This window comes from Pygocentrus nattereri, chromosome 9 (genome assembly GCF_015220715.1).
Source record: "Pygocentrus nattereri isolate fPygNat1 chromosome 9, fPygNat1.pri, whole genome shotgun sequence".
NCBI classification, from domain to species: domain Eukaryota; kingdom Metazoa; phylum Chordata; class Actinopteri; order Characiformes; family Serrasalmidae; genus Pygocentrus; species Pygocentrus nattereri.
The window spans coordinates 34,963,160-35,023,636 of record NC_051219.1 but is presented as its reverse complement, the minus strand read 5'-3'; the positions used below and the strand labels follow the sequence as shown (position 1 = coordinate 35,023,636).

At 38.7% G+C, this 60,477-nt stretch overlaps 3 protein-coding genes across 12 annotated transcripts; 1 reads left to right on the top strand and 2 right to left on the bottom strand.

Annotated features, from left to right (window-relative positions):
• Window positions 1-2,106: 2,106 nt before the first annotated feature.
• On the bottom strand, window positions 2,107-5,755 carry hspb7 (heat shock protein family, member 7 (cardiovascular)). Of its 3 annotated transcripts, none has more exons than XM_017708956.2 (4): window positions 5,662-5,755; window positions 5,315-5,568; window positions 4,312-4,445; window positions 2,107-4,000 (listed from the first exon to the last, which is right to left on the bottom strand). In XM_017708956.2, the coding sequence occupies exons 2-4, from the start codon at window positions 5,499-5,501 to the stop codon at window positions 3,821-3,823; spliced, it is 501 nt and encodes a 166-aa protein (XP_017564445.1). In that variant the 5' UTR covers window positions 5,502-5,568; window positions 5,662-5,755; the 3' UTR covers window positions 2,107-3,820. The 3 variants fall into 3 exon arrangements, with proteins under 3 accessions (XP_017564445.1, XP_017564461.1, XP_017564453.1); XM_017708972.2 differs by having other exon boundaries at window positions 5,315-5,507; window positions 5,662-5,741; XM_017708964.2 differs by having other exon boundaries at window positions 5,315-5,507; window positions 5,609-5,737.
• A 6,183-nt stretch (window positions 5,756-11,938) lies between these two features.
• clcnk (chloride channel K) lies at window positions 11,939-30,947 on the top strand. 2 transcript variants are annotated; one of them, XM_017708945.2, is made up of 20 exons: window positions 11,954-12,061; window positions 12,180-12,330; window positions 12,492-12,623; window positions 15,513-15,641; window positions 16,962-17,101; window positions 17,217-17,294; window positions 18,199-18,274; window positions 18,438-18,563; window positions 19,218-19,302; window positions 19,577-19,678; window positions 21,027-21,111; window positions 21,474-21,638; window positions 23,493-23,562; window positions 23,691-23,798; window positions 24,338-24,554; window positions 24,708-24,841; window positions 25,119-25,189; window positions 25,297-25,377; window positions 28,396-28,482; window positions 30,039-30,947. In XM_017708945.2, exons 2-20 carry the CDS (start codon window positions 12,183-12,185, stop codon window positions 30,075-30,077), a joined length of 2,073 nt encoding a protein of 690 aa, XP_017564434.2. In that variant the 5' UTR covers window positions 11,954-12,061; window positions 12,180-12,182; the 3' UTR covers window positions 30,078-30,947. The 2 variants fall into 2 exon arrangements, with proteins under 2 accessions (XP_037397488.1, XP_017564434.2); XM_037541591.1 differs by lacking the exon at window positions 15,513-15,641 and having other exon boundaries at window positions 11,939-12,061.
• A 635-nt stretch (window positions 30,948-31,582) lies between these two features.
• Window positions 31,583-44,994, bottom strand: fam131c (family with sequence similarity 131 member C). Of its 7 annotated transcripts, XM_017706489.1 has the most exons (9): window positions 44,915-44,994; window positions 44,714-44,809; window positions 44,441-44,585; window positions 42,444-42,510; window positions 38,340-38,410; window positions 37,933-38,023; window positions 36,939-37,172; window positions 35,810-35,908; window positions 31,583-32,742 (listed from the first exon to the last, which is right to left on the bottom strand). In XM_017706489.1, exons 4-9 carry the CDS (start codon window positions 42,481-42,483, stop codon window positions 32,474-32,476), a joined length of 804 nt encoding a protein of 267 aa, XP_017561978.1. In that variant the 5' UTR covers window positions 42,484-42,510; window positions 44,441-44,585; window positions 44,714-44,809; window positions 44,915-44,994; the 3' UTR covers window positions 31,583-32,473. The 7 variants fall into 7 exon arrangements, with proteins under 7 accessions (XP_017561978.1, XP_017561985.1, XP_017561967.1 ...); XM_017706496.2 differs by lacking the exon at window positions 44,915-44,994 and having other exon boundaries at window positions 44,714-44,855; XM_017706478.2 differs by lacking the exons at window positions 44,714-44,809; window positions 44,915-44,994 and having other exon boundaries at window positions 44,441-44,704.
• Between the last annotated feature and the right edge of the window lie 15,483 nt (window positions 44,995-60,477).

The window sequence follows — 60,477 nt, the reverse complement described above, 5'->3', positions numbered from 1 at the left end:
AATTCTCACCAAACTTTACTGTATACCTAAAATACCTAACTGTATATAGTCTCTTCTAATGCTCATATGTTTATTATTTTTTCTAAATTAAATTTTATACTCTTATTTTTAATTGTTAATTACTCCGTTGGGGCAGTCGTGGGCTGGAGGTTAGGGAACCAGCCTTGTGACCGGAAGGTTGCCGGTTCGATTCCCAGAGCCGACAGTCCATGACTGAGCAGTGGCCATTGGGGAGCAGTTGGGGATTAGGTGTCTTGCTCAAGGATGGGTTAAATGCGGAGGTGGAATTTCCCTGGTTGCGGGATCAAAAAAGTATCTCTTAATCTTAATACAGAAGCAGTTTTGTTGATTTACGTGAAATATGTACACATCATCTACAGAAAACACTTCTGCACATGTTAATACTATATAAAATATATATAATAATAAAAGTCTTTTTATTTGTTGAAATTGAATTGGGAAAGTGATCTTTTAAGAACAATCCTAAAATGTACAACCAGAAAAGCATAAAATGTTTAAATATATAGATTAACTGTGCATTTTGCAGAAATGGCCAGATTTATGGTTGTTCCTTGTAGAGGATGTATTAACGTATTTTGACTTAGAAAATCAACAACACATGTAATTTTGCCAGGAATGTTTAACCTTTTGCATATAACTGTACATGCATCATTCGTAAAGGCACAGCAACAGAAATGACCTGCTTAATTGTAGGGGACAATAGTGTGTGTGTGTGCTCACTAGAGTGTTTGTGGTGTTTCACTTCATGGATGGGTTAAATGCGGAGGGGAAATTTCCCCACTGTGGGACTAATAAGGGTCACTTAATCTTAATTTCTCCATCACAGTCTTAAATCATACACTTCTTATACATTGTGCATGTGTCCTTATACATGTCACCCTCTTCCAATAAAGTAATAATAATCATTTGCACAGAATCTGTTCAGTTTACTGAGCCGATTCTTTAGATCTGTCCTTTTTAGTGATTTCAAAGGTCCATATCAGGTCACAGTGTCACGAAACAGCCACATGGACAGAATTTCTATTACATGTACTTCAGTCACAAATAATCTGAATATTGAAAATACTTTTCCCCCAAAAACTGGCGCATAGCATAGGCACCAACAAGCCTCATGTGTTGCTATTGGTTTGCATGATCTATGCTTTATCCTCTTCCTACACTTTTTGCTGATTGGTTAATCCCATTTTCCAACCTGCGCTTTAATTAGCAAGCGGAATTTGTGTTCCTTTGGTCTGGCTGGCTGTATTTTGGTGTCTGTGAAGAAGACAAAAAAAAAAATTGCGCTTTAAGCGAATACTGTTTTATTGAACAACAGCAGGGGAGAACTGTGGCTCAGCCCACAGTCGAAGACACAAACAACACTTGTGCCAATCTTTAAGTTAACAACAACTTGATTATAATAAAAGTCTAATAAAAGCCTCCTTGCATAGCCGCTCTGCATGGCCACGACACAACATGGTAGAGTGTCCTGCACTAAATAACCCCACCTTCAAAGGTCAGTCGTCCCAGACCTTACAGAATTTGGGCAGAGTCACTGGGGCATGCGGGAGCATACAGCCACCCCCCCTCCCCCACCGGTTACATTTCATTTGTGCATTATAAAGTATTTATTACATTGCTATTTCAGACACTATGATGAGGCCTAGTTTTTTTTTTATTGATAAAGATACAGACACTAGGCAGTTTTGGGCCTCTATGGCAATTTTGTAATTTATAATTATTTGATTTTTGTTTCATTTATAGTATAAAACATGCAGGTCATAATGTATCTTTCTGTCTTCTAACTTCTTATTAACAAGTATTAAATGTAACTTCTTACTGTCTTGTGTATTTATTTTTGTTTTTTACTTTTTTGATTCTAAAGCTAAAACGCTGCACATGGGTAATGAAATGATCACCTGATGACTGATGAGTGACACAGAGAATGAAATGCCATAAAAGTATTAGGGAGGACTGGATAATGACAGGATATTCTATTAATAGGCCAGCAAGTTGTCAGTCGCCCGCCTCTTTGTTTCCAGTACTGGCAGCAGACGCAGTCCAGATCATTAACTCATGAACCCAAAGCACGGCACACAGACGGAGTACGGTGGCTCTTTTAATTCAAAACAGCAGTGCGTTCATACAGGATAACTGCAACGCAACAACATATATACATTTATTCACACACAGCCTTGTGCAGTCTTTACAGTTACATCCTAGAAAATCTGATATGTAATTGATGCATTTGACAGTGTTGTCAGAAATGTGCATGATGTGGGTAAATGTTTATATTCTTTCAACAATCAGCTAATTTTATTTAGAAAAAAGATGTGTTAATGTGTTTCTAGCTTTATGGTTGCAATCTGGTTAACACTGGATTTGAAATATTAGTGTGAAATGAAAAAATTGAATGATGGGGAGAGCACACTCTTAAAAACAAGTTTGCTTCCATAGGGTACCTCTCAGTGGGTGATTCTTTAAAGAACCATTTGCGTAAATGAGATGTTTTGGTCTGGAGAACCGTTATAATGTAATGGCTCTATACCAGGAGCACCCAAACCTTCTGTTTTCCAGGACCAGGGTGTAATGTTAGTGCTGGGCTGATGGCTAAAAAGTGAAACCGCTCTCTAGCTTCTTAGCCTTATGCACATCATCAGTGTATGTTGAAAATGTGGACAAGAGTATTTTTTTTTTAAATAATGTGTAAATAAAATAAAATGTTTCTTACATATGAAGCATATTGTGTTGTCCCTGAAAATGAGTTCTTTCAGTGTTCCCTTCTTAATCACCTCTTGTCCGTGTGCAAATGCTTACTATGATCATTGTCTATTTCTGTCATTAACTGATATCTATATGAACTGATGTGTGTGATGTTACATCTGAAATGCAGTTACTGACAACTGTGGCAATAACAAGATTTAGAATATAGATTTTGTTTTTAAATTTAGAACAGAATGTCATAAATTTTATTTTATGACATGTGTGGGGAACTGAGGGTGAGAGCCCAGCACAGTCTGGTGTTTTCCCAGTTTTAAGACTCTAAATAAACTTGGTAAAAACTGCATGTTATAAGAAGTATTTGGGGAAAAAACTAAGCTGCAATATGTAAGTCTTGGGGATTTGGAGACCTCTCTGGTGAAAATGAAGAATTGCACATTACATGCAGAAGAACATTTTGTAACATTAATTATGCTTTGGACTCCTTCCTCTTGTGAATAAATCTGATGATTATGAGTGACAGGAAAGTAAATTGAAAGAGAACACGGGCAAAACTTTGTGAATGAAGGAAGTGAATTATTGATTGTGCGGATCTTCATCAGTATAATGTTTGCATTTGAGACTTCCACATTCTTTTTGAGCCTGTGTGCAACATTAAGAGGTAAAAACATTTGACGTGGTCCAAAAAACTTCATCAAACGCCTCTGACTTTGAAATGATTATTTCAGGCTTTAGTTGGTGATTAGCTGCAGCGCATTGACATCATATTTTAGTATGTTTTTATAACTTAGTAGTACTAGTTTTTTAAATTTTAATGAAAACATTATACAGAGTGCAGCTTTAAATAAGAAGGTGAGGGGGTTGGGAAGTCGGCGTGACCTGGCAGGCCAAATCAAACATCTTTACATGCCAAATTTGGCCCACACGCCTCACGTCGAGCAGCCCTGTTCTATATCAGAACTTTTTTTTACCTAGGACTGTACGTCTAAGCCAAGAACCACTTAGGAACCTTTATTTTTAGGAGTGTAAAGCATTTTGACAAGGAAAAGATCAGAAATCACAAGAATAACGCTAAGCTGAAAGATATAAAGAAGCAGGGCTAGATTTTAATTTCAGTGCGGAAGGTTTGTGCATGTTCGAGTTTAGCTGGGTGTCTTCGTGCTTTGATGGTGAGCGTCCCGTCAGCCCCCAAAGAGGACGTTACAGAAGTGGGGTCCACGTCTTCTGGTAGCTGGCATTTATGGGTGAAGGTGTTCATCACTGTGCCATCTGTAGCAAGCTACTCAAGAAAAGGCAGAAATGAGGTAAATAAAGGCTTGATTTTAAAAAAGGATGTGGAACACTTTACTGAAGAGCAGTGCTAATAAGGGTACACAACACCTACATAAACCTGTCATGACAACCGGCATAAACATACACAGACATTTTTCCAAAAAGTGGTGAAATGAAATGATGCTGAAAGTGACGAAAGCAGTCTTTATGACAGCTAGCATAGCTGTTAAGAAAGGCTTTTATGTAGGTGTCATATAGCCTTATGAATGTTGCCAATCAGTAAAGTGTTACTGTTATTTATTGAGAAACATGTTTCACCTTTTCTGCTCGAACTTCTATCTGGTTGTTAGAGGTGGTCACAATGACATCCTCTGGAGAGAAGTCACATACATCTACTGTGAACTGGTAGGTGTCACCCAGTGTTTTGATGTTGCCAGGTGTGCCAGTTCGACCTGAAATGAAAAATCATTTCAGCATCAAGATATAATATAGATTATAGTCTCTACACAGGGTTACAGAGTTTGCATTCAAACAGACCCTGTGGTTGAATAAGCATCTAGCCCTTCCATGGCCCCTGGCTTTTATGCTGCAATTCAGTGAAGTTCATAGTCCCAATTAGCAGTAACTACACAGGGTCCACTCAAGCCCACCTTCAAAGGCCTTATTAATGTACGACCAGATTGCATATTAACATTCCAGTGCACATAAATATACTTCTCTGGTGGCGCATGTGTGGATTTCACAACGTGAATCCCAGTCCGGCCTTTTGTATCTTTGTCACTAAGCAACCGTCTGCCAAGTGCTCTCACAGGCGTCGTTCTCCAGCAGTGAAGTCACAGCCTTGGCTCTGACCCATGCATTCCCTGTGCCTGTCCTAGCCTGTCCTCCACTGCCCTCTTTCCTCAGTCCCCTTTCTAGGACACTCAGGCCTGGCAGTCGCCTCCCTGAAATGTCATACACCACTCCTACCTTACTTAATACTTACTATGATCTGTAAATATGCACACATACAAAGCAGATCTGCAAAAGGGCCACACTGTTGGACATGTGGTGTAAATCCGAGCGCTTTTGCCCTTGACGCATTGGGCGTGTTTATCTCAGTCAAGGGGTAAGCGTAGTCATGGAGATGCGAGAAAATAGCAATCAATAACAGTGAGGATGTGGCGTGCACTGTGAGGGACAGCAACTATTGATTTTTTTTTTTCAGTTAAACAGTTAAAAGTGGGCGTACGAGAAATGCTCCTGGGAGCCGAGTATCCTACTCAGTATAAACAAGCAGCCACATTGATCCCCAGTGAATGAGACATTAAAGGTAACTCACTTGGAAATCCCAAAGCATCATTCGGGCACATGAAAGTGCCAAAGTCCTCAGCGAAGAGTCCCCGGCTCTTCTCCATGTAGGGCTTGGATGAGGAGGAGGAGGAAGAAGAAGAAGAAGAGGAGGAAGAGGAGGACGTCTGGTGGAAACTGCGCTCCGATCGATAAGCAGAAGAGTTGGTCACGCTCATTAGTGGCTGGAAGTTTCAGTGGATAAGATCAATATCCGCTCACAGTACGAGGCTCAAAAGTGACTGCCTGAGAAGCACAAATGTTCATAAAAGGGAAAAAAGCAGACCTTCAGTCAGGTCTTATCCAAACAGTGGCTGAATTAGCGTATCCAGTTTCTACCTTGCTTTCCTTTCTGTTCAGCCTCCTTGTATTAGCGTCCCTCACTGCTGGACCACTTGTGGTTTGTGGGTATTCTTAGTCTGACTGGCTTTTATATTGTGGGTTTCAGTTTTTTTTCCCCTCTCTCCCTCTTGTCTGTGTGTCTGTCTATGTACACACAGGGCCGAGTGTTACTGCAGGATGACTATGTGCTATATTTATCTCATGAGGCAGGAAAGAGAGTGGGGGTCTGTGGTCGGAAAAGTTTTGTGCGATGAGGATTCGAGGTTGAGAAAGGGTCTCTGACAAAGAGGGATGAGAAGGGTCAACAGTTGGTATTCCAAACACCAGTGCCCTGAAATAGCCATCTATCCACCGCTGCTCTGCTCATCAGCGTCCTCTCCACTCCCCTCTTGTCAACAGACATATACAAAGATTTTCCTTGAGCAATTATTTTCTATAAGCCTGAGATTTATTAGAAGTGCTCACAGTGTAAATATGGTGATTGACACTGATCTTTCACTACAAATGCTGTGGCAGAGGCCAAAAGCCTTTTTTAAATCATGCTGGTGTTCTCACAATAATGGACTGGCCACCCCAGAGCCCAGACCTCAACATCACTGAATGGGTTGTTTTGATCATGATCAGCAGAAAATGCAAGCAAATTCTAAGACTGAACTTTGGAGATGTGAAAAGTATTTTCAATTTATTTTTTTGTTAAATGTACATTTTTTACTTTTTTCTTGAAAAATTGAATTAAAAAATGAATAACTTGTACTTAATCCCTAACATGGCCTTAGTTCTGCCAATGGGCCCAAAGTTTTATTACACACTCCTACAATCTAAGAATAGCTCAACCCATTTGCACTGAAGTCCCTGTAGTTACAGAATAATAAGCCTTAGTTCATAAAAAGCCTGTGATTTTAAGCAGTTAATGACTGTTTGGACTAGAAATAAAATGCAGTCAGCTTCTAAGCAGAACTTCGGAGGTGTAGAAAATGACACCAGCCAATTTCATTCAAAAACTCTCCAGAAAAGTATGGAATCTGTAATAAAGGCAAGCAGTAGACAGAATAAATACTAGCTTACAGAATAAATAACTAGATTACATTTAATTGCTGAGGCTTCTGTGAAATTCTCAGTTACGTATAATTTTTTCTGCATTATTTCCTGACACTGAAAAATGAATAACTTCTTCATTGGCTGTTTTCATTAGGAATGAAATACACGAAGGGTGGTCTCTGAATTTTGCACAGTAATATTTCTCTATGCCTCACTTCCATACAGATGCTTCATTTTTAATCTTTTTTCCACATAGTAATATAATGCTTATATTTTGTCATTAATAATAAAATAATGCTTGTATTTTGGAAATTGTTATTGTCTGAGCCCTGTTACAAGACCAACACAGTGCTTGTATTTATGTGACCTTTATGTACACAGAATGAAAACAACACCTATGTTTCTGTAAATGCCATTTCCTTAAAGTAGTAATACTTATATTTCTATAAACCTAATTTCTTTGACCTTGAGCGCAAACAGTGGGATCACTGAAACATGGAAGGAATGTTGCTGGGTGCATGCAGTCAAAGCATGGATGACATCAGCAAGAGGGATTAGGTGCCATTTGTTTTCGAGAACAGATAATCTGCTCATATCTTTAGATACACAGTGCACCAGCATTTCTTATCAAGGCTGTATTTCATCAGATGGTTGCTTCATTTCCATTTTCTTATATTTTTTAAAGCTTCTTCTAGTTTTGTTTGATTAAATGATATGTGCAGAATTTATGAGCATTTCCTCCTCTGCCCTTGTGTTGTTTTGCTGAAGGACATAGGTTCTATCTAGTGTTCAAGCCATGCCATGTAGCACAGCGCGGTTTCTTCCCCCTATCTGAGTAAACTTTAAAGTCCTTCACTAATCGTCTAAATCCAGCACAGCAACTCACCACTTCCCCCCACAGCATGCGTCACCACAGCAATGCTGTGCACTGAAGTGCTTCTATTCTAGTGAGGGAGCAACACAGAGAGAGAGACAGAGGGGGAAAGAGAGAGAGACAGAATGCAGCTGTTTATATTATTTATATTTTAATCTCTTTAAGCACAAATTATGCTGAAGCGTTATGTTAAAAACCCTGTATTAGAAGTTTCCTTGACACCAACCACCGCAACACTGGCACTTCAAAGGAATCCTGTAGGCCTACTTGGTCATTTGTTCTACTGTAGCAGGGAATGTTCTTTACAGGGTAGTGGGCTAAATGGCCTGTTATCATCACGTTCTTCTCGACTTATACTTAAGATAATCTAAAGTAAGAGTTTTTCCAACAATCAGTTACTCGCAATCTTAAACTTAGCCCAAATAAGAAAAACTAAGAAATGTTAAATGTCTGAAGTGTGGTTCTTTAGCTTTGTACTGGAGTGATGAGGCTAATGTGATGTAAACAACTAATGCTTGCATCTGCCAATTAGTGCTGTATAAGCAGAATACACTTGTCTCAAAGTTCTTGACTTGCTTGTTGCCTTGCTGTGGTTTCCGACACCATGTGACATTATGACATTGTTATACGAATTCAGATTAGATGGTTGCTATTTTAGCCATGGCATGTAGGCTACTGCTGTCCATTTTACTGAGAACATTATGTCATACAGTGTAGGAAACCACATTAGCAAGTCAGTTTGGGATTACTCAATAACTGGACACGGTTTGAGACAACTGGGTGATGCCTTACGCCTGCAGTTTGCTCTGCAGTGCTAATCACTAGAGTGTTATCTTGTTAGCTTCTAAAGTAAAGAAGTAAACTTCAGACTCTAAATGTGTTTTAGCTCATTGATTACATCTAAATGAAGGGGACATGTGTACATTTGTTTTTATCACCCAGTTGCGTCTTTAAAAGTAGGTCATTCCACTATTGCTGTGGAAAATGTCTTCCAAATGTGCAGCCATGAAAATGAGCTCATAAGAAGAGTAAACTATAAAGGTGATGTCTGTCTATTTTTTTGCTGTATTCCTAATGAACCAACAAATAACTACGATATGCGTTAAATATGTATTCGAATGATTAACTGTTCTTTTATAAAATAATGTAATATATAAATATTACTTGATCTTGATCATAAATCTTGTCCCAAGACTTTTTGTCAGTGCTGTTAAAAAAATATAAAATGATATGAAAAAAAAACAAAACAAAAAAATAAAACGGAAGGTCTTTTTAAATTCCTACTTTTATGAATATCCCAAAAGAACAAAGGCTAACTCTAGGTCTAGTCATTGCACTATTTCTGATGCATTTGGCTGATATACTGACAACTTAATGTGTCGTTAAAAGATTGTCAGTGGTGTAACCCTTGACCCTTGAAACATAAAGCGACATTATTTTTGTTATATGTTATTTTCTACTAACAACATGACTTTAACTAAAGTGATAGTGGACTATATTTTAGTAAAGCTCTGATTTTAGCAATGTTATCAGCACTGTTACGACATTTACTGATGCTGTTCAGTATAACAGACTACGCCCTACATTAACGCTCATATCCCGTCTGCCCCTGCAATGGTAGAATGAGCCCTGTACAATCTCCCTTGCCACAGATGAAACACACATAGAGGTTAAGACACATGTTTCAGTTCATGTGTATGTACATAATCTGTTATTAGATTATGTACATTCACTCTGTCTCACACTGTACCTGACTGTTCTCGTAATGGTCAACTGAGAGAAGCCCAGGTTCAGTGTAATACAAATAAATGTACTGTATATACAGTGTAATACAAATAAGTAAGTGAGTATAAAAGCCAGGCCTATGCTGTTAAAGACACACTGTCTGCTGCATTTGTGAAATAAAGAAACTTAATCACATCTTTCAGGATGGATTTGTCTCTGTAATGAATATCTCCAAAATAAAACTAACTTGCTGTCTGAAGCAGACAAATAAAGCTCATGACTCCTGAAAGAGGGCTAAAGTAGATGAAATGAGGAATGACAGAGGGCAGCAGCTCATCAGTCATGGAGTGGAAAGAGAATATGGCATTTCATGCACACTAGACGCTGCCTGCATACACCACTCAGACTAGTGCAGATTGAGTCTGCCAGGGGAATAAAACTTTCAATACTGATTTCAACATTTAAATTTGGTCTGATGTTCAGGCTTTCAGCTCCCTGCTTTCCCAATGAGTTTTCAATAACTTCTGCAGAGTAAACAAAAAAGATGAGAAATACAGCAAGTGAATTATGAAATCATTCAAAAGAAAATGTAAGATACTAAAAATCACACGGAAAGAGCACAATGAAGGCATGTGAGTCCACCATCTACTCAGATAATACATTAACTAATTGGTAACACTTCACTGTAGGGTACTGTTAATAAGGCTACATGACACCTACCTAAGCTTGTCATGACAACTGAAATAATCCTACAAAAATGCTTATAAATGCTTATTCCAACAGGCATCATTTGCTATAAATGTTCTATTTGCCATTTTTGAACAAAGTTAGCTAAAGTAGCCTTTCTTGCAGATGATGCTTGTTGGAATAGGCATTTATAAACATTTATGTAGGGTTAAATCAGTGGGCACGACAAGCTTACATATGTGTCATGTAGCTTTATGAATTGTACCTTACCAGCTAATTTAGATGTAAATGATTTATATAACAGCATCATACTTGAGGCCATGCATTATCATGATTTCACCACGTCAGCGGTGTTAGGCGAAATGGAGAACCTAAAACCCCATAACTGTGGTAAAATCACTATAATGCACAGCTTTGAGTGGTTTAATGCTTTTATGAAATGACAGAAATGAGACAAAAAACATCCATGTTCAAGTTGTTATGAGTAATATCACAATAAATAGTTAATTTGCCATGCATTACAGTGTTTTTACCGCAGGGTAAGGGGTGTAAGGCAAAATGGAGAGCCTAAAACCCCTTATCTGGGGTAAAATCACTATAGCACACCACTTTGAGTGGTTTATTGCATTTATGAAATGACAACAAAATGATTTAAAAAAACAGTTTTCAATAAATAATTCAGGTTCTTATTAGTAATATAACAACAAACAGTTCTCTTTGCCAAATACTATACATGGTCAGAAATAAAGGTAGAGTGCAGGTGGACTTTTTGTTTATCTAGGTACAGCGATTTAAATGCACCCTCAAAGATACAATAATAAATTAAATGTCCAACTGTATACCTTAAATTATTTTTTTATCTGTAGAAAGTACATATATCTACATTTTTATATCCTAAAGTTTAAGAAACTACAACAATAAAATAGGCCTGGAGACAAGGCTTCACCTTCTTTTTAAGCCTGTGTGTGTGGCATACGTAAATGCCGAAGTCAAAAAAGTATCTGTGAAATCCCACCCGACACCTCTGACTGTTTAATTACCATTTCAGGCTTTGCACACCATATTTGAACATGTTTTTCTCCCTCCTAACTCAGTAATGCTACAAAAACACAAAAACACCTTACATAGTGCAACTTTGAATCTGCTGTTATTGTTTTGCTTCTTTTCAAAGCTTCACTTACTTGATGGAGTATTGAAATAACTACAGATTACTCAGTTATTCATTTCATTGATGTGTGTAGTAACATGCTTTCACATATCAAGTCTTTTACTACAGCTGTCTTACAATGCTTTGCATGTATCTCTCTGACATGAATGAATTTTTAAAACATGTTTAAGGCCAAAACTAGTGGAATGAAGTACAACTGGTCAGATATTTTCTGCTCATGATCCATCAGTACCAGACTTGGTCATATCTCATTGCCTGGCATGTACAGCTATAACTCAAAGTTAGCAGGTTTTTTTCTGCAATGGTTCAGTCTAAAATGTGTCTGGGAAAATGATTGTCTTCACCTTCCAAAGTAAGCAATGCATAAAATTTGAACAGGAGTCTAAAGCAAAGCTCAGTCATATTCCAACAGTACAAATGACTGCCAGGCTTTGCTCCATAATTCATGTTTCTTCCTTTACGTTTAAAGGAGCTTGTGAGGTCTTGGCTCTTTTAAGTGGCCAAAGGTATAACCGAGTGCCTTTCTGAAGGTCATTGGGTTTTATCACTTCTTGTGAGCTGCATTCACTCACTCAGTGATGAAGACCCCATCACTTCACGGGTCAGACTCTGCTCTTCCTCTGATTGAACATTTTAAAGGCCAGGAGAAACTGTGTCTGAATGACAATCAGACGATCAAAATGAATTTAAGAGAAGACAAATCAAGGCTAGTTAATTCTCACAGTGTTCCAATCCAGCGTGCACCCTGGGGCAAGAACAAGAAAGGACAACTGTGCCGTTAATCAGTTAGAGTTGAACTTGCTTTTCCCACTTCACTTCACATTCTGGGAGTGGTCATAATTTCTGAATGTTACGGACAGACCATAACATTGCTGCACATTGGACCGAATGGGCTGCTTACTGAGGTAAGATCTCTTATGAAAATTGTCTTATGAAAATGAAAATGTCCCTATTACACACTTGCTTTAATAATCACTGTTGTTTCCCTTTCATGAGTGCAATAATGCCTTAATGTGCCCCCAGACCATGGAGCAGGTTTATGTAAGCTGCACCAGCCTTGATGAAAATAAACGACAGCAAGCCAGTGCACAGTCAGAAACCACACAGGACAAGTTAATTATCTGTAATGAACGCCCTTGGAAACCATGGCAGCCTGCCCGATCGCGGATCAGAGGTGAAGTCAGATTTTAAAAATCATTTCAGCTGTAATTTTCCTCCCCATCTTCATTGTGCTCAGTTGGCCATTGAGGACTATCCTATCAGTCAATAGCTATAATCATCACGTTACGCGCAGACATGGATGAAAAATCAGTGCCATTTACTTCTATTGTGCAGGCTGTGCTATGCGTGTGCAGAGGGCTATGCTTTCACTGGCTGGGCTGGAGTGGTACTGCTACGCTGCTTTGGGAGTTCTCACAGCTCTCATGAGCTTCTGGATTGATCTTACCGTGGCCAAACTCCTGCGAGGTGAGCTGGCTTGTGATAGTGATTTCATTAGTTGAGCAAAGGGCTTGTAATAAACACTTGATTAAACATGACTTTAATCAGTCATAAATCATCGATTGAAGAGCCCATATCTTATTTTTCACATTTTTTTCTCCCTTTGAATAGGATTCACTTATGACATGCAGCATTACATACCAGAAACCGTACTTAATTGCTACTTAGCCATTTTCCAACCTGTCTTTATCCCTTAGAATTAAACTGGCTGTTGTTGTTACCTGCATGTAAGAATGGTATATGTAAATGAGCTCTCTTCTGATTGGCTACCATGCCCTCAAAAATCATTCTTGACCTGAATTGAATTGAATTGTGGAATGTATGTCCACACAGTGAAATAGCTTTCTTTAAAAAAGCGGCAATATGCAAATAGGTTGTAGCCAGAATCCAATAAAACTTGTCTGCTGTACTAATCTCTCTGGCTGCTAATGGCAACACAACAAACAAAACTTGATTTAACACAAAGATCCCATTTGAATACATGAAATCATCATAAACGTTCCTCTAAGACGTGGCGTGATTCTATCCTATTTTAACTACAATAGAATTCATTTGTTTGAGTATGTGTCTCGTGATCAGGTGGAAATCCCATGAGAAAAGCACATCTTATTTTCTTGATTGACTTTTGCTGATTTCACGTTAAGGCCATTCTTTTGGTGCAAAAACTTTAAGTACATCTTAAAATGGATCAGTTCAATAATTAATATCCTCTTTATTTGTTTTCTTAACATATTGGGCCTCATTTAATAAGGAATTCTGCTCTGTGTGAAGCACTCTTTAGAACTTCAGTGTGAATGGGTGGAGCTAAACTGCTGTAGACTAAATAGTAGTATATTTTGATATTACATGGTACTTTCACGGCGCTTACATGTAACTCTGGCTGGCAAATGTTTTTTTCAATGGTACAGGCCCTTTTTAATGTTCCTTCCTGAAATAATTGGAAATGATTAACTGACAATTCGCTTGATGATAAAGCATATGTGTTTATATGGTAAGACATACCCATTTAGAATTATTTTTGCAGCATACTATGTTTTTTTTTATCATTAATGTTATTTACAGTGAAGACTTTTTTACGTCAAATAAATCCATTTTCTTAAGAACCGGTTTATGAGAAGGCTGGCCACTTCCTATTCCCTCCTTATATCAAAAACAGGACTGCTAAACAGCAGAGGGCGCTCGCTCGGGACTCTTCAATGAATGGGAGTAAATGGAGCTCAACGGCTAAAAACAAAAAAAGTTCAAATAGTTTCTAATCATTTGCCCAGAAAATTTCTTTAATTTTAGAAAGTTGAAGGATGTATTTTACTGAAAAACAGAGAAATATTACCTATATGTTTCCATTTTTGTGCAGCAGAAGGCGGGCTTTACTGCTAGAGCGTGATGATTGATTGGCGAGCGGAGCAGCTCATTGGCTGTTCGCACTCACTGACGTCATGAATATATATGAGGCACTGCTTTAAACTCCTGTAACTCGAGTTTAAAAGTTCTTTAAAAACATAATGTCAAATTGTTTTATGATACTCAGTGTTCAGGAAATCATTGTATTCTTTTACATTAAAATGTTTCAGCATTTATAAAATATGATTTTGCTCAAACGCTCCATATCAACCTATAAATTTTGGACTCACTCTGGAGCGCCCTCTAGCGTTTGAGAAACCCGGTAGACGTTGCAGAGAGTGGTAATTCTCCTCTCTACAAGTTCTCTGCTGTTATTTCGCCATAACATCCCGGGTTTTCCACAAGCACACTCCGCTAAGACGCCGTTGCCAAGCGTTGCCGAGTTTACGTTTGTTTTTACTTCTTATTTTGGGCAAAACAGACAATGGATACGTTTAACATCACATCTGACCGACAGCCGATTTGGTCCGACTCTGAAGACGAGACGACACTAAATTCCCAAACTGTCGTCGCCACTGAGCAGCTTTTCAGTCGCAGGTGGGACAGAAGAAAACAACATGGAATCAGCCAGAAACGAACCGAATACCATGCGCCAAACGTTAGTCTCCTCTTCAGAGTCTGACCAAATCGGACTGAGCCATAAAACTGCCGCAGTAAAAACAAAAGGCCGCTCGGTAGTGATGACAGTTTGGGAATTTAGTGTAAGGAGCTGGAGAGCGAACTGAGTGGGCGGGGTTTGTTACACTGACGTAGCAACGAGCTGCTTGTTAAGGAACTATAATTTGGCGGAAGGAACTGCGAACATTAAAATACATTAAATGCCACTTTCACCACCCAATTTATTAATTTCTTACTTTATTTATTTAACTGTTGCATAATAGCAATAGTGCACTCGAGATCATGTGTTATCGCTATGACACCACGACTGTGATGATCTACGGCGGCCAAATCACAGCCGTGATGTTATTTCGCGATGGCACACTCCCTCTTGTCTTCTATTGCTTAAATATGTTTGATGTATTCTGCATATATATATATATATATATATATATATATATATATATAGAGAGAGAGAGAGAGAGAGAGAGATAGATATATATCGATATACATATCTATTAACATAAATTTAAATGTTCAAACAAAACACCACATATATTTTCAATATGAGCAAATAAATGTACATAATATTTTTTTCGTATGGGTGGATTCCAAATATAATGATAATGACAGCCCTAGTTCAGCACTGATCTCAGTAGGTTAGAGATACCTGTTATCTATTGCACACAGAGACACATATGCACTGTTTAGGTTCTGTAGGTTTTAAAGTGTGCAAGTAAAGACCACTGTAATGTTGGACTTTGAATATGAATATGACGATTTTGACAGTCAGAAGCTGAATATTAAAGTTAATTGCTTCTCTTATCTAAAAGAGAATATCTCATTGTATGATACTAGCTCACCAGTGGCTCTACAGTCGCCTGGAGGGTCACGTCCTGCTGCAGTTCCTGTGCTGGACGCTGTATCCGGCCTGCCTCTGTACTCTCTCAACCAGCTTCTCTCACAGCATCTGCCCTCAGTCTGCAGGTTTCATTTAGTCATTTATCTGTAATCTTAATGATTTGTAGCAAGTCTGCTTTAAAGGAGAATTACACAGATTTTTCAAACGCTTACATAAGTCAGTAAGTTTGCTGTAAACAAAGTCATTCAGAGTGTTTTCATGTGAGGTGGCACATTATAGAGAAACTTACTGTTATAGCTTTCATGTGACAGCTTCCAGTGATATTGTGTTTACTGGCATTAAACACTTCAGATGTCTGGTTCCTATCACTACTGCTGTCAGCAAGTTTCACTAGAACAGAGCAGTACACATCAAACCATCCTAAATGACTTTGTTTCTGTCTTAACCATTTCATTACAAGAACATTTTTTTAAAACTGTGTTTTCAATGCTTAAAGTTACATCTGCATTTAAAGCTACACTAAAAAGACAGTCATGCAAATGTGTACATATAAACAAAATGTATTATTTTATAATTATTGTCAAAAGTAGTTAAAATTAAGGATGGGTGATTAAACATATTTTACATTTGGCAGACGCTCTTATTCAGAGCAACTTACAATTTGACCACTTTACACAGGTAGGTGAAGGTAGTGTTAGGAGTCTTGCCTAAGGACTCTTATTGGAATAGCATAGGGTCCTTCCCAGGTGGGGTTTGAACCCCAGTCTACAGAATAGAAGGCAGCAGTTTTACCCACTACACTATACCAACTATATTTCATTCATGTGGAACTGATCACACTTAAAAGCAATGTATCTTTAAGAGTTTTTTATCATGCCTTAATGGTTCTTTGCATGGCATGGTTATATATGGTTTAATTTATCACTGCTGTCGGAACAAAACCACATATCTCCAAAATAGTAACTTTACAAGAGAAGGAAAAAACATACTTTACTTTCGATGTAAGTTAATGGAACCAGACTATTTTCCAAGTCATTTTCAGCCATTTATTTTGGTCCATCCTTCATGAAATGCACTTTCAAATTATGTCAAAAACTGAAAATCAACAAAAATGGAGATATGAGGCTTTGTTCTGACAACAGCGATAAGCATCCTTATATAAAATTGTTCTATATAGCACCAAAAATGTTTCTTCTATTGTTACAAGCTTGACATCATAACAATAGCATAACCACTTTTGGTGCTATATAGAACCCTTTTTAAAAAGGTTCCATACAGAACCATATGCACCACATTATCCATTATTTCTCTGAAGAACAATTTCAGCATGAGAAGAACCCACATCTGATAGTTAATACAAAGCACAGCTTGTTGTATATCTCTGAATATGAAATGAGGCTTATGCAGCTTGTACTACTGATCTTTCTCCATCTGTTATGGCTCAGGCTCAGGTCTGCCTGAGATGAGGACCATCATTTCAGGTGTACAGCTGCCAGACTACCTGTCTCTCTCTAATCTGTTTGCTAAACTTGTGGGTCTGATCTGCACGCTATCTGCCGGCAGCACTGTGTTCCTTGGGAAAGTGGTAAGACATAATGGATGATTAAGCAAAAGCTGCTGATTTGCACAGCCATTCAGTTCCATCTACCTTGGATGTTTAAAGTATTTTTGGTGTCTCAGATAAACAATAACTTCCACAGGGTCCATTTGTCCATCTATCAAACATGGTGGGAGCATACCTGCACCGTCTGTATGCCTCTGCATGTGGCAAAAAACAGGTACCCCACATACAAGCCAAACATCTCCTATTAGATAGAAAGATACAGGGTCATTCCACCATAGTAGTAGCAAATAAGAAAAAAAAATGCAAAAAATTGTTCTATTTCCAAATGAAATAATAAAAACTGTGATATGAATTTATATATTATTTAGTCATTATTATTTAGCATTTCACGGCAGTGACTTCACAGATACTGAAGTAATATTTTTATGCGAAATAACAGTATTTCAGTCATTTAAATTTGTATTTATAAATTTGTACATTTTACAACTATTGTATATACATTTTTAGTCAGTTTTAATCTGATAATAAATATTATCACATGATTTTTAGTCAGTGGTGTTACAGAAACATAATGCCATAAAAAGGTCTTTTTGTATTACATATTGTATAAAAATCTCAGAGAACCAAAGACAAAACTCTAAACCAACTCAGACCAACTCAGATCAACTTAACTAGAATATTGACAGCATCATGCATCGCAATATGTATGTGTCAGTGGTGTTACTGAAACATTAAATAGTTTTAACATTGAAATAACAATGTAAACGCAGTACTTGCAAGTCTCTACAGACAAAGTGACTTTAAAACTAAACTGGTAGTAGGTTATACTTCAGAAAAGCTCAGATTTTATTCATTTTGTCAGTAGTGTTACAGTCAGCGGCACTACAGTCAGTGGTGTTACAGTTTTAATGATGTTCTTCAAGCAACAAAAGGCCAAATGTGTCTATATCAGGAAAAAACTGCAATTTACAGAGTTTACAAGACTTACAGCAGAAACAACACTCAGGGATTTTGTGTGTCATATAAGAACCTTAAGTCCACTGTAACTTTTCATGTTGAAAATCAGACTTTAGCTGTGCAGTGATTATGATAATAATTCTTTTTGCTCCACTGCTCAGAGGAGAACTCAAGGAGAGATGCTGGTTGTGGCTTCAGCGGTGGGTGTGTCCAGCTGTTTCGGGGCTCCAATCAGCGGTGAGCTGGCCATCACCATGGCGTCCACAGACCTGAAAATTTGAATGTATCTCATTTTGAAGTATCTTATATGTGCATCGGTGTTTCTGACAGGCCTAAAATTGATCTTCACTCCCCTCCTCCCTCCTCTCCTCCCCATCTCTCTCTCACTGTGTCCTCTCAGGAGTGCTCTTCAGTATAGAGGTAATAGGCAGTCACTATTCTGTGCGAGATTACTGCCCATGTTTCTTTGCTGCAGTCTGTGGAGCGCTCACCCTCCGTCTCCTTGCAGTTTTCAGCAGGGAGCAAGGTAGTAAACAAACCAGCGCCCCCTGATGGGTGGTCCAGTGTACTCTACGCTGATCTTTTTTGACATTTTATTCAATTTTATTCAAATCATGTACACAGTAAATGTACAGCTCTGATTACAGCTTTGACATATTAAACATACAGATATTGAACCTGTTCAAATGAAGGGTCAATACACACATTCACACACAAATGATACAGTTACATAAAAAGATGAGTTCAAAAAGTAAAATATTGACAAGAGTAAAAGAAAAAAGGAGAATAAAATGCACGCAAAAAGCACAAAAGCCTAGCAAAAAGGTCACAGGTCATTCAAGCTACTCTGGTTCTCTGGAACTGTAGTAGAATTTCTTCTTTTTCAGCATATCAGAGTATAAACTGAAGCTTGTTAGATGCTGTTCTTATTTTTTTTGTGATGTAATTGGGCTGAAACAAAATGCTAAAGAATGAGTGCAGCAGCTAAGTGGTCTGGGTGCTCACCAGCAGAACAGAATACAAGCAAAAATGGGGTAAAATTATTTTACTTTCACAAATATAAATCAATCAAAGTACTTAAGTACATGTAATTGAGCCACTGGGACTGGTCACAACTCACCTTCTAAAGTCAGAGTACTCAGCAGTGCCAAGAAAACATGTCTGCTGTTTATACCTCCAGAAACGGTGACAGTCTTGTTCAAGACCAGTTTCCCTGCCGAGATCCCGTACCAACCCTCTGAAATACTGATTTTCATCTTCCTTGGGTGAGTTTTGATGATTTTTGCATACCATTTAAAATGTATACACAGCATATACCGTCTTTACAGTACTTCTCCATGAAATCATCATGTAATCCTTAATAATGTAATCAAGAATGTAGCATGCAGGCTTACGAACACAATATCCTTTTCTTGTTCTTTAATTGTCTGATAGTGACTCATAACCCAGGCCTCTGGGCTTCATTCAAATTGTCATTATTATTCATTCGTGTAAGCTAATCTCTTGGTCTCTGTCTCTTTGCTCTCTCTCTCTGTGCAGACTGCTGTGTGGAGCAGTGAGCTGTGTTTACTTATTCAGCCATCGGTGGATTCTGCGATTTGTCCGAACAAACAAATTCATCAGCAGGTTTATAGCAACAGAGTGAGCAGCCAATAGATCTATTTGAACTGCTAATCATCCTATATAATGGATGTGATTGAAGAGAAACAAAACATATTGTAGCCCAGGCTAGACCTACTGCTTTACTGATCCTGAAAAAAATAAGAGATTTTATAAAGGTGAGACATTTTTACAGAAAAGACAAATCTTTGCCAGTTGATTACTGACATATTCTGTATGTAGTTTGTTGTACACAAAGTTCTTCTGTAATGTCCTTCAGCATAGGATTAGGAATGATCATTTAAAATTTCCTGAATATAAGACTTAGGAATTAGCCTCAGTTCTGCATTACCCTGTGATAACAGGAGACATACAACATTTGTGGGAATGTAGCTGTAATTGCTTTGGAATAAGAGAGTGGACACGATTTCGCAAAACAAAGTATATAGCCAAAAACATGTGGACACTGCTCTCTAATTTAGTTCATGTGTTTTAGCCACAGCCATTGTGTAGCACATATAAACACAAAGCCATGCAAACATTGGCAGCAAAATGGATTGTACTGTAGAACTCAGGGACTTTAAACATGGCTCTGTCATAGGATGCCACCTTTGCCACAAGTTTCTGCTTGGTTAGATCTTCTCCGGTCAAATGTGAGTGCTATTATTGTGAAATAGAAGCAAGAACAGCTCTGCCATGAAGTTTAAGTTACAGAGTGGGCTGTCAAGTGTTGAAGAATCTATGGGTAAAAATCATCCACTGTTGCATCACTCACTAAAGTGTTCCAAACTGTTTGAATTGTGTGTCAGGAGCTTCATGAAATGGGTTTAAATGGCCCAGTACTGCACACAAACCTATGATCACTATGCACAATGCTAAGTGTTGGCTGGAGTGGTCTAAAGCAGCTTGCCCCTGGACTCCAGAGTGGTGGAAAAGTCTTCTCTTGAGTGGCAATTCATAGTGACAGTGTGATAGATGAATCTGGGGTGGTGGATGCAAGGAGAACACTACCTACTTGAGTGCATAGTGCCAACAGTAAAGTTTGGTTCAGGGGGAATAATAGTCTGGGGCTGCTTTTCAACATTTGGGCTAGGCCCCCTTTGGGGAAGTGGTAGGTTCAGCTCCATATTAAATGACAATAGTTTTGCAATGGGATATTCAACAATCTCATATAGATGTGACGGTCAGGTGTCAAATACTTTAAGTCATACAGTATTTTTTGTTTAAGAGAAGACATGTCAAAGAAGAAATATATTTAATAATCTGAAAAAGTATTGACAGGATCAAAATCTACTACTGCCTGTAATGTCTTGCCTCGAGTAGGTGATTTATTTGGAGTCTTTATTAGATTAGCATCAGTAACTACAGAAATTTGTGGGTGTTTATTCAGGAAGGCATTGTATTCAGCAACTGTTGCATTCCTCCTGGCCATAGTGACCTTCCCTCACTCTGCAGGATATTATATGGCTTCCCAGGTGAGGATTCAAAAGTTCTTATAAAGATTTAATATATCACTGTTGTCAGAAGAAAACCTTGTATCTCCAAAATGATAACTTTACAGGAGAAGGAAAAAACATACTCTACTTTAAATGTAAGTCAATGGAACCAGACTTTTTTCCAAGTAATTTTGGCTTATTTCCTTTGGTCCATTCATCATGAAATGTACACACAATATAAAGGGCCACAGGTATTTTCAAATTATGTCAAAAACTGAAAAATGAAAAACAAAAATTAAGATACAAGGTTTTCTTCCGACAACAGCAATATAATATCCTCTCCTACTGCTGGGACATCATCAATAATGTCTTACTTTACTTCTCTATCTTCTTTGTTACAGCTAACAATGAAGCAGCTACTCTCTGCCTTGTTGGACAGTACCCAATGGAACTCCATTTCCCACAATGCTACACTACTGGGAGAATCTCATCAGTTTCTTTGGCAAGAATGGAGTCCTCCAGGAGTCAGTGTTTTTAAGAGCCTTGGATGCTTTATTCTCATTAAGGTGACAAGAAAAGAACATTAAAATGCTGCAGAATATGATTTAAGATAATTGTTAGAGAACCTATCAGCTCCTGGAAGTAGGAGGCAGTTTAGCCACCACAGAAAGTAGCAGTGAAACCAACCAAGAAAGAAACAAACTAGATTTTTAGCTGTGTGTGAAGGTTTAAACTCACATAGTCAGTGCTTTCTTTAAATATAGGAAAAAATTTATTAAACCACTAAAAAAATGCACTTCATTGCTGATAATGGGTTAAAAGAGTAGTCCTGTCAAAAAAAAAAAGCATGGACAAGCATGCAGCCCAGTATACAATAGGTCCTCGTATTTCAGGGACAGTCCCCATTCTTATGGCCTGTCCCTGGCTGGAGCCATCCTCGGAAATGTCCCTGTTTTAACTGTAGATGAAAAATACACCGGAAATTTCTAAGAAATTCCTGTTAACAGAGCAGACGGGAACATGTCTTGCGTTGTACTTGTTTTTGCCAACATAGGGGGCTGGCTGCTGCTGTCTACTAACCCCTTTCACCACTTGCTTACCTAGCTTCAGAGAATGCTGCTTTGTAATACCAGACATTAGCAAGTGTGAAGTGAGTCCACAACATCACCACAAATGTCTTTTCAAGACCTGAGATAACCCAGGAATGAAAAAGGGGTGGGGTTACAGGATTGAATTATGATACCAGGTGATAGGTTGATCTGATTTGGATAGGCATACAATCTAATTGAATGTAAGCTACCATGCGATCTATAAATAGTGCATCATTTTATAAACGGAGTCACATTTTGAGCCATCCATAAATGACATATGTTTAGGGTCTGGCTATTGGGCTATAGCCACAGATCAGGGAAAAGTGGGCTAACAAAGTACGCAGAGAAACAGATGGACTACAGTCTGTAATTGTAGAATTACAAAGTGAACCTGCATGGCAGATGAAGCTGATAAAATAGACAATGAGTGGAGATACAAGAAAGTGTTCCTGACAAAGTGCTCAGTGAGTGTGTTTGTAAATGTAATATCAGTGGAATACTGATAATAATGAAATAGTGTCACTCCAGAGTACTTAAGTCATTGAATCATTTTGCATTAATGCCCTTTAAAATGATTTCTTTGATTCTGGGTTTAAACTGGCTCGTTAATCAGGTTACTGCACTTGGTAACCAGGCGATCAAAACACAATAGCATTCTGATGAGGGTTCTTTAGGCTTATTAATGACTTAGTTATTTGGTAACTACCATTCACTCAACCTCTCTCCAATACAGATTTAAAGCTCTTTGTACCCAGCAAAATCTCCAGTGCAGAGTTAACACCTACAGTGCTCATTTAAGTCCAGTCAGACACATATAAACACTGGAATTAATTCAACTCTGGGGACTTTGCTGTGTAGAAAATAAATTAGACAGTTTGTATGAATGGGCCCATGTCCTGTATTATTCATATATTTGTGTAGATGTATATATTCAAAACACTTATATCTCTATATTTGTATCTTTTTCTTTATGTATCTCTATATCTATATCTACTATTTGTTACTGTGACTTCAAGACTGATATATGTAAATTAGCACTGTTCTAATAGGCTGTCCTGAATATTGCCTCGTTCAAAAATCACTCAGTGGTGAAATACTGCTTATAACTCATGAACGTAAATGGGCTGAGCTAAACTACTGTAGGCTGTGAATATATTAATTTCCACAAAAACACCAAATTCAACTGTTACTTTCCATGTATGCACTGGGGAGGAAACTGAACATTTGGAAACTTTACATATTAACAATGCATTTTGTTATTAGTGAGAAAACTTTTGAATTCCATTGATATGGGCCCTTTAAATCATTTTTGTTTTCTCTCTCTGTAAGCTTTGGCTGCTGGTCTTGGCCTGCACCTTGCCTTTGCCAGCTGGCTACTTCATGCCCGTCTTTATTTTTGGTAAGTTACATGACATTTCTCATGCAGAATTCATTGTCATCATGAATGCGGTTTCTAGACAAAACTATGTAAACAAAACTCTGAAAGTTCTGAATGTGTCAGACTTGCTGAAAAAGTCTCTGTTGAAGGTGCTGCTCTGGGTCGTTTTCTCGGAGAGGGATTGGCCTATCTATTCCCAAATGGAATCTCTTCAGAAACACTGAGTGTGATAAACCCAGGGGGCTACGCTTTAGTTGGTAAACAAACATTTTATCTTGTTATCTTACTGGAGGTGGAGTGTCAACAGCATACCCATGTCTCAGCATTAGGGATGCTCATGCCCAGGTTGTTCTGAATGTTTTATGTGTGTATTTGTGTGTGAGTAAATGGCATGACATGCTTTTTTCTGGATCCACCTCCATTATTTTAATAGATTAAGTAGATAATTTAATAAACACATGACATATTTCACATTATTCAAACATAACTTATTAATATGAATTTTCAGTACATCAAAATAAAAGTAATTTTGGACATTTATGCCTCTCAAATGTCAGGTAATATGACTAGATCCTGAGATCCTGTTTACAAATAAATGTATACTATTATAAATGCAATGAAACAAATATCAATACATTTCATGGATTCTTGAAGATACAAACATGCACATCATATCCTTATTAATAAAATTAAACTTTTTTCTTAAGATAAAAAACTATGATATTACAATAAGAATTTTGAATGTACATTATTTATATTACATTATTTACCTTATTTGTTATTGGCCCATGTTTAGGAGCAGCGGCTTTCGCTGGGGCTGTGACACACACTCTTTCACCTGCGCTGTGCGCTCTGGAGCTGACCGGTCAGTCTACTCACGTCGTACCCATTCTGATAGCCACTCTAATATCCAATGCAGTGTCGCGCTCAAAGCATCAGCCGTCCTTCTACGATGGCATATCCCTCATTAAGAAACTACCACACCTGCTGTCTCTCATCAGAGCCTCTCCAAAGTAAGTTCTCCTAAAGAAAGTTCAGCTTGTTTTGTGGTTCATGTGTTTATTTTTTACCTAAAGAAGTTCTGCAGGGTTAAGTCAATGCAGTTAATAGAGGAAATCTAATGTTTTTGCCACTTCATTACTGGGTTTGTGAATGGCCTCCCGCAGGCTGTCCTTGGTTCAGATTGGGCAGTTTGTAGTGCCAGCAGGAACTGTGCTACAGCGAAGCGAGAAAGTGACGGGAGTTCAGAATGTTCTGAACAACAGCACAGAATTTGAATTCCCGGTAGTGGACACTCATGGTGAGTCTGACCAGTTTCTTCTACAGCTCTGTTAAAAGAAATTTGAAATGGCAGTCACAGCACTCTGCAGTGCTGCAAAAGAGAAAATGGTTCAATGCAGAGAAAGGCCAAGAGGCCAAATTAAAGAGCCAGCAGCAATAGTCAAGACAGCATTCTCAATATAGAATTGCTACAGAGGCACAATACTACTTCCATTTTCCTTTGAGAATTGATTTTGACTAACAAGCCTGAAGCTAGGCTTATCTCTGGAAGTCACCTGCTTTCCTCTCTCTTACAGAGTCCCCCACTCTCCTGGGAACAGTCACCAGAGAACAACTACAGGCCTTAATGCTTGAAAACCAGAATGAGGTAACTATGAAATGACTGTGCTGAATCATACTGATGATGGATCAGGTTGGTGAGGTTTAATAACAGTGAATCTTGAAGTGACCTTACTGAATAAACCTTTGTTACAGGATTTAAGCAAAAGTCTGGGGGATGTGTGCCTCATTCGACCTGTTAAGTTGCAACTTTCTACAGAAACTACAGTAAAGCAGGTAAGAAGTTAGGGCATTTGGTATTGGCAGCAACTGTCTTCAGTGGTGTAACTACAATATTATGGGTAACAGTGCAAAAGGAAAAAAAAGGGCATCCACGTAAAAAAATACTTTGAATTAATAAAACAAAGACTAGACAGGCTTAGTTTTGCTGGACCACATGGCATTTGTCATGCAGTGTCTGTGGTATGATATTTTTAAAAAAGCTAGTGCTCTAGCTACGTCTAGCAGACGATCTTTCTATCAGACTCTATCAGAAAGATGATTTTACTCACATGAACACTCACACAAATGCGTCATGTGCAGAGTCAAAAATATAAAGGAAAAAAACACTTATATGCTACTAGCACTAGCATTATAGCTTCCAAGCTAGCTAACCTTAACTTGGGGAGTTCTTTACAAAGTGAAAATTAAAAGTAAAATCAAAATAGTGACCCAAACATTGAAATGCTATTTTCATTTAAATTCTGGCGCACTCAGGGTGGTGCTGAAGCAAATTGGTTTACCCAGGTCCTTCTTAGCCTAGCAGCTACCTCTGAAGTAGGTATTGCTCAAAATGTATTTGTATTTCGAAAAAAAAAACCTTCTCCGTGTTCCCAAGGGATTGGTGGAAAGAGTGCACTGTTACATGTTTAACATCTTAGTGACTGTGTGGAAGAGTGCATTAACAAACTAAAAAAGACAAGAATATTTGCAGAATTAGAAATGTTATACCAAACATTTTGTTGCCATTGAAGCTAGCAGCTAGCTACTGCTGCATTTGCAAGCTGACATGGGACCCTCTAAATACCAGGGGGTATTTTGCACATTGAGTATGAGGGTGTACTTTTGAATGGTGTACAACCCCAATTCCAATGAAATTGGGATGTTGTGTAAAACATAAATAAAAACAGAATACGATGATTTGCAAATCCTTTTCAACCTATATTCAATTGAATACACTACAAATCAAGATATTTAATGTTCAAATGGATAAACTTTATTGTTTTTTGCAAATATTCACTCGTTTTGAATTTGATGCCTGCAACACGTTCCAAAGAAGTTGGGGCAGGGGCAACAAAAGACTGGGAAAGTTGAGGAATGCTCAAAAAACACCTGTTTGGAACATTCCACAGGTGAGCAGGTTAATTGGAAACAGGTGAGTGTCATGATTGGATATAAAGGGAGCATCCCTGAAAGGCTCAGTCGTTCACAAGCAAGGACGGGGCGAGGTTCACCACTTTGTGAACAACTGCGTGAACAAATAGTCCAACAGTTTAAGAACAATGTTTTTCAACGTGCAATTGCAAGGAATTTAGGGATTTCATCACCTACAGTCCATAATATCATCAAAAGATTCAGAGAATCTGGAGAAATCTCTGCAAGTGGGCGGCAACATTGATTGCCTGTGGCCTTCGATCCCTCAGGCGGCACTGCATTAAAAACCCGCATCATTCTGTAACGGATATTACCACATGGGCTCAGGAACACTTCAGAAAACCACTGTCAGTGAACACAGTTTGTTGCTCCATCTACGATTGCAAGTTAAAACTCTGCCATGCAAAGCGAAAGTCATATATCAACAACACCCAGAAAGTGGAAAAGTGTCTTGTGGTCTCAAGAGTCCATATTTCATATTGTTTTTGGAATTCATGGACGTCGTGTCCTCTGGGCCAAAGAGGAAAAGGACTGTCTGGATTGTTATAAGCACAAAGTTCAAAAGCCAGCATCTCTGATGGTATGGGGTGTGTTAGTGCTTGCACATCTGTGAAGGCACCATTAATGCTGAAAGGTACATACAGGTTTTGGAGCAACATATGCTGCCATCCAAGCAACGTCAGGGACGTCCCTGCTTATTTCAGCAAGACAATGCCAAGCCACATTCTGCACGTGTTACAACAGCGTGGCTTCGTAGTAAAAGAGTGCGGGTACTAGACTGGCCTGCCTGCAGTCCAGACCTGTCTCCCATTGAAAATGTGTGGTGAATTATGAAGCGCAAAATGCGACAACGGAGACCCCGGACTGTTGAGCAACTGAAGTTGTACATCCCAACCAATAATGTGAAAGAATTTCACCTACAAAGCTTCAACATTTAGTGTCATTAGTTCCCAAATGCCTATTGAGTGTTGTTAAAAGGAAAGGGGATGTCACACATCCCCAGCATGGTAAACATGCCCCTGTCCCAACTTCTTTGGAACATATTGCAGGCATCAAATTCAAAATGAGTGAATATTTGCAAAAAACAATAAAGTTTATCTGTTTGAACATTAAATATCTTGTCTTTGTAGTGTATTCATTTGAATATAAGTTGAAAAGGATTTGCAAATCATTGTATTCTGTTTTTATTTATGTTTTACACAACGTCCCAACTTCACTGGAATTGGGGTTGTATAACGCAACCACCTTTATGTCTCGAGCAAAGCTTGTGTATTACTAACAGCAGTTAGCATAGGCTCAAACATGACAATTTGTTGGTTCACTGACTGTTCATATCTCAAATACTCGATACTCGATACTCGATACAAAAATCTCGATACTTTCAAGGCATGCCAATAGCATCTAACATAGATGTTTATGATGACTTTTGAATATATCATTGTAATATCTGTTCACTCTTTGTCCTTTGCCAGTTTATTCTGCATACTAAACCTTGTTTCTTCTTGACTGTTGATGATTTTGGATTACCTTGACCCTTTTCTGTACTCTTGGACTGCTTTTTGATATACCCTTGGTGCTTTTGTTGTTTTGTGAACTTTTCTGTTTTTTTTTTACTTTTGGACTGTTTTGGCTCTGGTTTTTGTGTGTTTAAGTAAAGGGGTATCATGGATTCCAATCCGCCCTGGAGAGAGATTGTGGAATCATTATTCATCATTAATGTGGAAATCGTGTGCACTGTTGAATTCAATGAGTCCAGTGCATCTCTTTCCTCAGTGTAGCTCAAATGTTTTTGTGTACATGGTGCATATGATGATGTAATTACGCTCCTCAGTTTGCTGTTTGCTGATTGTGTGTGTGTGTAATTGTGTGTGTTCTTGCTAGGCCCACTGTATCATGAGTGTAGTGAGAGAGGAGCGGGTGTTTGTCACAGAGAGGGGCAAGCTGTGTGGCATCATCACATGGCAAGAGGTGAGGAGTTCAGCAGGCAAACAAGAACATCCACACGTGTGCTTACCGCATTATGGACAAAGTCCAATGCACGATGAGAAAAGAATATATTTATTTTTAAAAGGATCAACACTGGGCAGATACTTCAATTTGACTTATATCAAACAGATACTTAATAGTGAACTAACTGAACCCCAGAAAAGCAGAATGTTAAGACAGCGCTGGGTTGCTGTGCTGAAAAAAAGCACGAAGCCAGGACCAAGTCCTGTGTTACAGTGATTATTTTACAGGTATATTTAGAGTGTGATTAGACACAACGTGAGGTGGAATTATTATATATAAAAATTGAGATAAGCACTTATTATGTCAAAAAAGTGTAGTTTGTTTAAAGTAAGTTATTGTTGCCAAGTAACCATATACTTCTCAAAAAGGACAAGAATGTTTTACTATGAATTACAGTCATTTCATGAAACTTTTAACTTTTAAAGTTTTTAATGCAAAAAAATATTACTTCATAAGTCTACTTCCCCCCAAATTATCACAGCTAACAGAGTTTTATGTCTGTTTTCACCAAAACTGTGGCTGTTCTCACATGGTTGCTTTTAGAGGTGGGTAATCCAGGTCCTAAAAGTAAAAACCCTCCCCAGGATTTTATTCCAACTGCTTGACTTCTCTAATTCTCTCAAACCAGCAGCAAAAAACAGGCAGTTGGAACAAAGTCCTGGGGAAGGCTTTTACTTTTTGGACCTGGATTACCCACCTCTAGTTGCCTACTCCCTAAACAGTACTATTCAGTAACTAAAATACCGGCTGATGCACAAAAACAGCCCATAATACACTAAACACATAGTCATTTGGGATTCAGCCACTTGTGTCTAATTCTATACTGGACAAATTGTCCATATTTGGGTGTAGCAGCCAGAATCTAGCACACTATACACAGTTAGAAATAAAATCCTCAAAGATACAACAGTGGTTTTAAGGTCCAATTGTAAACTTAAATAACTTACATAAGTACATATGCATTTGCACCATTTCATAACCTAATGCTTTAAAACAGAACAATAAAATAAAAAGCCTGGAGACGAGACAGGGTGTGAGTAAACACGGAGTAAACACAACTTAGAAAAATTTCAGTGGATTAGGGTGCAATTATATTCTCTGACTAACGGTACTGAGATGTACCCTTGTGGGTACCTCCCCAGTGACAGAGAGGTACTACCCCAGTGACAGTTTAGTACCTTTATTTCTGAGAGGGTAAAGGAAGGAGAGAGCTGCTTGAGATGCAGTCTTGGTTGGATGCTGCTTTAGGCACTTTAATTCAAAGCTCATTATATTAATAGAGGAGTTGTTTAGCCTGTGAGCAAACTGATCCTAGATCAAATTAGAATAATACATTCTTTTGTCCCTCAGTTTAAACAGAACCGGGTTCTTACTTTATCAGTATGCGCGTATAAGTGCATCCCTAGTACACAGTGACTAATTTTACTGAAATGATTTAACAAATGTACAAAAAACACAGCTTATAAAACCAAGCAAACAATCAGTGAGTAATTCATGTTATGTGTTTCTTCCAGATGAAGAAAATGATTGAGGTGTTGGCTGAGGAAATCTGATGCCTGGATGGATAAACAAACCCTATTTAGTTATCATATATTCACACTTTACAGTTCAACACATCAACTACGCAAGTTGTTGCCATTGTTTCAGAATATATTATTAGACAGTGATTTGCTCTCATCATCATGCTCATATGCAGCTACAATTACTTATATGCAAATAAGCTTATCTGTGGAGATTGTTGCTGGCCTGCTTCCTGGAACTGAAACAGTAGGAGCTCTTTATGTGGTTCTATGACTAAGGAGGCTCACTGTGTCCTGTTTATAGGCCTGAGGGCAGACATGATAAAGATTTATTAAAATCAGCCACATGTACCCAGCTCTAACGAGCGAGATGAGCGAGGTGTAATTAAATGAAGCTGGCCATTCAGCACTAGTCACACTATCGGTCTCGTAGAATGAGCACCCCTGGCAATCCTAACCAAACGAAACAATGACACTGATTTTCTTTATGACTGAATGTCAATGACCCAGCACTGTGATTAATGTTTAAATAACAATCAACAATAAAATGTATTCTAAAAAAAGCAATGTATTCATCAGTATATCTGAAGTCCTGCTGTAAGTTTCAGCAGTGTTATCTTTCTTGTTACATGTTTCTTTCCTTTCACTTCTTGTATTGTTGAAATGCCTGGTGCTCAGTGCTTTATTATTGATTCGTTATTTCTCTGCGTTTTATTCTCCAAAACGTGCCGCTTGCTAAAATGAAAATCCTATTAACATTACAATTTCAATTCAATTCAATACCTTCAAGCTGTCAGCTCAATTAAGTCCTATTCAGCAGCTTGCCTGTGGCACAAAAGCAACCGCCACACAATGCATCACTTCACACTATGTAAACTTCTATTAAAAGATGCATGAGCCAGATAACGCTTGTCTTATTGCCTCTCTTGGCTTCTCCCCTTTCTTCTGTCTTCCTTGTTGTCTACAAAAGTCACAACTGTTTGGATACCTGGTCAATTTAGTTGACTTTCTAGGTGAAAATGAGTTTTAAAAGTCTCAGCAGTAAACTGTAATATGTCTATTTCCAGCAAACTCTGGCACACAATTTTTATTTATTTGCTTAATTTAACATGTTGTGAAAAAACATAAAATGTGCCATAAATTTTGTACAGGCTACGTTTTAGGTTTTATTTCCCAATGTGTTCAATTCAGCAAATAAGCAGTAATTGTGCATTGAAATGTGCAGAAGTGTGTCCTCTACAGAGGATGGATACTACTAAATCTACAAAAATGCATCATTTTAGGTGCAAACATTTTTTCATACGACTCTCATATCTATACTCGTCTTGTCTTCACACATGCACACACAGACACATCTCCCCTTGTCACTTCCACCACCATCACTGCACAGCCCCTCTACCCTCCTCCCGCATTCTCCACCACCTGTCTGTATCTAAAGAGTGTGAACAAAAACTAATCATACAAGGAAAGCAGACAGATAATTGTTATTCTGGTTCTTTGGCTGCAAGAATAGACCCACATAACAAACACTGCATTTCTGATTTTTGGATGTCTTTGATAGTTTTACCGCTTTTTTCCCCCAAGAATAAGTCACAATTTACACAAAGATAGTATCTGTATTTAGCACAATGTACAAAGGACTAGGTGTGAGTATCTAACAAGACTACAAGGCTTTACACAGCAAAAAGCTTCATGGAAATATAGAAGTAGGTCTTAGAAATTGTTAAAACCCTCAAAGTCCTGGGTTTTGGCTCTGTAGCACAGCACTAATCGCATTCATCCTCTGATTCCATTTCTCACAAAAGAGTCTTTTCTCTCCCGCAGCCTCATTGAGCTGTTTTTAAATGAATTTTAGCAGACATGTCTGAATGGTGTCTAGCTTAAAGAGAACATGTCTTTTTTACGTCCACGTTATCTCCAGCTGCAAAGCCCTGCAGATTTCTGCTTTCAAATAGGAAACCATCTGAAAGGGTTTCATAAGAAGGTATTTACAGGTGCTGCTTTCAAAATGATATCATGGACATTATCTGCTCTCTTTCTCAACCAGTGTGTAATTTCACATGCATTTGTGTTTCTTTTTCCCCACGTGAGGCTTTTTGCTTTGCTCCCATAAAACATCTCTGCAAAAATGGCTGAGAACATTTTGTCCAAGAAAAACAAAGCCATCTGATGTGTTTGTTAATGTGTCAATTAACTGATGCTTGTGCTGTATCGCTTCAAAAGCTGGCATGGGAGCTTGATTTAACATATCTACTGAGTAAGGCAATAACCTCTTCAGAGGTAGTTTGTCCTGCAAAGACTGAAATGAAGTACAACTCCAAGCCATACATACATCTTTATATTGTCATCGAAGGTAAGCTAAGTGCCCACCTAATATTCAGACAACCATTATAAATTATACAAGTCCGGTGGCCGCTGATATTCAGTTTTCAGTCATAAAAAACCTCATCTTCAGACATGGAGCTGCTGTCTGCATGTCGTACGGAGCCCTCAGGTGGTAAAGTCCTCTGCTCCTGTAGAGGGTGTTGTGATTCTGGCTGAGACACTGAGCTGGTGAAGTAGGGCTGAGGAGGCTGTACGGGAGCCAAAGAAATGCTCTCGGCACCATTGGCCTCCACGTGTATACTGTACAGATGTTGGGGGACGCCCAAGCTTCCTCCATCCATGAGGAACTGAGAGAGATACAGGCCATCAGGGCCTATGGAGTTATAATCATAAAAACAGGATTTAGAAGTTACATTCAGCACAAAGTCAGTATAACTCCAGCATCAGTTCTGATCTCTTACATTCATGAAAATAAAGGTTTCTTAATGGTTCTTGGCTTGTATTTATTATTCTAGGAAAAACCTTTAATAACAGGTGAATAGGGTCCTTTCTCTTTGGAGTTATGCCCATGCATATGTGGGTTTTCTTCCAAAGACATGCAGTCAGGCTATTTAGAGATGCTAAATTGGCCCTAGGTGTGAGTGTGGGTATGTCTCTGTGTCTGCCCTGTGATCGACTGGTTCAGTCGATGTTTCCTGCCCTCTGCCCAATGAGTGCTGGGGTAGACTTCAGCACCCTCCGCGACCCAGGAGGATAAGCAGTTTAAATGATGAATGAACATTATATGGAAGTTCTTCACACTCTTCTTATTGATCTTATCTTAATTTTGTTTACATCTACTTATAAGTTATTTTTCTGAAGTAAGAGTGTCCAGTACTTCCTTAAGTTTTTAAAAGAAATCTGCAGGGATACTTTTTCACATGTCCAAAATTCAGTCTTAGACGTTGGTTACATTTTTTGCTTCTTACAACCCAAATTATCCCAAACAATGGAGCTTGATTTTCTCCTCTCTCTCAAAGATGAAAGCTTTAAGTGCTGTTTCTCTGATAAGGACAGTTTTGGTGGTCTACAAGGTCTTATATGGCTCTTAGGAATTTCATAATTTTTCACATACAGATTTGGAAACTAATTATCCTTGGGCTTTCCCCTTCCATACACAAATGGAATATCCTATATCTAATCTCATCAGAAGTCTCCTTAAATATTATTAACTGGAAACGAATGGCTGGTTTGAGTGGAAATTAAATAAATCAGTGTTGGTCTCTGATGTCTGCACTGTACTGTATGAAGAACAGTACATTGAAGAACCATCCATTGGAGGGTTCTTTAGGGAACAAAACATGGTTCCTTTAAGGCATTGCTCCAATGAATTGTTTATTAAGGAGATTACACTAGTATTTAATATGTTTGTCATGTTATGTAGTATATCCTCAGCCTCATCTGTCTGACAAAATCAATATTATGTATCATTTTCTTGTTTTCATCTGTCAGTGCTCTCACAGCAATACCCAACATGCATTATGCAAATATATCACATAGCCATTAGGAATGCCACCCACAGTGGTAAAGAAATCCTGACTGCCAGTAAATCTTATGATTTTGAAGGTAATAAATGCAGATGTGCTATTTGGCTTCCTAAAAGTAAGGATAGCTATGTAGGTTTCTTCTGCATTTGCCAACTAGCGGGGTAAAACATTTCAAACACCATACCCTTAGGTATCTGGCAGATTTCAAAAGTGCCTCCGTTCTTCAAAGTAAATCATCATTAAGGGATTTTCCTAGTCTTTAAACCAGTAAATCCCACTTTAGAGACCATTGTGGCACCACTGTAGGGGGTGATTGTGTACGTTCACAGCAGATGAAGCAATGCTTATATTTTTCATTTTGGCCAGACGGCACTTTGGAAAGTTTACTTAAAGTGCTTCATCCTCCACTTTCAGAAGTAGACTCCACGCCTAATATGTGCTGGAATTAAATATCCTCACTTCAAAAACAAATTTTGTGAAGAGTAGTGAAAGGGATAATTTGATCATTTGAGAATGGCGTATCAAGGGCAACTTCAATTTCCGTGAAATAGAGCTGGAATTGCACATCCAAATTATAGTGTTTTAGGTTTTAGGTGCTGGATGGTTTTGCCTGCCTCGGGACAGGCTGCATACGAAACAGGGGTAAGTATGATGGACCTTACTTTTCCACATAGGCCGCACACTCATGCGACATGTCAGGGACCTACTTCACTGAAAATTGATTGAAATATGGGGAATAAGACATAAAGAACCTCAGATTTACATGTTCTAACGTGAGAGGAAAAGCGGAAGTAAAACTGAAAAAGCCCACTAGTTTTCAACTCATTACAGCGCTATATCTTGATGAGTCACCTCCTCTCCACAGCATGTATGAGTTTTTCAGAGATTGCACCCATTTATCTTTCCTTTCATTCAGGCAGCAGATTAATCAGTAACAGCACAGGATGTTGTGATGTACCTCGTGCTGTATCCATCTGTTTCAACAGGCCATATTTCACCATTCTCCATCTAATTACCCCACAAGGACCATCATCATTAACATCATGTGATGACTGCATTATGGTAAGTACTCAGGCCCATAGAGGACACACAGGAAAGAAAATGTGTGCATCATACATTCATTCGAGGCTTTTTTACCTGTATATGAGGTTCATTATGACAAGTGTGGTTATTATTTACCAGAAATGGTCATAATTTATTCCTTAGAATTAAACAAGCTGTTTTCTTGTTACTGTACCTTTAAAACCAATGTATGTAAATTGGCTCTGTTCAGTTTGGCAGCCCTGTATTGTGCCTCATTCAAAAAGCACTCAAAGCTGATGCACTCCTGAATCACTCCTTTAATATAACTTTAATATGAAAGGGTGGGGCTTAACTGCTGTAGGCTGAATAGGTGGATAAATTGGATAAATGCAAATAAGTTGGTTTTAGTGACATCATGGAAACTAAAGATTTCAAAATGGGCTGGTTTTGCAGCTTAGGTTCCATACTTGGATTGTATGGACTGTGCAGTGTGTGGTGTGTTTTGAAGATTTAACAACATTTCATGAAATAAAGATGTTTGAAGTAAGCAAGGGAAATTCATTTTCCCATGATATGGGCCCTTTAAAGATAAAGATACCAAGAAGAATCACATAGAAGAACAGTTTTGCTTTCCTTAAGGGCATCTCAATGTCTGTTAATAAGATTCAGGTGTGAAGAACATTTTTAAAGTTTAAAGGACCTCTGTGTAATGTAAAGATCAAAAAGTGACAAAAGAAATTCAATGCAAATGGCATTTATTAAATTATGGAAATTTCATAAAGCAAATACGGGCCACTTTTTTGCCTAATAATGTATTTTCTTGTTGACCAGATGTACTCTATGCAGAAGACTGTACAGTACATTCAAGTGGGATATGAAGTATAGCATTACCTTGTAATGGGACTGTGCTAGCTGTGGCTCGATCTTCAACATCGTGTGAAGGCCATACATCCATCGCTGCCTCGGCCAAAGCAAACTGCTCAGCTACCCCTGAGGAAGGTAAAGGTGATATGAAGGCATTGTGGGAACAGACTGAAACCACAGGCAAGCATCAGTTCAGAACGCCTTCTTTATCTCCTAAATTCTGTTCTCAGCAAAATCCATGAGTGAAAGGTTACAGTACTGCAAAATAGTACCATCCTTCATTTATTTAATTTCCAGTTAAAGCAGAAATTAAGTACAGTCTTCATTTTTCACCATCAGGAAAAAAGCAGAAAACATATTTAACAGAAAATTCCAAGGCTCAGCAACTAAAGACAGCATCAACAATTTTTGTATTTAGTGTGTTCACCACTGTCTTTATTACAGCTTCTGTTCTTTTCGGAGCGACACGCTTTTACTTTTTCAAAGAAGTATCAATTGTAAAGAGTATTCACAAGGATATTCTTACACACCTCCAAAGTTCAGTCTTAGAAGTTGGTTGCATTTTCTGCTTCTCACAAGCCAAGTAATCCCAAACACATTCAGTGATGTTGCGGACTCTTGTAACTAACCAGTAACCATTAACAGAAGCTTACACCACCAATTTAGGCTTGTGCAGACTGCATGCCTAACTCATTACATATTTGCCTCAAACCCTGGTGCTTTTAAAAAAATAACAGTAGCAACCACCTCAAAGCCTGAATTTGTCTATAGATACGTCCATTTTTATAGATAACAGTATGTTACATAGGATCAGAAACCACATAACTAAGTCTATTTAAAATTATATAACAACTCTACACAGTTTGGGTCAAGTGTGTGAGGATTTAGGTCTGCAGTTTACTAAAATCATAAATATAACCTTCCATTACTTCTTAGCTATATGAGCCTCAGCACCGGTACACAAATAAGGACGCAAACTTCAGAAACCAAACATGTCTTGTCTGATGCTGTACAATAGAGGTTAAGGGGAAAACTGCATACACTTTTTGGCCAAATCTTTGGCTTTGAAATGTGTGCTCTCAGATTGACTATTCAAAAGCAACATTGGTGTCCTGGATAATGCAATTTAAAGCACTTTCCTGTTGGATGTGTTTACCTGCAGCAAAGCGTGCTTCCTTGATCTCATCAGTCAGGTGGGAGTAGAGCTGCTCGTCCTCTTGCAGTGTAGCCCCTGCTCCTCCCCAGCCCCCTCCATCCCTGCTCCAGCCACACCAGCCCCCTCCGGCTGCTGTCTCCCCACCCCAACCCTTCCACTCAATCAGGTGGGCTACACGGCCCTGCGCCATCGCCGTAGGCTTTGTTATGTGTTCCTTAATTGTGGCCACCAGACCTAAACAAACACAAAGCAAAAAAAAAAAGGTAAAATGGGAGGGAATCCAATGAAAGAGAAACAAGAGGGTTAAAACGTAGGAGGAGGTAAAGAGGTAGTGTGGGTGACACAAGAATGACATAGTGAAAAGAAAAGATGAAAAGGTCAAGAAGAAAGGAGGGTTTGCAAACAATAACATCAGTAATTATCAGCTATTTGAGGTCAGACCTTGACTTAAAAGAGGTCCTCTTGAAGTGTATACAAGTCATTTATTTTGCAAAAATTGCTTTTATCAGCATGTGACAGTAATTTATTCCCTCATGTGTTCAATTCATCTTTATGCCTTCCCAATAATTTTCCACAAAGCAACTTTCTTCAAATAACCCATCAGCCAAAAAAAACAAACCTTTCAGCCATTCCATGCTGCTGCCCTTTACTCTAATACATTCATTGGTTCGTGATTGACTTTATAATTAAACTGTGAGGATTAAAAGAGCTTTCCATGGAAAAAAGTAAAAAAAAACCCACAACACATTATTAGCTTCTGTAATTAACTTCCAGGAGAGAACAGTCAAGTTAAAAGGTAGTCAAGATGAAAGTGAGAGAGAGAGAGAGGCAGAGGCAGAGACAGAGAAGGAGAGATTGTGCTGATGAAATCGAAGCAGCGGGAGATCACATTAGCAGTGTCTTGTGGAGACTGACTGGTTTTCATACAAAATGACTTCGAATGAAAACAAAACAGAGGCTCAAAGCAGATCTCCATGTATCACAGATCTCTCACCCATCAAAGAGGATGTGGCCAGCTCCCCGATGCTATAGCCACTGCCGTTCTTCTTATCTGTCACAGAGCCATTGTATGGGTGATGATTGCCCTAAATGGATGGAAAAGAAAACAGAGAGGAGACGATGGCACATGTATTGTACATGTCACTCTGAATCACAGTCATAAACTGATGATGGAAAGCCAGACGTATGCAAAACACTCAGTGAATCACAAGTGATAATTAGAGATATCAAGATACGTTTCCTGCTAAAATCTACAAGGAATTCAAATGATTAAAAACACGCCAAACTTTGAGGTGCCAGACATGCAATCTACACTGTATATTCCTAGGAATTTGTTTCTTAACGAATTTCATTCTTTTTTGTTAATTCTTAATTGTAAATGCAAATGAAACATGAACACACCTTGGCAATGGGCTGTCCTTCAGACCAGTACTGAGGTTCTCCCATGGGATGCTGCTGGTCATTGTGAAGATCTAGAGAAGAAAATAATATAATAATAATAATAATAATAACAACAACAATAACAACAACAAAAATACATGCACACTCCCTGTCAAATGACAATGTTTGTTGATTTTCTAAGTGAAAAGAAGTTAAAACACCCTCTACAGAGAAAACACTTAAATATGGTATTTGTAGGACACAATTTCTATTCGTTTATTTAAATTTAACATGTTGGAAAAAACTGTAGAAAATGTGCCATAACTTTTGCACAGGCTACATTATATGTTTTATTGTTTCCTCAATATGTTAAATTCATCACATAGTAATTGTACATTAAAATATGCAGAAATGTGTCCTCTATAAAGGATGTGTACTTTGACAAAACCGGGGTGCCTAAACTTTTGTATGCAGGTGTAATTTCAGGGACAGGAAGTAAAATGAACAATATAAAATCGCATTAAAAAGGTACAAATAATTTTTCAGTACAAAACAGTAATAGACAAAAACCAAAGATAACAACAGTTTACATATAAATGAAATCGCTAAAGCACATAAAACCATAAAAAAGATAAGATTTACTAAAAACACGAATTAGTAGCTTGAGCAAATGTAGTTGGTGTCCAGAGATTGCTTCTTTAGCTTTCCCGTGAAGCGATGTGACTAATATATTGCAAGTGTATTTTACTGAACAAGGAGACACAGTGTCATTGACCAATGCACAGCACCAATAGCTATTTCAGTGTCAGCAACTCCCCCTGGTGTAGAATTTTCAGCCTGTTAAATCTGAGTGAGTGAGTGAGTTACAAGCCAGGTCCATGAGGAGCATAACCAAAACATTTAAGGAGACCTCCTTGACGTTTTAGCTATATTAGCCGCATTATTAAAGAAGCAACTTTTGGACAGCAATCATAGTTTATTTGATCAACTAAATTTAGGGTAAATGGGGAATAAAGTTAATTTCATTTTGGTAAATGATTCTTTTAAGTTTGCTTTTAAAAAACTTACAGTGATGGCAGATCTAAGGTCATCAGGCAGTGTGTCCCTCAGAGCAGGACCAGAAAGGCTAAAAGCACTTGCACCTCTTTTTGATCTGTTCTGTTTTGTCATGTTATGTTCAGGTATCATGGTTATTTACGGTAAATGTTGTATGCATCTAACCTATCCAGGGTTTATCCTGCCTTCCGCCCAATGACCACTGGAATAGGCTCCAGCACCACCACCCCCAACCCCCCCCACCCCGCAACCCTGAGGGAGACGTGGCTTAGAAAATGTGTGTGTGTGTGTTGTATGCATTTATTGACATATACATTACAGCGTATGGCACGCTTTGCATATTTGAGTTTGCACTGACGCAAATGGAGGAGAATCACTCCTGTTGCTCCCGTGTTGCCATAGCAACAAGCAATTGTCTTGACAACCCATCCCCGGGGATCCCCTGGTGTGCAGGAACAAAAATTTTCTTCACTGGCCCCCCATCTCATTCACTCGAGGCCTTATAAAGCACATCTCATCTCGCTTCTGAGGGTCTCATGGGCCCCTGATACTACTAAATGGCCTTTTTGTTAATGTGCATTGACAAACAATGCACAAACTTGGCAATGGTATTAATCTGGTGTGTCCACAGTGGCACTCCATCTATCTCTCTCATGCATTATTCATAAGTGATGACCCTGGCATTTAACTGGTCATGCCCTACCTAAGTCTCAGAACCCCATGACCCTGCCTAATGGCTCCCACAGCACAAACACACACACACAGACACACTCACTAACTGGCCATGCCTTTGGAGACTCATGCAATGTTATCAGAGCAAACGCTTGTGTAACGGGATTACTTCTGTGCTACCTGCCATTTTCTTTAGACACCTTAAAGTCAAAATGTTAGCATCTCAGATGTAATATGACATGGTCTATGTTCTTTATGGCTCGTACTTAGAGTCAGTGAAACTGCTGTGCAAAAGTCAGAGACCACCCTTCATTTCAGATTCTTTCACTTACAGTCAAAAAGTACGCTACTCATTTTTCATGAAATATTTCTCAGAAATTTAGATATGACAGACTACGTAAGGAAGGGAACAGTCAAAGGAAAATAAGTGAAAACAGAATTTTCCAAAACTGGAATTTTGATCAAATGTGTAAGAAGCAGAAAAGGCAACCAAATTTCCAAGACTGAACTTTGGTGGTGTGGAAAAATTCCCTTGCAGATTACTTTGAGAAGTTGTAAACAAGTCATCTCTGAAAGAATGTAATCGGTAATAAAGACAAATGGATTATGTTGTTATATTCATGCTATTTGCTGTTTGAATTTAAATGCAAAATATGAATTTGAGTGTTAGTATTTTGGACCTGAATCATAACATATGAAACTGTGTTCTAAACTAAAAATGAACTTTAATGTTTGTAAGAGAGGAAAACCAAATCTGAAACTGAATTGTACAGTTGATAATGTACAACTGAACACCTGAAATAAACAGCAGCAACAGATGGGCTACAGTCAGTGATTGCAAGTGTTTCTCATAAAATGGCCAATGAGTGCCTGGCAGAGGGCAGAGTAGGCTACAGATTCATTGTTTTGCCTGCAAGATACCCAGATGTCATTTTAAAAATGTAATCTGATAGAGATAGATGTAATGTATCTAGATGTAATGATGACATCCACAGTATATCAGACAAACATACCATGCTGCAATTTTTTACAATTACAGTAATCTATCATCAGTTTGCTCACCCCTAGCATAGACCCCTGCTCACTCACCCTCTTATCTCTCCAGAGGATTTCCACCTGATGCAGAGAGAGAAGAGCAGAGGGATTTCTATTCTCTCATTTATCTGATAGGTTCCTGAAGCCCACAGAGACTTTACCTTTATCTCAGCCTCTGGGATCTCTGCTATCGCACCACACTGCACATGTTGTATGTCCAAAACAAGTCGCTTCTGCAGGTTAAATTAGCGGCACTAATTCTGCAAGCAGTGGAGTCTTTCAGCACAAGAGGACAGAGAACTGAGACCACAAATAGGTAGTAAATAAGGAGCATGAATGCTTTAAAATAACTGATTCTGTGCTGGCAAACTCAGGGAGTAACACTGCCAGCCACTGTAACACTTCATTAACATTGAGACAACATGTTATCTCTGCCTTTCCATTCAATTTAACCTAGACAGGGCAAAATAAATGATGACAGTTACAGCAACAAGGATTTGGAAAGCCAATCAAATATGTGAAAAATATCCTGATTGTCAGACATGATACTATTTACAGGCTAAATTTTCATAATAAAAGTATTTTAGCCAAATTTGTTAAGTATTAATGGTTTATAAACAATAAAAATACAATACTTCTACTACTACTACTAATAATAATAATGATAATAAATATAAAAATTAATTGTAATTGATTTTTGATTCTGCAGTGATTATTTCATTGATTATTTCATGATTATTGCTGAACTGCCTGTTCATCCTGGTTGTGTCTATGTTAAGTACACACAAAATCAAGGCACCTAAATGGTTCATTGCTTGAGTGTACAGGTCAATTTAAAACCTAAACAGATCCCAACCTTTAAATTAAGTGGCGATTCTTTAAACTTCAAGGTAACTCGCACATCACATTTACAAAAAGAAATCTTTAAGGAATGATACATAGAAAAAAGTGGGTCTTGTAAAGCATCGCTCCACAGAACCCATTTTCACCTTCATTCTTAGGCACGTACTTTGTTCAAATACATACATTTAATTCTACCCTATGCTAATTCAGAAGGCTTGTGCATGAGTATCTGCAGAGAGCTGACAATGTAAACAGTACCACAGACTGGATATACGGTAGGTACGAGTACATGGACAGACACTGTGGCAGAGACCTCTGGATAGGAACCTTCGAGACAGATAGAAAGTACATATTTACGAAGCAGCAGACAGAGTCACAGACAGACAGAGAACTATGCCAGCAGAATAACAAACTTAAGGGATGACTAACCAGGCAGAGAGGTGATCAGATCAGAAAAGACAAGTTGACAGACAGACTAACAACAGAGACAGACTGACAGACAGACAGGTAGAAACTGACCTTGGTGACCTTTGCAGAGGCAGGCGCCCATGGTGACCATCAGCCAGGGAGTTATCTGTTCACCATGCTGAATGAGGAAAGGATGACAGGGGGAAAGATTGGGAATGAGAAAAAGAAAGCTTCAGAGCTGGGGGGTTGGAAAGGGGTGAAAAAAACCCTACGATTAGAAAAAGCAGAGAAGTGAAAAGGAGATTTTCAAGGAGAAACAAAAAAAGAACTTGATGTCTCCGATATAGTGAAGCACTTCCTGCCATCTGTGGGGCTGAAAGAGTGTGTGTTGGGGTGAGGGGGAGGGGGGGGGGGGTGAGAGATAGATAGAAAGATAGCAAATGGAGGGGGGAGGGGGGGGCGAGATAGAGTAGGAAAAACATGAGCACACACGCTGCCTGCTTGCTTAGTGTCCCTCCCTTTACACTCCTCCCTTCTCCTTCTCCCTCCCCCTTTCCCTCTGTCTGTTCTCCTCCTACCTCATAACCTCCACACCCTTTACATGCTGAAAACGAGAACCTTTTCACACGTTTAGTAAACTGTAAAGATGAAGGATGTGTGAGTGTGAAGTGGAAAAGAAACAGAGAAGACAGCCTGTGCACTTTTACACTATGAAGGCTGGAGTAAGCAAGAGACGAGCCAGGGTGACCTTTTTCAGAAGGCTACAATTTTACCCTGTAATATACAATTAGACAAGATGTGTACTAATTTAAGCAATAGAATAAATATGACAAACAAAATGGCTCCCTCAAACAAAATAACCAGCCGTATGAAGCCTGAATTAATGTCATCACGTTTATGGAAAATAGCATGAAAAGTGAATTAGACCATGACAGCTCTCTGCTGCCATCTAGTGCTCCACCGCCGAATTGTCCCCGAGCAGATAACAGCGCGGAAACAGACAGGACTTAGGAAATTCATCAATACTGATGTTTCACTTTTTTTTATTGTGCGCAAAAACCACAGAAACACTCGCCTAATTTGTGACTTTAAACCAAAGTCCTTTCCAAACTGTGCGTCTTCAGGCTGCGGCCTAATCCCAAAAACAAACAGCGCTCAGTTTTCTTTCCAGTCACAGCGCCTCAGCCGCGTCCTCGAGACCAGGGAAACCTGTTCCCATGGTAACCGCGCTTAGGCCCGAGTCGACTCTTTCCCAGCGACGATTCATTCATCTGATTCACTTTACCGAACCGGTTCTTCTCTGATTCAATTTAATCAAAAGCGTTGTTTTACATGTCAAGTTAACTTAATTAGCTCCGCGTTCACTGTATGTCCAAATACTGTAAACCTTCTCATACAGCGTTTCTTCAAAGGAAAATAATAGCGACTCTCCCCCACTTTAGCTGCAATAACAGCCTCTACTCTTCTGGGAGGGCTTAGATGTTGGAACTGTGAGGATTTGATTGCCTTCAGGCACAAGAACATTCGCGAAGTCAGGTCAAGCTGAGTCACCTAATGCCCCCGAGCCACCAGGGGGACCCTGAGTATTTGTTCATTTATTTTTTGGTCGATATTTATGTTTGTTTGTTTGCTTTTGGCCAAGAAGCACAGTCCTGAGATATTCTTAAAAGGTAAAAAAAAACAACACAATTATAGAAATAATTAACTGACAAAAGTCAGTTCCCTGGTTAACTTAAATTTTTTTAGTTAACCGAACTTACCAGTTTTAACAGAATTTCTGTTTTACATAATTATACTCATTTACATTTTTTATTTAAAACTTACCCACTGTACTTAAGGCGCACAGTTTTTTACAGTGCAAGTTATTTCTTCGTCAAACTTAATCAAGTATCACTTCTTAATTCCTAATTACTGCATACCAAATGATATGATGACCATAGGTGGGGTCTGTGCCCCCAAACATGACGTCCCTAAGCGGTGACCTTATCTGAGCAGCCCGTCCAGAGCGTCCCCCGTTCTACTGGCGCTAATCAGAAAAGGGAGCTTATATTCTGTCATGGACGCACTGAAGCAGCTGAATTCACTGATAAGAAAAGGTGGATACTTACCGACGTGTTTAATGGCTCTGGGCTGAGCGAGTGAGTCCCTGTAGCGGTTAGCCGAGCTGCGCAGATTCGCTGATCTTTAACTCATTCTCTGGTCTAATTGTCAGTGTGCATGTTTTACAGATCACGCGATCGGCCTACCTGAATGCTTTCAAATTCATGTTGGATTTGGGTTATTTTAAACGTGAAATGCAGACAGTTACACTACATGAATGTAGCTAATATTCTCCGATTTAGTCCCAGAGTCCCTCAAAACAGAAACGAAACCTTTAGCACCTTTTTAACGGCTCGTTGAAAGTTGTGCTGAAGTCATTTGACGTCACGCCAACGCTGTGTGCTCGCTGGGTAGTGAAGTCTCTCCGAGTTAACAGTCTAAAGAGAGACAATGTGAGTTAAGTCAAAGACGGTGACTACTAAAATGTAGGATTTTACCTCGCGTTTCAATAAAATACATTAACAATAAAATAAGATCATTACTCGACTTGTATTATCAGTCCACAATCTGCAAAGACGCAAATAAGGTTCGATTGGGGACCAGTGAATCAGTTCGACTGTTTTACTGAAAAGACTCGGTTCAAATTAACGATTCGTTCACGATTCGTCTGTCCTAACAACGCCGGAGAAGGAAGACGAGGGATCATCTAAACTCAGCACTTTATTAGTTTCTCTGTGAGTTTACCTCCTTCAGGACAGCTGTGATGTACATTACGTTAATGCTCATTTATAGCCGGATAGCTTGACCTGTGTAAAGTTGCTGGCCTCTATGCGACCGTAGGCTAACCTGAGGAAGACAGGTGGTAGAGAGAGCTAAAAAGATTTAGTATATTTCGGGAAAACCTGACACGCTGTGGTGAAAGTTGGCAAAGCAAGCACAGTTTTGGCGTTTTAAGAGGCGTCTTAATGCCCTAATTTTGGTTTGTCTCTCTCTCTCTCTCTCTCTCTCTCTCTCTCTCTCTCTATCTCTATCTCTCTCACCCCTCCCCCTTATCCCTATGTATTTTGTGGGCACTAAAATTCCATTGTGTTTACTAATAGACCCTTTCCACTCTCTTTCTCTACACACATTCTATCACACATTCAAACCATCCCAGTTTATTTTGTTATTGTTTTAACAGAAATATTGCACAATAACTTTCAAGAAAAGATATCTCTAGCATCAGGAACCCATGCGTTTTACCTTTCTACTTCACCTTTCCAAATCTGTGAAGATGGCACGCTTCATTTTCCACTTGGAAGGGTGACTGTGGCCAAAGTGAATTAAAGTAATGCTCCTGGGAAAAAAGGGGAAAGATAGGAGATGGAACCAAAACAGAAATTAAAAGTGATCCACCTCAGCAGATAGAGTGACACCACAGGAATGTATGAGCTTGGAGGCCATATCACCATGAATAAAACCCCCCCTGGGCCATGCGTGAAATCACAAGCAGGCATGACATGCATTTAACATCTGTTATCATGAAAGGTAACCAGCACAGCCCTATTATACTGCACGGCATCTTACAGGATGCAGGTAACTTTCAAAGAGAAACAGTGTTTGCGTGATTGCATGGAGGGCTTAACATGTGGTTGGAAATGTGAAAACTTGATCTCACTTGATGTGTAACCTGATGGGACAGTGTGGGTGATGAGCAGTAATTAGAGAACAGAGAAAAGTAAATATAGAGCTACGCTTTTGTAATTGACCGTTTGCATGAACACTTGCACATAATCCAGGCTGACGTGATTCATCATGTTAATTGAAGACCCGTGTCGCTCATGGTGGGCTGTGTAATGAAAACCACCTTTAAATGACCCCTATGATCACTCATTATCTTCCTTTTTACCATATACTTACAGCTGAACATGGCGATTAATCATATCCTGTGTAGGAAAATATATTATTAGAAATAATCAGTAAAATGCCTTCAGAATGATTAACAGGAGGTACATGCCTTAGATCTACTTCTCTATCTTTCTGTCCTCTGTTGCTGCTCTTTGGGGAGTTGCTTGGACAACTGAGGCTTAGTTTTTTTCCCAAAGTGATGAGGGACCATTAAAATTCCTCTTACAAATGAGTCCCCTTCAAAGCTTTCCACGTAAATCCACCAAAATGAATTATGCTCATTTGGAGATAAAGCAGATCCCACGTTTCCTGTAGCTGACTTTCCGTAATAGGAGATACTGAATCCAGTCTACATTAAATGTGTTGCCTGAAGTATGACTGTTAGCCGTTAGACGTTAGTCTGGACATGTTGGCTGCTACACCGCTGCGTTTCAAACTTTAGTATTTTCCTGCTGCAACACACCTTGTTGAGGTATTGAAAGCTTTATCATTAGTTGAAGAGGTGAATCACTGGGTCTATTGTAGCAGTTATCCATATGGATCACATCCAGATACAGCTCTGGGATAACTACTAGAATTGTCCCAGTGATTCACCTCGCTCAGGTATTGAAAGCTTTATGAGTAGCTGAAGACGTGAATCACTGGGGCTATTCTAGTTGTTGTCTACATGGAGCACATCCAGATAAAACACTGATGCATACATCACACCAGTCATTATTATTGTAGGCAATTATACTCTAACAACTACTAAACATCATTGGGCTCTAAGGCTCAAACACAGACACTGCTTAATTTTGATTAGTCATTGGTTATTCTGAATAATGACAGCAAAGTTTAAGGCTCTGCTTGATTTTACCACGGTTCAGGGGTGTTGTTAGGTAATACAGAGCAGAAATAAAATTGCAATATGATAAAATAAAAAGATATTAAATTATGTGACTTCTTGTTGGCAGTAATTGAAATGAACAATTTCACTTCCCAGCAAAGTCATTAATTAACAGTAGGTTGTGCTTGCCAAGCAACGCAATGGTCAACAATGTGATTTTAATTAACAGTGTTATTTTATCTCTTGGCCAGATTTGAGCAGAACAATTAGCGGTGGCTGAACATTGATACACTCTCCTAAATGTACACAGTATGTATTTCATTACATTAAAAATGAACATATTCAGAAAAGATTCTGAATACATTTAGAATACATCTTGATACGACACAGTGGAAAACCTCTGCTGTTGTAGGCTTATTTTATGCAACTCACATTGTTCTAGCCACAATTATTACATTAGCACCTAATAACAAATTAGGTGTTTTAGTTTTCCTCTACATATTGCTGCTGTCAGAACAAAACCTTATATCTGCAAAATGGTAACTTTACAGGAGAAGGAAAAAACTTACTGTACTTTTAATGTAAGTCAATGGGTCCTGAATTTTTTTCAAATCATTTTAAGCCATTTCTAATGGTCCCTTCATCATGAAGCTTAAACACAGTGTAAAGGACAACTGGCATTTTCAAAATATATTAAAAATTGAGATACAACAAAAATGGAGATATGGAGTTTCTTCCGACAACAGCGATATGATTCTGCGTAACTGTGGACATTTGAATAAACATAGCTAAGAAGCAAAGTGGCTAATATATTCACTTGACTGCTTTAGGTTTGCTCCCTTAATAGTTTCATACGATGATCCAAGAAAGACAGTTAAATGAATTGCAATTATTCATATGATAATTAATCAACAACTAACATTTCATGATCACGACAGTCCCATCAGTGAGTGTGTTTCAGTGCGGTCAATAATTTGATCATAATCAGGTTTCTGCACTTGTCTGATTATTCAAATGGTCATGTAAACAGCATAGTCCTGTTTCTTCCTGATTGTAAAATTGTGAATATACTCTAGAAATATGCTTAAGAAATCCGATAAAGAGAGCTGGTTTTTAGCTCAGTAGTCAAATTTTCAGCTCATATATGCTCTTACTCAGATTTCTTTCCGATTTCTCAGCCTGTGCAAAAACAGACCGTGGTACCGGAAATAAGCAAGCAAGCTTTGTTGCTGCAAGATGGTGGCAAAATATTTTTGGAGTGATGCTGAAACCAACTACATGCTTGATGCAATACAGACTTAAATATTCGTCATCTTCTAGATGATATATGTTCATATTTTTGGGTAAAGTGGCTTGATGTTTAAAAAATGCTGTGGCATGAAGTTTGAATTTTACATGATGTTTTACATTATGTGCACATCGTCTTCTGTGAGTTTTGGCTGGTAGTTTTCAAAGTAGAAATCTGGTTACTGCCTGAACCATGTAGACCCATTGTCTGAATACTCAAGTGCATATAAACGTGTTGATTGGATTACTGACAAAATATGATTTTCTGGTTATCGCAGTATTAAGCGCATGTAAACAAACTCTGTGTTTGTAAAGAAGCCGTTTTGTTGACAGACATGTTTGCTGTGTATTGATGACGTTTCTTTCAAATTACTGTTGTTGGAAGAAAACCTTGTATCTCCAAAATGGTAACTTTAAGGAGAAGGAAAAAACCTACTTTACTTTTAATTTAAGACAGTGAAACCAAACATTTTTCCAAGTCATTTTGGGCTGTTTCTTTTGGTCCATTCAAAATAAAATTTAAATATAATGTAAGGGGAAACATGCTGTCACGATTGGCCCCTCCCAGTCCTGTCCATGTGTTCGTGTTTTGGTTTAGCCCATGTGAGTTTGTTTTGGTTTAGCCCCCTTGTTTCATGACTCCGCCCCTGATTGTCTCCACCTGTTTTCCACCTGTCCCCCGTTTTCCCTGTGTATTTAAGCCCTGTGTTTGCTGGTCTTTGTTGGTTGTTTGTGCCTGTGTTCATGTCTGTTTGTCTCTCCTGCTCTCCGTATTGGCATTTGAACCTGGACCGTTTACACTATGACCCTGGATTTGCCCATAATAAAACCCGCTTATCTCAGCATGTGTGTCCGCCTCCTCGCTCCCCATTACACATGCATTTTCAAATTATGACAAAAACTGAAAAACAAAAATGGAGATACAAGGTTTTCTTCTGACAGCAGCGAAATATTAATGAAGTATGTATTTTAAAAGTGTTCTGAGTTCTGCCTTTTCATAGTCCTGAATCCTGAACCCCTGAACTTGGTGCAGTAATACAGGGTCCAGTCAGTGTGTGCAGTCTGTGTGTGTATATCCTGAGCATTTTACGTTGACTTCAAATGAGATTCAGCCAATCAGATTGTATAGCCAGAACTATCTGTTTTGTAGTAACCATAACTGCATAAACAAGCTATTTCCCCCAACACGATGCCATTAACTTGTCACCTGTGTTTCCGCTCCCTTCTCTAACCCACTCTACCTAATCAACGATTCCACAGCTAAATTTCCAGTGGAGGCAAATGCATTCAAAACCAGTATGCCTTTTATTTCTGGACTCTGTTCCATAGTCACTTTGGAGGTCTCTGGCTTGGAGTGTTCCTCTCCTCTCTGTCTCCACTTGGTTTACATATTTCTGTCACCATAAATAACACAACTGAAGCAATAATCCATTTTAAAGAGTGTGTCAGTGGTTATTACCCTGGAGAGGCAGTTATAAACACAGCGCGGCAGTCAGCAGCCGTGTGAAAGACACAAGGTTAACTCCCTCATGGAATTAGATGGAATCTGTACAGAGAGCGTTTTGTAAAGAACGGCTCCTTGTCAAAATAACTCTTTATCATTAAGCTGGCCATAGAAAAGGCTCAGGCCTGCACCCCTGCCTCAGAAGATTGGAAGCGATGGACCAAAGTATATTTTCGAAAGGATACAAGAAAAAATAAATCAGACTTCAAAGGGCCTGATGGTATTAGTTAACCTAGGACAAATTGCAAGTGGTGGGAAAAGGAAATGGCTGTCATAAATTCTTAAAACGAGAAACAGGTGATGAATGAATAATTGTGGTTTTCTTGCATTTTTCTATGTTTAGTCGACTCACTTGAACAATCTTTTTCTATGATTTAAACCGAACAGAGAAGCGTATTGTGGCTTGAGGTCCCAAGAGAAAAGGACATGGACACAGGAGTTTGCTAGATGACTAAGAAATCACTTTTATGTCAGCTGGAGGCACTGAGGCAAGCTCTGTTTTACTTTCCATGAACATGTTTCCACATGTCTGATAATCCACCATCACCACGGCTGAGAATGGGGATTTCTCAACCTGCAGCTTTGTGTCTGAAGTGCCTGCTACTGCACTTCCACAAAGGCAGTTCAGTGTCATTTATTCACCGCATATTATCCGTTCATTGCTGTTTCATTGTCACTTCACCCATTAAAGCTCCATATAATGGAAACTGTCCTCTTTTTTAATACTAGAGTTTAATTAAGTATGTCAAAATTGTTCAGAAATGTATAGTTCAATACAATCCATCTGTGATAATTAAACTGTAAAAATGGATGTTTTGGATTAATCTTCTATCTATCTACCTATATTGGGGCAGTCGTGGGCTGGAGGTTAGGGATCTGGCCCTGTGACCAGAAGGTTTCCAGTTCGATCCCCAGGGCCGACAGTCCATGACTGGGGTGTCCTTGAGCAAGACATCTAACCCCCAACTGCTGCCCGGGCGCCGTGGATAGGGCTGCCCACCGCTCCGGCAAGTGTGTGCTCACTGCCCCCTAGTGTGTGTGTTCACTAGTGTATATGTGGTGTTTCACTTTACGGATGGGTTAAATGCGGAGGTGGAATTTCCCCGGTTGTGGGATCAAAAAAAAAAGTATCACTTGATATTCAATCTACCATACTTAGTTTAGCTCTGCCCATGTTGAAAGTTTTAAAAGTGTTTCAGCTTGGACTGCTTTTTTGAATGTGGCACAGTACAGGCAGCAAAGAAATCATTTATGTAGATCATCTTTAAAAGCTCAGTAATAACAACAAATGTTTCTGAAAGACTGATTGGATGAGCTGCATTTGAAGCTCTTGTAAAATGCTTGATATGTGCTTATGATTGCCTCACAAGATTCTGTATCAATGAACCTAAAGAGTCTAAACCGTTGAATTGCTTTTAGTTGTTGGGGTGAAAAAACAAAAGCAAACAAAGAAAGATACACACACACACACACACACACACACACACACACACACACACACACACACACACACACACACACATATATATAGTATCAGAACTGTATTTAACAATTAAAGTAAATGCACAATATTTTAATGTGCAAAATTAACTGAAGAATTACCTCAAGAGGTTGGTGTTTTATATGTCTCTGTAATGTTCATTTGTTCGGTAACGACCTGGAATAACATTAACTCAGACTGTAAGTGACTACACAGCAGGAGATGAGTAATTACTGAAAGAAGCATGGCTCAGCCATTGTGGTAAGTTACTAAAGTAGTGTGTTTTGATCTGTTTGTATGTTGTGTTATATGGTGTATTCATGACATCGGTGAAACCAGCAGCTTAGGAAAAATTCCAAATGGTGTTTCACCCACTACCTCTGCCTTTCCAAGAAGTACTGCCATTAAGGAGTTTGCCATGAGCTGTTTTACTGCTACTTGTCAACCCTCACCACCAGCGCGCATGCGCATCAGAAATTGCGTCGTGGTATTGGTCATAGGTATCACTATTTTATCATATTTTAGGTTGTCTTTCAAAACCCTTACGACAAAATCACTGTAACGCGCGGCCTCTTGTGGCTTATTGCTTTAGTTTACCTCGAATGCATGACGGGAGGTTGGAAAACGGTCATGCAAAAGTGAATTATGGCTTATGTTTTGGTACATAAATCCACACAAATGTCATAAGTGGACCTCAGGGGAAAAAAGAAAATAGAAGAAAAATATTGGATATGGGCCCGTTAAAATGTTCACTGCATTGCTTCCCAGTGAAGCCTGTAAAAGTATTACAAGGTTAAAGTCAATAATACTCAAATAACACCTGAGGTTGCAGTCAATTCAGTCTGGTTTCTTTCTGAACAAAATACTATTATGCTAAAGGATCTTTCTGCTCTCGTTCTTACCCCAGCATGCTGCAATAAAATCTTCTCATATTTTTGGAGTTCACACTAAATTCAGTTGAATTAGACATAATCATGTGTGAACTGATGTACTCGAGAACAGAAACAATAAGCTGTGTTTTTTTTTTTACTTAATAAAAAAACAACACTGCAACTAAAACCAAAGCAAAAAAGATCTGTTGACTTCTCGATGACACTTCTCAAAAACGCTTCAGCAGGTTCCCAGCATTATTTCCTGGCTATGCTCACATCTCCTCCGCCCAACCTCCTCTCACTGAGCAGGCCAGAGAGATCTCACCTTGTTTCTGTAAAGGCAACACTGAACATTCTTTCAGCACACTGGAGGAAACACTGACTAAGAGGTGAAGATATGTGTTATTCCTCATCATATCTATACCACGGAAATACTTCCAGTTAGAACATTTGGCCAGTGCAAGCAGACGCCTGTCCAACACTGAAAGACAGAGAGATAGTATTCAGTGGAGCTCTTTCAACTCCTGCTGTGGGAGAGGCCGGCTGTACACAAGATATTCTTAGAATCTAGATTCTGTTAGAGAAAAGAAAAACACAAACTCAACAAACCTCATTTGCACACATCCCCAGAGCCAAATGTGGCTCGGATGTTGGATTTGCTATGTAAGTTGCAAAGTCTACACATCTATTTTTCCCTGACAGTGTCATATGTAAATACTACTGAGCAATATATACTGTCTAAACTAGTCTACTCTTATTGGTGGAACACAACAATATTTACTCAACGATTTGCTGTTTGCTTCAGATTGTGATGAAAGACCAATCTGAAGAGCAAAGAATTCAAAATACACACAAAAAAACCCAGTACAATTCCTGGAATTTGATTTCCTTTTTGGAATTGATGTGTGTAGCATTACTGAGGCAGGAGAAAGAACACACAAAAATATGATGGTGTGTGTGCTTCTGCAAGTCGCCCTGTAAAGTTTGATGTACTCTCAGAGGTGCTGGGCTGGACTTCATGTGTGCTTTTCGGGCCCTGTCTCAAAGTATTAAAGTCACACACACAGTCTCGAATACAAGGTCTAGTTCAGGGATCAGCAACACGAATGTTAAGAAGAGCCATTTTGTCCTTTCAGCAAAAATCAAACCACTGCATTTTATGCCCATTTTACCATCTTGTCTGTAAGGATGTCTCAGTATGTGCTAATGTGCTATTGTAGGCTAACAAATTTAATATAAATGAAAACACAGACTTACTTTGCTCTGCTTTAAGCGTTAGGTCAGCTGTAGTTGCTTTTTATAGTCTTGCTTTGCAAGTCATGTTCCGGGTTAACAAGGTTAATTAACCAGGTTCTTGGTTGAATTCTCCCATTCCAACTTAAATGGTGCCTGTAACTGCTGCACCATTTAAGGTGGAACGGGAGAATTTGAACAGAAAACTGACTTCAGTTTTGTGACCTTTTAATGTTTGACCGTTCCTCCTTGCAGATGATCTCCAGCGTTTAAACCCATTCAATTTTTAAAACTATGTTAGAACGATCAACAGAGCTTTATTTTACTGCAAAGGAGGGTTATTTTACCTAAATATCTGATTCTGCTGTGCAGCCTCAATGGGTCAGTTTAAGAGCTGCACATTGCTGACCCCGTGGTTTACTTTGATGTTTAGGTCTCACATGCAAAATCATAATTATAGTGATGAAGATATAATGACAATATAATGACAATAATTCACCAGAGCATCAGATTCATCCACTTAGGAAGAGGTGTAAAACTGAATTGACGTTACTAAATGTTCTTCTGTTATATGCCATTACACACTCCCACCAGAGAGGTCTCCAAATCTCCACAGTTGCAAGAGCAAACAGTTACAGTCAAAACAAGCTGTTTCAGCTTTATAAGCCATTTTTTAGCATAGATTATCACTAGTGAAAAATCATAAATCATACATATTTGCATTGAAATATATGCCATCACTGTTATTGAAGGAAGAAATTGCATAGCTCAACTAAACAACCTCCAAAACAGGCAGAAATATATTTAGTGGTTGCTGTGGAAATGGCTTAATGCAAACTAGATGTCAGCCAATACTGCATATTCGGATATATCGGATATATATATATATATATATAAAATAATATGATATTTAATATTGTGATCAGTATCATCCAGTGCTGTTTGTAAGCAAAGCTCAAAATCTTAGAGAAATCCAGAGAAATATATTGCTAATTTAAGGAGAGGAAATTTAGAGGAAAAAAAACACATTTTAATACATTTATCATTGTTTTAATAGGACATACAAGCCTATTAGAGGGGAAATGGATCCCTATAGCTTATCTATAATGCACAAGCTGTTTATGAAGTATCTGTTGATTATCAACAGTGTTAGGTTGAGGGTTAGGATCAGGGACTGGGTTAGGGATAAGCTTAGTTTATGGGTTGAGGTGAAGGTTAGGGTTAGAGTGTCAGGTTTAGGGTTTCAGTAAAGTTGAACTGAAAAGATGTTTAATTGAAGGCAAAACAACAAGGTGAGTATCTACTCAAAAACAGATCCCAAGTACCTACAATAGACCATCTAAACAATGTGTTTCCAAGAAATAAAAGATTGTAGTTATCATACAACAGAATGACTGAAGATGGTCTATGGAATAATGTGTAGTAGTGAAATGTCTGAACAGCACTTCACGTCCTCCTGTGCATGTGCTCTACACCTTTTCTACCTTATCCATGTCTCTTCTTCCTGTCTGCCATTTCTTTGAGCAGGGTGAGCCCCCTGGCCAGCACCATCTGATGACACGAGCACCTCATGTTATCGCTGTCCACACAGCATGAGCGGGCATTTGGTGCCTGCAGCACACAAAGTTCTTCGAGGCTCAGCTAAAAGGAAATTGCATTAATCTAAAATTGGGCTGGAACAATTTCCCTGGCCGTTTCTTAAAAGCAGTACCAGAGATGGGACCACCTCAGCTGCAGCCATACAGGGGATGAATAGCAGACCTCAGTAGCCTCGAGGGCACTCAAAGCCTCATTCCATATGCTGCCTAATTGGTTTAATTACTGTAATTATCTGCTGGGGTTCACGTTGCAAAGGCAGCAACGATTAATGGCCTCAAGAACACATGTCGACAGCAGGAAGAGAGGGAGGGAAAAGGAAACGCTGCAGAACGCTGTTAGACAGAGAAGTGATAAAGTTTGAAAAGACTGTCATGGCCTCTCAGGGACAAGAAAACCAAAACCAGAGCAAACTAAAAAAAGAGGGAAAAAAAATATGGAAAAAAGTTCTGTTTATTTTTTTAAACAAGTAATGGATTTGGCTAAAATGTCTGGTAAGCTTTTTAGGCATTTTTCCTTATGATTTTGTGCAACAGGCCCATAAGTAGAAACGTGAATCAGAAGGTGAATCAAGAAGTGTGCTTTCTTTGTCAAGTTTGAAAGGGGCCATGCTCCCAGTATATCAACACACGAGTCACACTGTAGAACATATAGTTAATCAGATCCAGCTTACATGTTGTAAAATGAGCAGATAAGATATGCGTGTTAATAGATAAACTTATCAAGGGCACTTTCACCACAGGGCAACGGCTGTTAGGATACACTAACTTGGAAATGGCAGAGTAATAAATAGCAAAAGGGTAGAGTCTTCACAGGAACAGATTGCTTATCCTAGCAACACACACACTTAAGACTACCCAGCTATTGTGTAGTAGAATATTATGTTTGTTATGATCACTTAGTAACCACAGTGGCATAGCTTTGGTTTCAGAAGCATGGAAGGGGGCACTATAAAGTTACATGTACAATAAAACTCAGGTCAGTTAGCTAATGTTGGACATGGACAAAAAAATTCCATATTTACAGAATACTGAGAAAAAGTCCGAGACCACCCTACATTTATTTCATTTAGAGTGCAAGATCTTCATTTCTAGAGCAGGATCTTCAATTTTTAGGATATATTTCTAAACAGATTAAACAGATAAGACAATTCACTTACATAAGGAAGGAGAACATCAAATGAAAACAAGGGAAAACACAGGGATTTCTTAAAAAAAAAGTTCAAAAAAGTTTTCAAAGATACAGACAAAATGGGACTCTTAATACCTGTGCAAGAGCTGGTAGACCACATGAATCTCATCAGATAAACAGAACTCTCAACTTCTTTGAGAGAAAGGAAAAAATATCAAACTCCACTCTTCCTTCAGATCTGTTTCTGTCCATCCTTGCCCTGTGAAAAGACAGTTAAACACTATGGGTTTCAATGGATGTGTAGCTGTCAAGAAGCCGTTTCTGATAAAAGGAAATAGACAAGAAGATAAACAAAGAAGTCAAAGGTGTTCTCAGAACTATGGACTGACCACCCCAGAGCCCAGGCCTCAACATCACTGAATATGTTTGGGATTATTTGGATCAGGAGCAGCAGAAAGTGCAACCAACTTCTGAGACTGAACTTCAGAAGTTTCGAAAAATCCTTGCAGAAAACAGTGAAAGTTGTAATAAAGAGTGGACTGAAAAAATTATATTTTGTTGTTGAGGTGTGTCTGCCTTTTGTCGTACTGCTGAAAAGTATAGAACTTATCAGCTGTTTTGACTGGATATTATAGAAATGAAGGGTGGTGATTTCACACAGTGCTGTAGATTATCAATAATTCTTACCAATTTAGGCCAGTGACAATCTGCATAACTATGGAATTAACCCATGTTATAAATGTATTTCTATCAACTGGATTACACCAGCTGCACAAGAAAAGTGGATCTACCACATTTAACAACCTCTCACATCATTGCCTTTATGAGTGAAGGCTAAATATCTGCACATATGAGCAAGTGCGATCACATTCATTCCACCAACTTTGAGAAACAATTTTACACTAACAGAAATGTCTGTATTTATCAGATAAATTAGGTTAGTGAATATTGGTGTGTGATTAGTAAAACTGTCAATATAACATCAGGAAAAGGCATAATAATTCTCTCAGGATAGTTTTGTCACTTTTTAGCATGACAAATTAAAAGCTTTCTGCGTTCTGTGTTTTTGCCTGGTTTAATGTCTGCCTGTATAAGTAAAACAGACCATTCTTTTGCAAGAGAGATTTCTGTGATTCATTGATTGTTTGACCACAGGTAGAGAACCATCGTTACAGAGAGAATGGGACTAAGAAACAGGAGAGGTTGAGGGAGGGACCCGGGCAAAAACAGTGAGGAACATAGGCAGGGAGATAGAAAGAAATGTGAGAGAGTGAGAAATGGAGAGAGAAAAGCTAAAGGAAGAAGGCCAATATAGCCCCAAATTGGAGGATGTGTTTTTTGGTTAGAAACCCATCTCTAAAATTAGCTGGGATGTAAATTCCACAACGCTGCTGGCTTTGAATGTGTACATGAAAAAGGAGGACGGACAGAAACGAGAAAAAAAGAAAAGAAAAGAGACAAAAGGGCAAGCTTATACATCGAGTAAAGTCATGCATGAACAGTAGCATGATTGGTTTCATAGTGGGGAGGGGGATGTGAGGAGGAGGAGGAGGAGGAGGAAGAGGAGGAGGGAGTGATATTCAAGAGCAAGGCCACTAAAAAGAAAGAGGAAACCCAAAAAATGAAAGCCGCAGGCCTCACACAGGCCAGTCCACAGTGAAAGCACAACCATGTGTACAGCGATCAGGGCACTCAAGCCCGGCCTTCGACACAGTCCCCACATATGCTATTGTGGCCAGCAGTTTAAGCCTGGAGGAGTCGCAAACACACACCCACACCCACACATAAGGAGAGGAGTGAGGAGCACACAACCCGCAGACATTAAAAGTGCAGGCAGACGTGTACAGTTCTGTTTACATGTGCTTACAAATGCATCGTACAAAATGCTTTCATTGGTTAATACTTGAAAATCGGCACTGCTGGCTACGTTCTGCCTCTACTTTTTCTTCCCCTCCTAACCATAGGCAAACAGAAACACATCTAACCACATGAGACGCACACTATGGAAAAACAGATGACGGAAAATCTCCACACGGCTCTGGTTTCGGGTCTCCCCCCTCAAAGTGAGAGCCATTTTAAGGCCCTGAGACAGGCACAACCTGAAAGAGCATAAAGCAAGCCGCAGAGCCACAGACACACATACAAGCATAATGGTCAGAGAAAAAAGGATGGCAAGCTTTTTTGTTCCCATGCACCATCTACCTGTTGAACTCACCCAATGCTATTTCTTTGTCTTCCAGCTTTCCCAGCCGGCTTATTCCCGTATCTAAATATTTACATTCCATTTTCTGACATTTCCAGCTTATCTAAAGAATGCATTAGTGACATTGTTACCTACATCATTCAGCAGCGGCTGATAAATTCAATACAGTGGGCGTCAGACAAAAATCCCCTAGCAGTTCAGGTTCAGTGACAATGGGAGGGTTAACTTTAACTTTAAGGACAAGGTGAATTGTTCTAGAGGATTACATGCTAGATTAACATTCGACTCTGATTCAAGGTGGATCTCCAAATCAATAGCTGATTAAACAAGGGAGGGCCTTTTGAGTGTCTCGACAACAACAATGTTACAACCCTGACTCAGAGGTAGCAATATATTCCATTCCTTTGTATTGCTTATCATCACTGTCGGACAAAATCTTCATATCTCTAAAATGGTGACTTTACATGAGAAGGAACAAATGTTCTCAGCTTTAATGCAAGTTAATGTAAAAAGACTATTCCAAGTTATTTAAGGCCATTTCTGTTGGTCCATTCTTTATGAAATATTCACATAAAACGGGCAGCTGATGTTTTCAAATGACGGAACAGAAATACAAGGGACGGAAAAAGTACTGAGGAACTATACTTAAATGGGTACTGTGTTAAAATCTTAAATAAAGATTTACATTTAAAAATACTGAAGAATAAAAAAGTGTTTTGATAAATCAGTGAAAGGTTTTCTTTGGTGGTTTGTGGTGCAGAGGTGTGTGGTGTAGTGACTAATAACTTAAGTAAGTAATTTGCACAAGGTTGGGGATAGTTGAGGCATAACTGAGCTGGTTGGATGTGAAAATAAAAACAACCCAGCTGGCTAGAGAAAAAGTAAGAAAAAAATAAAGAAAAGAAAAAGTAAAGAAAAAATTTGTCACGGGTGCTTTGAAGGTTTAAATCAGAATGTAAGGAGTAAAATGTATTTTTTATGAAAATTTAAATTAAACTTTAAGTAAAAATATTTTCAGCAATAGTTGAGCACAAATGTTCCAAAATAAAATATCAAGTATTCAGCAAAGTACAATTTCTTTAGTGCTGTCCACCCGTCGCTTGGGCTGACGGTTATAGGAAGGCCTTTTATTGAGAAAAACCTTTACATTATTATATTATATTATATCCATATTATATGGAGGTTCTTTAAAATGTATGGTTTCCCTCAGATTAAGCCTAATCCTGGTCTAAATGATGATTTTAACAATGAGGCACCAATGACATTGCTACTTTGTTCAAGACTGGCCTTAATTCATGTCCATGACCCTAAAATGTTTATTCACATTCACACATCCTACTTGCAAAAATAATTCTTAAGAATAAGATCATTCATGCACTGAATTTAGATGTAGAAATGTTCTGTGTATTTACATTTTAAGGTCCAACTGTGCACCTTAAATACGTTGGAGTGGAAAAGTACATATTTATAAATTTTCATAGCCTAATGTTTTTAAAACAGGCCAATAAAATAAAAAGCCTGGAGACGAGACGGGGTGTGTGGAGTCAACATAATTTAGAACATATAATTTCAGCGGATTATGGTACAATTATGTTCCCTGACTAAAGGTCCTGAGATGTACCCTTGAGGGTCCCTCCCCAGTGACAAGAGGGGAACTGCCACAGTGACAGTTTTATACCTTTTTTTCTGAGAGTGCGTTTATTTAAACTGTCTCTTAGTCATTGTCATGTCTGCATGGAAGCTTCTGAATATCCATCCATCCATCCATTTTCTAAGCCGCTTCTCCGTCAGGGTCGCGGGGGGGGTGCTGGAGCCTATCCCAGCAGTCTTCGGGCAGATGAAAAGCAAAATAAACCATAGAAATAATGGTAGTGAAATAAGACTACAAAGATTTTATTGTGACTGAAAGAAAACTTCAATTACAAATAAATCTCAGCTCAGTATTTTGAAACACAATAAATAAAACAAAAATAAATAGACTATTAAATAAGGTACAAAACAATTGGGCAAATCTGACTTTTAAGCGAGAATATGCCAATGTGTGATGTATATTTTTAACTGTTTTTTTTTCCTTGTCAAATCTCCA

Bases quoted from the DNA above. Each gene is read 5' to 3' on its own strand.
- fam131c (XM_017706489.1), bottom strand. From the start codon at position 42,483: ATGGTCACCATGGGCGCCTGCCTCTGCAAAGGTCACCAAG. The intron at 38,411-42,443 runs GTCAGTTTCTAC...TTTCTTCTCTAG, and splicing joins CCTCTGCAAAGGTCACCAAG to ATCTTCACAATGACCAGCAG. The intron at 37,173-37,932 runs GTGAGAGATCTG...GTGTTTGTTTAG, and splicing joins GGCCACATCCTCTTTGATGG to GTCTGGTGGCCACAATTAAG.
- clcnk (XM_017708945.2), top strand. From the start codon at position 12,183: ATGGAGCAGGTTTATGTAAGCTGCACCAGCCTTGATGAAAATAAACGA. The intron at 15,642-16,961 runs GTTTCATTTAGT...GTTATGGCTCAG, and splicing joins CATCTGCCCTCAGTCTGCAG to GCTCAGGTCTGCCTGAGATG. The intron at 21,639-23,492 runs GTGACAAGAAAA...TCTCTCTGTAAG, and splicing joins GATGCTTTATTCTCATTAAG to CTTTGGCTGCTGGTCTTGGC.
- hspb7 (XM_017708956.2), bottom strand. From the start codon at position 5,501: ATGAGCGTGACCAACTCTTCTGCTTATCGATCGGAGCGCAGTTTCCAC. The intron at 4,446-5,314 runs GTGAGTTACCTT...TTTTCATTTCAG, and splicing joins TGATGCTTTGGGATTTCCAA to GTCGAACTGGCACACCTGGC. The intron at 4,001-4,311 runs GTGAAACATGTT...TTTCTTGAGTAG, and splicing joins TAGAAGTTCGAGCAGAAAAG to CTTGCTACAGATGGCACAGT.